Below are 72,089 nucleotides of genomic sequence, written 5' to 3' on the forward strand. Positions count from 1 at the left end.
GTAAAAAGGCAAAGCGTAGATATCGTAACTCAACAAGGAAGCGAGCTTACCGGCTCCTGCGTTGACAAGACGCGGCTGTCTGCTGATTGACAACCGGATGTTACGTCGTTTAAATATGCGCAGCATTGGTCCAATTTATTAACAATTTACAAAATCGCAAAGATGGTTCACAAATAAAATAAGAAATGCACTTAATTAATATTGGCCTTTTACACTCCCACCAATCATTCATACCACTATACTTTGAATGAATGATTCTAAATAACAAAATGAATGATTCTAAATAACAAAATGAATGAGGATCTAATATCAATTTTCAAGAAGCAGCACCAACTTTTGGACTGGCCTTTCCACCGTTAAGGGACGGCTATTAACAATAGCCATGGCCTCATAAAAGAGAGTTCTTAAGGAAGTGTCGTCAAGCCGGCCTCCACCTTGAACCAACGTGGCGTTTAGGACATTTTGGATGGTACGTATTTGTCGCTCCCAAATTCCTCCGGCGTGACTTGCTGCTGGGGCATTAAAGATGAACTCACACTGCTGATCTGCTAAAAATGCTTGCAACACTTGAGAATCACACCTTTTAAGTGACTCCTTTAACTCGTTTCTTGCTCCAATGAAATTACGACCCTGGTCACAGTGGAGTTGACGCACCGCCCCTCTTATGCTGATGAAACACCGTAGGGAGTTGATAAAACTATCAGTCGATAGATCTTCTAACATTTCAAGATGGACAGCTCTTGAGTAGAGGCAGGTGAATAACAGTCCGTATCTTTTGTGCTCTTTTCGATTTTTCTGAACAAGAAACGGTCCAAAACAATCCATTCCACAATTTGTAAAGGGGGCGGATGCTTCGACACGCTCTTTAGGAAGTTCCGCCATCTGCTGCTCTTCAACTGGACGTCTCAATTTCCTGCATCGCACACATTTGTGAATTAATTTGGCGACCAGCTTGCTGCAGCCAATAATCCAAAAGCCTCTTGACCTGATCTCCATCTGGGTTTGGTTTCTACCTTGGTGGCAAATCTGCTGATGACAGTACGTTATAATGAGCTGAATAATATGACCATCTTTCGGCAAAATGAACGGATGCTTGAATTCTGCACTTAGAGAAGAATGCTTAAGTCTCCCACCAACACGTAACATGCCCTCTTGGATGAATGGATTTAACTTGAATAGTGAACTAGAAGATGGAAGACATTTCCCCTTTTCCAACAGGGTAATTTCTTTACTAAATGCCTGCCGTTGTACAAGTTTCACCACTATTCGAGTTGCCTCTTCCCGCTCTGTGACGGTCACCACACTGGCATGACATTTTTGCCTTGCGAAAAGTCTCATTATTCTTGCTACCACCTTGAGGAGCGTCGACCAAGATGAAAACCTTGACAAACGGTGAAGAAACTCTGTGTCATAAACTGTTGTTACAAAGGCTTTGATGATTTTGACCTCCGGGTCACCCACCATCAAGTCAGTCGATGGTCTAGGTCCTTCATAAATATTCTCCATCCATAAGAATCTAGGACCCGACAGCCAATTTGTCGAAAAAATGTCTGAGGCTTTAAGTCCCCTTGACACGTGGTCGGCTGGATTCTCAGTAGTCTCAATGTAATGCCATTGCTCCGGACTGCTGTATCCCTTTATTAACTGGATACGATTTGCCACGAACACATGAAATCTCCGTGCGTCATTGTTTATGTAAGCCAGAGTAACTTGAGAATCTGTCCAGAAGTACTCTTCATCAATATCCATATTGAGCTCTGATTTCAACAGGTTGCTTAATCTAGCAGCAGTCACAGCAGCAGAAAGTTCTAAACGAGGAATGCTTGTGATTTTTGTTGGCGCGACTCTAGTCTTTGCCATAACAAGGCTGCAGTGAATCTTGTTCTCATTGTTGGTATATTTCAAGTAGGAGCACGCACCATACCCCACACTACTGGCATCCGAGAAATGGTGTAATTCCATTTTCACCACCTTGCCGAAATCTGGAGGATGGTAACATCGGGGAATGAAAAAACCTCCCAAACTCTGCAGCCCAGTTTTCCATTCCTCCCACCGTGGGTATAGATCTTCAGGCAGGAGATCATCCCACCCGATACTTCTGCGACACATCTCTTGTAAAATGCGCTTCCCACTCAGGACAAATGGAGCAACAAATCCTAATGGATCATAAAGGGAAGCTACTACAGACAGAATGCCACGGCGTGTATATGGCCTATCCTTTAGACTTATGCTGAAGCTGAAACTGTCGCTTTCCATCAGCCACCGGACACCTAATGCATGTTCTACTGAAGCTGGATTTAAAGTTAAATCAAAGCAATCTGTCTTTACAGTTCTGTCGGCTGGATGCACACACGAGAGGACCTCTTGATTGTTGGTGTTGAACTTGTGAAGTCGCAGACCTCCTTTTCTGCTCAGACTCAAGGTTTCCATGCTCCCACCACAGGAACCTCAGGTAAGTACGGTGTGCAGGTGTCACAAAGAACTGATGGAACATTCTTTCAATGTCGCAGATGACCGCCACAGTTTCTTTTCTAAAGCGACAAAGAACTCCGACCAAGGAATTAATGAGATCAGGTCCAGTCAGCAAGGTGTCATTCAAGGAAATGCCATGAAACTTAGCAGAACAATCAAAAACGACTCTTAGCTTGCCGGGTTTCCTGGGATGATACACACCATGATGTGGTATGTACCAAACGGTGTCTCCAGGCAGGGATTCGGGTGCTGGCTCCGCATCACCTTTTTTGATTACATCCGCCATAAAAGCCTGGTAATGCTCAAAGTAGGCTGGATTGACCTTGAGTCTTTTCTTTAGATGTTCCGAACGAATGACTGCCAGTCTTTTGTTGTTGGGCAATGAAGGTGGACTAGAGCCTTTGAATGGAAGTGGCATTTCGAGATGATCATCATGCCGCAGATTAATGCCTTTACTGAGAAGCTGAATAAAACGTACATCCTCTTGGGAAACAAATTTATTCTCAGAATTTCTTTCGTTAAAATCTGATTCGAGAATCTTTAAAATATCTGAGGCTGATGGAACTGCCAGCTCTCTCACAGTGACACGATGGACATAACTGTGACTTCCCAGTCTTTCAAGATGAGGGTTTGTAGCTCCTATTATGCTCCAGCCCAGCTCAGTCCTCTGCGCAAATGGCTCATCATCACTGCCTCGGATGGCTTCCAGTGGGGCCAGCGCTAAGGGACAGTCATATCCTATTAATAAACCAACATCACAATCTTGCAGTGTTGGCAATTTACTAGCAAGGTGTTCAAGATGTGGCCATTGCAAAGCAGTGGTTCTTGTTGGAATGCAAGACATATCAACAGGAATAAAGTCTCGAGTGTATGCTTGGCGTAACTGTAAATAATTTTTATGATGGTAACTTCTAACACGCAGACCAGACACACCTTGACTGGATATTAGTGTGTCCAAGGCGGTCATTGTGCTAAGCCTCAGTTGCAATGGTCGAGTCGTAACGTCCAGCTCCTTGACAAGACTTTCCAAAACAAAGGTTGAGTCACTCTGGGTGTCAAGAAGAGCATACGTGAGGATTTCCTTTTGAGGTTCCTTCTCAGATGACAAAAAGACTGGAACAATACTGGAAGTAGCAGAAGCCCTATGAACTAGGGCATGAGACATAGCGGTATGAACTTCCTGATCGGTTCCTCCCTCCACGGAGCCTGGAGTTCTTGTCATCCTTGTCTCCATTCGCCTCTCCTTTGCTTCATGCATGCAGGTAGGATGGCGCTGACCACATTCCCCACAGATGTGTTTTGTTCTGCAGTCCTTTGTCATATGACCTTTGCACAGACAACTAAAACAAAGACGATGTCGATATATAATTGCCCTCTTTTCTTTCATTGACTTGGAGGCAAAGACTGGACATTTGGCTATACCGTGACGATCGTCCTCACAGATAAAACATATGAGCCTTGGCCTCTGGGCAACAGGACCTTCACGTGAATCATCATCAACCAGAGTGTTGATATTAAAGGCCTTGGCCCTTCTGGGGAATTTTTCGTCATATGATCTTGAACCAAGCAGCCAGGGTGATGCAATGGGATTACATGCTATACGTGCTTCCTTTTGCAAGAACTCCACAAAATGTTCAAAGGTGGGATAGTCTTCAGATGTATCAAGTTCTTCCACCACAATTCTGCTCCATTTACGCACTATCCAATCTGGCAACTTTTTGAGGAGCTTATGATTTTCTTCGCTGTCATTTAAAATGGACAAACCTTTGACATGAGGCATGGCTTCTGCACAAGCTTTTAAGAAGTCAGCAAAATCTCGAAGTGCGAAACAGTCACTCGGCCCAATCTTAGGCCACTTCACAAGTTTATCTCTAAATGCTTTCTGAACTACAAATGGATTTCCATATCTGTCTTTTAAAACAGACCACGCTGCGATATAAGCGTCTTCGGAACACCGGTAGAAGAACCCTTCTACGGCTTTGCGGGCTTCTCCTGTTAAGTAGTTTTTCAGATAAAGCATTTTTTCGCAAGAAGAGATTGGTCGTTTGTCAATTAGTGCTGTGAATGCCATCTTAAAATCTAAAAACTTCAACGGGTCACCAGAAAACATAGCTGGCTCTGGAACAGGCAACCGATTTAAAGTAAGAGAACTTGCAATAGCTTCTGCTAGGTTGGCTGCGGAGTTCTGAGAAAGATCTGGCAACTGAGATGGCGAGGCAGCTGTGGAGCTTTGTCCATTTAAAATTATAGCTGGTGATGTTTCGGCAGTACGGACTGGTATGCTACGTACCGCATCCATATCGCCTCCCATTTGGTTGTTGTACACCCGAACACGAGCTGCAGCCGCATTAACATCCATTTGTGCTTGAAGCAGTTTTAACTTTGCCTTTTCCTCCTCCAATGCAATTTCGACATCCGCTTGCCTTTGCTTTATTTGACCCATCATTTGAGACTCATGCAATTTCCAGTCACTTTCAAGTTTGCTGAGTTTAGTTTGTTGGGCCTGTATCTCCTGCATCGACTTTACTTGTTCCAACTTGGCTGCCAAATCTGCTTCAGCATCAGCTCTTTTACTTGAGACTTTAGAGGTGACCGAGACATTTTCAAAGTGCTCTGAGATGACACTTTCTGTGCTTGTACCACCAAACACAGACCCATAGTCATCCCGATTTAAAATCATTCGCACCCTTTCCTTCTCAACTTCTGCTTTAAAAGTCCCTTTTTTTGGCTCCACTTCAAGTCGTTTACTGACAAGATCACTTATTTCTGTTGTGAGTGTAATACAGGCATCCATTTTCTGGACGATGCTTTCCGTATTTAAGAAATTACGTTGAAGAGGCTCATAATTTTGATTTACAAGATCATATCGACTTTGGATTTGTTTACTTATTTCTTCCAAATCCTCCACTCCACAGAATTTCTTCAATCTTGACCGACATTGTCTGGCTACCTCCTTCCATAATTGATAAGCATTGAAAAAAGCCTTTAGGTGTCTTTTAGAAATTTCTTCCCGCATTTGTTTCCCCTTCTCTGTAAGCTGCCGTTCACGTACAGGTCTATTTGGAGCGCCCTCTTGACTATTGCTGGCATTTTCATTCATATTTTCCTCATCCATTTTGTTTTACAGGTAGCAACAGATATATTTGCGTTTTTGTTTGGTTTTTTTTTTTTTTTTTTTTTTTTTTTTTTTTGTGTGTGTGTGTTTTTGTTTGTTTTTAAAAGGTAAGAAAGGCCACAATATACAATAAATATCAGTGTCAATCTACTCCAAAAATAAAATATTTTAACAACGTGAACCTTTAAATTTACTGCGTAAACCACAGCGAGGTGCTCCACAAAGTTTAAAGGTTTCAATCACAACGTTACTTATTAATGTTTTAGTCGTGTTTTTACGGACATTTAAACCAAAATAACTAATTCAAATCCATTTAAACATGACATCCAACAACTTCATATCTCTTGAGACAGTGGGGTGAATGGTTAGTTTCGTTTTGGTGACTCGTGGTTTCTCACTGCACCGATAAGCTCCGCTACGTGATCGCTGTCAATGTCCGATCTTGCCTGAATACTAGTGGATCAGTGACAGGCTGACGAACTCCGATGACAGCGGCATGTGGCGTGTCGGGAGCTCCGGCGTAGCGACGAGTTTCACTGTAGCAGCCCCTCGGAATGACGACGTGAGATCGACTGATGTGCAAGGTTTCTTTATTTTCCAAACGTCCTTACAACACCGTGAAACTAAAAATTCAATACAAAACAATTAACATTTCACAGTGATCAGTTATCAAACAATTACAAAATAAAATACCTCGCTGCGCTCTCCGAGGCGTGCAAATCAACCCGAACACGGAAGTGCCGCTCCAAGACAAATTGAGCTGACATCAGCTGGTTAAATCAAATAACAGTTTGAATTTGTTAGATGGTAAAAAGGCAAAGCGTAGATATCGTAACTCAACAAGGAAGCGAGCTTACCGGCTCCTGCGTTGACAAGACGCGGCTGTCTGCTGATTGACAACCGGATGTTACGTCGTTTAAATATGCGCAGCATTGGTCCAATTTATTAACAATTTACAAAATCGCAAAGATGGTTCACAAATAAAATAAGAAATGCACTTAATTAATATTGGCCTTTTACAGAGACTTTTTGCTGTCATTATGATGCCAATTGTCACTTTCTTTCAAAAGGCATCAATTTTGTTGTATACACTGCCTTGTGGTCTTGTATGAAAAATGCCTTCTTGCGCATATAAAACAGACCTTGTCACACTTCTGAAAACATTGTCTCTTTCATTTAACTCTCCGGGTAATGAAAGAAAGCCTCAATAAAGTGTATCAGAAGATTGGCTGATAGTTTTACGTGTAACTTTATTTAATGAACTAACTGTCAGGGTTCGGAGGCAATGTGAACCCAAATGCAGGAAAAATGAGGCAAGGCAGGGTAGTAGATGCAACTCAACACTCTAATTGCAAAAAATCAGACAACAAAGTACAAATAAAAGGCAAGGGGATCAAGCAAAAGACTAGGTAGCAACGCAAATAAAAATCAGAGCTCGGACAATTGTTCAGAAGCATAGTGACATCGACGTAAAACAAAAATGAGAATTACTCAAGAAAGGACACCATATAGCGAGCTTGAATACACAGACAAGGGGTAACGAGACATTGATGCATAGGTAGATGACACGAGAGGACACCGATTAGTGGATACACATGGCGCAAGCCACAACAGGTGAAAACAATGGGAGACCACAAAGACGAGACACTACGGCAGGAACTAGGAGAAACCAACTCAAACCATGACACTAACTTTCATATTTATAGTTTTTGGAATCTAGATGTAATTTTCACTTAGTAAAAAGAGAACAAGCTGAAACATTGCTGCTCTAATATATATTTAGTTACTCTCAGTTTAAAGCTTCCTGCACTGTAAAGGAGATGATTGAAATTCATATTTTTTGGCAGAAAATTAAAACATTGTTCTTCTTAAGTCTTAACAGATGATCTTTGCAATCTATGTCATTGCTTTGGGTCTGAGGAGTCCGCTGACATAAAATGGGTAAATCTGTCAACATTACAGTCATTTTCTATAATAGCAGGTCGCTGATAACATGGTGAAAATTAAAAAGGTGTAGTAGAAATTAAATATTGAATAACAGTTTGAAATGTTGACTTACAGATTTCAGTAGTTTCTTCCAAATTCAGTGATCTAGGAATGACAAATATACGTGCCTATCGAATGGAAGGGGGACATTTTTACAACATTTGACAATTTGTCACACATTGTACACAGATCGGGAATAAAGTGAGTAAGTGCTAGCAGCAAATAGTGATGTAGTGCTAATATAACAGCGCAACACTGTGCGTATATGACAATTTACAGGACTCTGACATGGAGGCAGATGGTTGAGTGCCACACTGACGCAGCATAGGTCAGCAGGCATAGTTGGCATAATTGACTTTAGGAGAAAAATAACGGACAGTCTTCCATTATTTATTAATGTGGATTGTCTGGAGACTAGGGAGTGCCCAACTTCTGCTTTCTGGGAGTCCACATTGAGGATAACTTGACCTGGAGTGTGAACACCTCTGAGCTGCTTAAGAACGCCCAGCAGAGACTGTATTTTCTGAGGGTACTCATGCAAGAAAACACATCACCCAAAGAGTCCTGGCGTTCTTCTATAGTGGTGCTATAGAGAGTATATCAATTTACTGTATTATGTGTGGTTCACCAGCTGCAGAGTGGCTCAGATGAAAGCATTCCATCGGCTCATAAACACTGCCTAGAATATCATTGGCTGCCCTGTCCTTTCTCTGGTAGAACTGCACCACTTAAGTCCGAGTCCTGGGGTTGTCCAGTGTCCCCCTGAAGTGGAACCGTACTTGGATATCTCCCCGTTTTTTATTATAATTTTTGATTAAAGGAACATAGTCTTGTTGTTCCAAAAAAAAAAAAAAAAAAAAATTTTTAAAAACAATGTTCTATTCTTTTCTAACTTATTCTATTACTTAATTACATTTCTCATGTTGAGTCATGTAACGTGGCAAGAACAAGGGTATTTTATATGTACGTAGTTCGATTGTTTTGCACATTTGGAGGAGGATTCACTCTTGCTGTATGGTCAATTGGGTGCCTGATCAACAAAAAAAGTTGAATTCCCACAGAAATTGACTGCAAGTAAGGAAAGAAATAGCTGCAGCCGATTAGGAAATTAAATGGAAATTAATTGTGAATTTAATCATAGCTCCTAAGGTCTAGTCTTAAGTAAGTAAGTAAGTGCAGTGTCTCTCTGTTTCTAAATAGCTCAGTTTAATTTTTATTTTTACATGGGGCGAAGTGACAACAAATATGAGCAATTCTGAAAGTATTTCAATTTTGAAGTGACCCATCATATTTTCATGAAAGTACTTCGAGTCTTAGAGTAATGTATCTCAGAAGTAGAATGGTCCTTGATATTTTACACTTTTTTTTTTCCTTTTTTTTTTTTTTTTAATTTTTGAAATCAGATGAAATGACAGCAATTATGAGCAAAGTACTTTTATTTTGAAATGCCACATCAGATTTTCACTTTAGTTCGGGTTTTTGAGCTAGTCTAGTTTCAGCCAAAACTGGAATGGTTTTTGGATATTACACAGATTATTATGATTTGAAATGCTTTGTTTAATTAGGCGAAATGAGAGTCAAATTAGCCATTTTAGATGACTTTTATTTTGAAATGCCACACCATTTTCATATTAGAGTATTTAAGTCCGAGTCCTGGGGTTGTCCAGTGTCCCCCTGAAGTGGAACCGTACTTGGATATCTCCCCGTTTATTATAATTTTTTGATTAAAGGAACATTTATTCTATATCCACTACAATGTACTACAGTAATGTACCCAGACAGATAGAAAGATAGATGGATAGATAATATAAATAAATAATAAATAATACATTTTTATTGATAATAATGCATACAATGAAATAAATGAGCTATAGCTTTCTTCGTCTTTCGGAATAGAGACTGGCGTGACTGAAGTGTTCTGCTACTATTGGATCTCAGCGCCGCATTTGACACGGTTGATCACAACATACTACTCAGCAGATTGGAACAGTGGTTAGGGCTTACTGACACTATTCTTCAGTGGTTCACATCCTATTTACATGATAGGGATTTCTTTGTGTCAATCGGAAACTATCAGTCAGAACGAACCAAATTCACGTGTGGAGTCCCTCAAGGGTCAATTCTTGGACCACTCTTATTTAACATCTATATGCTTCCGTTAGCTCAGATAATGGAACAGTATGACATCTCCTATCACGCCTATGCGGATGGCACACAACTGTACATTTCTGTGTCCCCACATGATTATAGTCCCTTAGTCTCCCTGAGTAAATGCATTCATCAAATCAATGAATGGATGTGCCAGAATTTTCTCCAGTTAAATGTGGAGAAGACAGAGGTGATCATTTTTGGGCCAAAAAAGGAAAGGTCAAAGATAAGCAGCCAACTTAGCACAATGTCACTTACAGCTACAAATCAAATCAGAAACCTTGGCGTAATTATTGACTCAGACCTAAAATTTGATAGCCATCTAAAGTCCGTCACTAAATCCGCTTATTACCACCTAAAAAATATAACCAGAATTAAGGGGCTTCTGACTCAACAAGACATGGAAAAACTTATGCATGCATTCATTTTCAGCAGATTGGACTACTGGAACGGTATATTTACAGGTCTTGATAAAAAAATCAGTCAGGAAGCTGCAGCTAGTACAGAATGCTGCAGCCAGAGTCCTCACAAATACAAGGAAGCTGGACCACATTACACCGGTTTTGAAATCGCTACACTGGCTTCCAGTGAGTCAAAGGATAGACTATAAAATACTACTGCTCGTCTACAAAACACTTAATGGCCTTGGACCAAAATACATGCTTGACTTGTTAGATTCCTATGAGACATCTAGACCCCTAAAGTCGTCTGGAACCGGTCTTCTGCATGTTCCAAGAACAAGAACCAAGCAGGGTGAGGCAGCATTTAGTTATTATGCTCCTCACCTCTGGAACAAGTTACCAGAACGTCTGAAGTATGCTCAAACTGTTAGCTCCTTTAAATCAGGGCTAAAAACGCTTTTGTTTAGCACTGCATATCCATAACTGTCTATATATTTCAATCTACCTGCTTTCTTGTGCTTATCTCCATTGCTGATTTCAATGATTATTATTAGTAGTAGTTTTTGTTTTATTTTTATTTTTGATTTATTTTGATTTATTTATTTTTATTCTGTGATTAAATGCGATCTTTTGTCTTGGTTTTTACGTTGTGTTGATTTAAATGTGATTTTTATGGTCTTCATGTGATGTAAAGCACTTTGAATTGCCTTGTGTTGAATTGTGCTATATAAATAAATTTGCCTTGCCTTGAAGTTTATAACTTCAATACAGTATACTTTTTTCTCAATTTTTTTCCAATTTTATTTTTATTAACTACATGAGTTTGTCAAGATTATTACATTGAAAGGTTAATATGAAGCGTGCTTAAACACGCCATACCAGTGGGTGGCAGTAATGCGCATAAATGTTTCTCGCCAAACTCCGTAAACCAATATGGGAACAAGAAGAAGAACGCAGGACCTCCGAGAATGGACGAATCTCACTCGAACGTGAAACAAACATCGGAGAACCCCGACGACCCTCCCAACAGCCGCCTTTTCTTGGTGACCAGTCGCTCCGTCACCGAAGATGAGCTTCGGGACAGGTTCTCACAGTTCGGCGACATCCAGGGCATTTGGGTTGTCAAAGACAAGCAGACGAAGGAATCCAAAGGCATTTGTTACATCAAGTTCGCCAAATCGTCTCAGGCCTGCCTGGCTATGGAGGAAATGCACGGAGAAGTCCTGCTGGACGAAAAAAAGCCAATCAAGGTAAAAAGGAAAACTAGACCAAGTAACCTAAATTACTGCTTGTCTCATATTGTAAACAATAGGCGTATACACAAATCAGGTTGGGCAGCTACGTCCAATAGTAGCGTCCTGTACCTGTCTGTTTCTGGGGCACATGATGAAATATAGAAAAAAAACAATCAAGTTTACAATTAATAATAACATGAATGACAGAAGAAAGAACACTGGTTTCACCACCATATTTACGACCTAACTCATGTCAACACATTCAGAAACTACGGAGAGTTTGTTCACTCCAGTATTTACCCAGGAACAGTGGTCACTACATTGCTTACAATGTGGTAATTTGGTAGAAGAGGGAAAATGATATTGCAAAAAAACACCTATTTATTATCCATGGATCTAATGATCGCTTTTCAACCCTTTCTTGTTGAAATGGTTTGGGCATGTATTTCTGTCAAAAGCAGCCAAAGAGTTCAGTCACAAGAGATTTATGAAACAAACACAAAATTTAACAAAACACCGCGAGCAAATACAGACGGGTCACACTTATTTGAATTTGTCTTTCTACTTCTTTTATTGTATTTTAATTTTTTGAAATTCTTTTTTATTTATTGCTAATTAAAGAATAGATTTTTTTTCCCCACTCAAAATGATCCCTCAGTTCTTTCATCCATTTTATGTTATATTATTTCAGTATTTTATTTATTTATTTATTAAATTGCACATCGCAAAATATGTGTGGGCAACACTAATACTCCAATTGTCATGGGGGGGGGGCTGCAAAATATTGTCCTGTGGGCCACAATTGCCCCCTGGGCCGTACATTTGAGACGCCTGTCCTACATGAATAATACCATTCAAGAAAAAATATAGTTCTGTATGAAAGGGTTAATATGAACTCTTCTTTGAAATCCCAGCCATGCATTGAAACATGTATTAAAACAAACAAAGAGAAGAATCCATAATTTGTTACCAAACCCTCTTTTAAATAAGATGTATCAGGAATACCACTGTCCTTGTAACGATAAACATTTTAATTACCAAATTTACATACTTTTTAACCAAGTTTTTTCATCTTCAGTAAAGCGCTATTCCAAACTTAACATTGAAACTCTATTTTGGAACCACCACGCTAGCTTGAAACTAACATTGTATTAAAATTCATCATCGACAATTAATAACCTGGGTCTTGTTGCAGGTGTTTATCGCACAGTCACGCTCATCTTCCAGCCACAGAGATGTGGAGGACGAGGAGCTGACGAGAATCTTCGTTATGATTCCCAAAACTTTCTCTGAGGAAGATCTGAAGAACACTTTTAAAGTATGTGCACCCACTTTCTGAAATGTTAAATGGAACTATGTAGCAGAACATAGAATAGAAAAAAACTTTATTGTCATTGTTTAGAGTAGAACGAGATTTGAAGCTTCGTCATATAGTGCACCACATAGAACAAAACATACATTATGTCTAATTTAAAAAAAAAAAAAAAAAAATTTATAAATGAACACAAGTTATAGTGTACACTAGTGATGCAACGATACAGTTAAGTCACGGTTCGGTACGATTTTCGATACGAGGGACTCGATTTTCGATTCGATTCAAATTCAATACATTTAATGCTCTCAAACAAAAAATACAAGTGTTATTTATTTTTTAAAAGTTTTTTTATTTTGCTAACAAGCACAAATAACAATGACATCATATAAACATGCATTTTAGTGCATAATATTTATGTGCTTACTTCTTACTGATCTGAAGAAATTTTGTATAAAAGTGCTGAGAACAATCTTTACTGTTTGTAAAGTGAGGCGGAGCACACTGTTGATTGCTATACAGCTCTCTTAGCAGCTGGGTTTAGCACATGAGCAAAATATCCTATTTGTGGTCCAAGTCCATCTGTGTCACGTACTGGATTAACATTATTTGCAGCATTATCTATAGTCACTAGTATGGATTGATTTGGCCTGCTTAACTTCCATTTATTCACGGCAGTTTTTAATTCATCAACGTAGTGTATGGACTACGTGTCCTGACACGACCCAAATTTTAGGCAGGGTCGGGCCTAAAATGTCAATTATTACATTCGGGTCGGGCCAGGCTTCTCTCTCGCTAACTTTTTTGTAATAAATATATATTTATATATGCAACCAAAACGATGTATGGATGTTAAACTAAGGAATACTACTGATTATAAAATAAATAATTTGGATGAAACACTGAAGGCGCTGGATGGGAATTGCGAACAGGAGCCGCGCAGAGCCTCTTCTTGTCAGAGAGACGCATCCATGTGAGCACAATATCCCACACAGAAATATATTTATGTCAGCACAATATCCCACACAGAAATATATTTAACAAACTTTTCCAGTGTTATTTCATTGTGTAAATGCATTTATAATGATTATAAAAATATGTAGACTATTTAAACATAAAAAAAAAAAATTCTGCCAACTCGAGGAAATTAAATGTCTAATGGGCTGCTGCATTTAATTGCCAAAGAAATGAAACATGAACTATCCAGCTCATAGAGCAGACACACAGATATGGCAGAAAACACTCTGGTGACTTGGAAGTTCCGCTCTAAGACCCCCGATTTGGCCAATTTTCAAAATTGTCCTATATGCATGTGTGATACATCATTGGAAAGCTTAAAATAAAAGAAAAATTTTGAACAGGAGGGCATTTAAAAAAAAAAAGAAATTAAACAGCAAAACCCTAACTGGAGGCGAGAGCACGCGAGAGCAGAATTAAAGACGCCCCTATTTTAACAAGATATTATCGCGTACCTACCTGTTTTCGATCCAATAACTCCATGTAACATGTATCACCGAATGTCAAGACACAGCTGTGAATGGCCACATTTTTGGGGAATTTTAAGGGTGAAACATGCTAATATAACAAGGGTCGCGATGCAGAAATCACAGACATCTAGGAGTGGTTGAGATTTTCTTTTTCACATATTTACCCTTTTAAACTTTTTTTTTTCAATTTTTCTTTGTTTGGATTGATTATTTATCATCTAAAATATTGGGGGAAATGTGACAGTAACGAAAAAATACATTTAAGCAATAGTTATGAGGTAGATATCTGACTTTTTTACAGACGCCAATTTTTTCATTGTGACGTAATTTATTTGAAAGTTTAAAATATGCGAGTGAATAATTTTTTAAAGTCGTTTTTTTTTTTAAACGAAATATGAGACATCAATTAATGATTCTAAGCTAAAAATGACAGACATTTCAAATAAAATTCAAATAAATACGATTACTTACCATCTTTTTATGGCTAGGTTGAAACCAAAGCAGTTGCGCGACATCTGTAAACAGGGGTTTTCAGGGTAAAACAGACAAATTAAAAATAGCTTGGGGGCTTATCGCGCCATGAATCTGCTATGCCAGCATATAGACACATTGTTCTATCAAACACAACGGTTTTTTTGGCTTAAAATAACAGCAGTTTATTTTAAAGAGGGGTGCAAGAGCAGAAACTGCTTTTTCAGCCTTGTCTGTGTTTTCCGCCATATAAAAGATATAAATGTTTATTGAATATGCGTACACAGTCTTATTTAATAGGGAGAATTCTTTACAAAAGACTGGCTTTAATTTGTTTTTCCAAGCAGTGCTCTGTCCAGGTCTGACTGACGGATCGCATCCCTGCATTTCCTCCTTCTTCTGAGTCCTCAGAAATAAAACATAAAATTTCTAGGGGCTCTTCGTGGGGGTGGCGTGGCTCAGTGGTAGAGTAGTTGTCCCCCAACCCAGAGGTTGTGGGTTCAATTCTCCGCCCTGATGAACTTCTCTAAGTGTCCTTGAGACAGACGCTGAACCCCACGTTGCTCCTGGTGCTGCGTCACCAGTAGATGGATGGCGAGATAGTGTAAAGCGCTTTGAGCGCCTTGAAAGGTGGAAAAGCGCTATATAAGTATAACACCATTTATATAAGTATAACACCATTCGTGTTCCGGCCTACAAATAAAACAAATTTTTTTGGGTTTTTCGGACTCGGGCCTGCAAATCAAGTTAATTGATCGGGCCGGGTCGGGCTTTAATACCCATAGGCCCGGCTCCGGTCAGGCTGAATTATTTACCCCGATCTTACCTCTAGCGCGCGTGCGTAGATTTGTAGGGGCGGAAGGTTGCATCCGCGAGTTATATTGTGCTTTTCTGTGTGTTGAACTGAATTTAATTGTAGCTAAACTGTACTATAAGTACCATTTGTGCATTTTTCCCTGCTTGCAGGGAGGAGCTCTTTCTTTCTTTTTTTCAAGGCAAGGTGGACATCTTGCCTGCGTGCTGGACAAAAATAAGTTCGGAAAACACATCTTGGAAGCTTTTCATTTGGTTCGAATGTTTTGCATATTGAATCGAAGAGGGCATATCGAACGGTTCAATATAAAACTGAGTATTGTTGCAACCTTAGTTGGGAATAAAGTGAATAAGTGACTAGCAGCAAGTGGTGATGTAGGTAAAATGACAGTACGTATATATACTATATTACTTAGTGAGATGCATGTAACAATGTTGTGGCACTAGTGACAGTGATAGTGACATTTCAGTGCTAAGTTCAGTTGAGTATAATATATAATAGCTCATTGTTTTGGTGCCTGTGCCCCTTCAGGAATATGGTGACATTGAATATTGTGTCATCATCAAGAACAAGACTACCGGTGAGAGTAAAGGTTTAGGCTACGTGAGATACTACAAACCCTCCCAAGCAGCCCTGGCCATTGAGAATTGCAATAAAGGTGCGGCCGCTACTTTAAATTCTTCCTTTGACTAATATTGTAACCCAATTTATTCATTCATTCATGCATTCACCTTCCGGTGCTGCTCATCCTCACGAGTAAATGTACTTTATAGGATGTGCGTATTTACTCGTGTGTTGTTCCTGTCAGCTTACAGGGCCATCCTGGCGGAACCTCGCTCCAAAACTGCGGCCACAGAGGATTATAACAACAGGAGCGACTACTCGGGAGGTGTTGACTCTATGAACATGCAGTCCTTCAACATGGCCGTGCCAGCAGAGTCTGTCAGCTACACAGTGACAGATTACCACAGTGGTGGCAACGGCCCCGACATGACCTGCTGCCTGATGGTGTCCACCCGCGCCGGGCTCACTCAAGAGCAGATATTTGCTCTTTTTGACCTAATTCCTGGGATGGAATACTGCGAACTGCAGCGGGATGCCTACGGGATAAGCAAAGGTGAATATTGGTCTTTGTGGTTCACACGTGGTTTGGTTTGATGTTTAATGTCTGCATATTTTTGTCACTGTGGCTGCAGGTCAAGCAATGATCCGGTACAGTACATTTGAAGCCGCACTTTACGCTAAAGAAAAAATAAATGGATTTGAGTATCCACCAGGAAACAGACTGGTTGTCAATTTTATGGACAATGGAGAAGATCAGAGCAGGTACACACACATGCTTTGGCTGGGCTGGTACGAGGGAACAAAGCATTGACATACAGAGTATGTGTGTGATTTTGTAGTTCAGTAGGTAGGATGGCAATGCAGTTTGTGGCCACACAGATGATGTCATCAGGGTGGAATGGGCCCTCCAACAGCCAAGCCGGCAAGCATCCTTCCGCTTCTCACCTGGTAGCAAACAAGCCTGATTCTCTGTTTGACCGTCATATGTCAAATCTGTGTCAATTGGGATTAATGCCGTTTCTTCTCCCTTGCAGGGATTTAGTGGGCCTCCAGCTCCCCGAATTCAAACAGACGTGAGCCTGCCGCCCCTCAAGAAGTTGGCGCCTCTTGACTGTGTGCCTAAAGAGCGCTTGTTTGTGGTGTTTAGCCCCGCCCCCTTGCCCATTGATGTGCTGGAGAATGTTTTTGGGTAAACGCATCCCACGTACCGCCTCCGGCTTAAACATAACGTTTGCTTTATTGAAAGTCTTAACATTCTTTACCTTACATTTTGACTGCCCTTGACAATGATAAGTGCCCAATCAATTTTGCAAATGGATTGGGAATCAGAGTCCACTGACAGGCCTGTGAGTTTAAATGGATTGGACTAGTTGTTTTTCCGCCCTACTAAATAATATTTCAATATGCATGTGGAAAGATCAGTCATAACTAATAATAACTAATATGTGTAATAACAACTTGTGAATTATTTTTGTACTGTATATTAGGGGTGTGACAAAATATCAAAATGGTGATATATCGTGATACTTTGTATCCCAAAAGGTTATCGATATGCTGCTGCCAAGAATCGAGATATAGTTTTAAAAAGGTGTCAGTGTTTTAAAAATTTAAAAAAAAAAAGGGACCAACAAGTTGCTACCAAAATCTTCCACCATAATACTGTCTCAGGTAACTCTAAGGCTGCCATTGACAGTGCTCGACGCCCAATCCATTTAGACTGGGAACGTCCGTTCATTTGAAATGGGGCTTCAGCTATCGATTATTTTAGTAGCCGATTAATCGATGAACTATTTATTTTGAATAATTGGATAAGGGACATAAAAAATTAAAACTCACATGGTATATATATAAAAAAGAGGATCTATGTACAACAAAAGCACAATTGGCTAACTTACATAGCAAAAGTCCGCTATCTTAAATGCTATAAAATGCATTTTTTTTTTTTTTACAATGCTCTTAACAAATGGCTCAGACACATATTCCCATAAAAAATGGCTAAATATACCTTTAAACTAAATTACGAATGCATTTAAAAAAATCATTAGCTCAAACAAAAACTTATGTTGGTCTTAACAGGGAGCAGATTGATTCAGCCATGTGAAATGAGGTAGACTAGAGGGCGGTGTATCCACCCAAATAAATGAAAAGAAATGCAAACACTTTCAAAACAAACCATTACAACGCCACTTTAATTAAACGAATACTCGAAGCAGCAAAATTTAATTTGAATCTTTTTTTTTCTAATCGAATACTCGAGTTAATCGATTAATCGTTGCAGCACAAATTCGACACCAGAGCATTCGCAGTCATCCCGTCCGATTTTTCAGGGCATTTACAGGTCACTTGCTGTTCATGTACAGGTCATTTCCTGTTGAATTTGACTCACTACCTAATCATTTGGGTGATTCCCAAGTCACTTCCTGTTCTGTAACTCAAAATAAACAGGAAGTGACCCATAAAATACACCCAAATCAACAGGAGGTAACTGAAAATCAACAAGTAAATGACCTTAAATGGCCCAAAATGACCTCATTGGCTGCCAATGACGGCCATAGACGGTCAATCCGTTTGAACTGGGAGGGTGGCAGCGAATGAACATTCGTTCATTCGCTGCCACCCTCCCAGTTCAAATGGATTGGATGTCTACTAGTGATAAACTCATTCCGATTCACAGCAGAAGCTTGTTTTTCTGTTCATTAGTTGTTGAATAGAATATCCTAGAATGATTTCCTGACCAATGTCTCGATAATCGTTGTATCGCCATATCGTCAGATCATCGTTATCGTGAGCTTTGTATCGCAAATCGTATCGTATAGCATCGTGAAATAACAAGAGGTTCCCACTCCTACTCTATATGTATACGTAACCTCTTTTTATTCACCTTTCCTCATCTATACCTTAAATCATTTTGTCACTTTGAAAAATCAAATGTTGCCCATTGGCACTAAAGTTTGCCCACCTGCCATCTATAAGTGAATAGATTTTCAGCTTTATGTATTTATTTTAGACGCTTTGGCTCCTTGATGGAAGTCTACTTGGTGGCAGGCAGGAAAGTTGGTTACGTGAAGTACGCAGACAAGCAGGTGATAATCTCTTCTTATGTTAGTGTGGTTTACCAATAACAATCCCAAACGTTAACATGTGCTTTATTTTTTTTAGTGTGCTGACGATGCCATGGCGGCACTCCACGGTCACACGGTCAACGGCGTGAAGATGAAGGTGATGCTCGCTGATCCTCCCAGAGAAGAATCACACAAAAGACTCCGCACGTACTAGGATGCCAGCACGTGGAAGGTAAGATAGCCAGAATGGCCATTTTCATTACCAGGTTAACATCTTCATTATTCAGGAGGGGACCAAATGGGCAAAGGAGTGAAGCTAAATATGTAGTGAATTAAAATCTAAGGAAAACTACTCACACTTTGAAGACATGTTTATACAAATATTAGCTTGACTAGATTTGACAGGACTGACTTAATTTTTTTTTTCTCAAATATTACATGACAATGCATCTTTAATCCTCCTACGCCAGTAAAAAATGCAATAAATTTGACATTTTATTATGAATTTGAGGATATGTTTGACGTATACATTCAACAAAAGCTTGTTTTGAATGAGTTCACGTCACCATAGCTTGTGTCTTGATATTTGTGTGTAAGTAATATGCAGCTTCTCATTCCCCAGGCGACTGTTTGTCATGACAAAACGACCCCTGACCTGACAGACCCAACGACGACCCACACAGACGGAGACTCCTTGACACGACCTTTGACACCTGTCTGACCTTTTACTCCTGTTTGCTGACCTTGCCCTGACCTTCGATGGGCCAGACCGTGTGTTTAAATGGGTTTGCATTTCAAGCTGCTGTGAGATATGAGGGAATACTTCACAGGAGACACATTTGTTTGTCACGTATTTACATGAAAAAAGTTGACTTTAGCTGATAGCTTTGAGTTTGCTAATTGTAATGTCTACTTCAATTTTTCTATGTTCAAATGTATTCTCGCTGTGACATCCTTCCAAAAGGGAATAAAACCTCAAATCAACACTGTGTCTTTTTGTGTAAATGTTTCAGTGCTATTTGTGATGTGAAGTGAATGGCAGCTATTGCGTTGTTTTGTTAGTATTTACAACACATTACTCAATTGTTATTTCTACAATAAACCCTTTACAGGGCAATTGTGTAATGGGTTGTAAATGCTAACCAAACTTTTTTAGGCCAGACCAGCTTTTATGCCAGTTCTAAATTATAGCACTGGTCAACAAAAAAAAATGTTGCATTAGTGCAAACACCTATTACAGTGATCCCTCGCAACTTTGCGATTCAAACTTGGCGCCCTCAGTTCATTGCGGATTTTTTTTAAATTAAAAAAATACAGTATTTTATTATAGAGCTGTCCCGATCCGATCACGTAGTCTCATTCTCCGTCCTGTTGCTTTTTTTGGTCGGGCAGTGCACTGGAATTGTTTGTTAACGATGATTGATAGGCATTAAGGTTTGATCTTGCCAGAGAAGCTTGGAAGCCGAAACTTCAAGGTGCCACATGTCAATTAATGTTTATCTTGTTAAACTTTGGCTGTGGCAACTCGTGGTAAGTGAGCAGTGTGAGCGGATTTGAATGGACTCACTCAATTAAGCATTTAATAAAGACAAGCATCTTTTTTTTTGTTTGAAAACAAGTCGGTGGGACAGTAACATGTTGAAAACATTCATTTTCCATGCCGCTTTTCCTTACGAGGGTCGTGGAGGTGCTGGAGCCTATAAAGACCATTTATTAATTTATATATTTTTTACTTGGGGGGAAAAAAAGTTTTTTAAAAAATAATAATTTGTATCTCTTGCCGATACTAAATCTGAATAAATGCATTCAACACAATTTTTTTTTTTAATTGGGGGGGCGCCACTTTGCGTTTTTTCACTTATCGCAGCGGGTTCTGGTTAATTGCAAAAAATGAGGGCTCACTGTATCATGTAATTTTGGGGTGTTGGATTGAAATCTTAGTTTTTTTCTTTCTTTTGTAAGCTTTTTTTTTTTTTTTCCAAACGGAAAATTAAGCCATATTTTTGACAAAGTCTATATAGCTGCCACTTAAAAAGACCCAAATTAACAATATGTAGCAAAAAGACCTGTTCTGTCATGTTTTGGACAACAGCAGAATGTGACGTACTGCACTGCACTGCTTCCAGAGTGCTTAGATATGTGAAAATCAGTCAACGATGGCAAATTAATGGTGATTTAGAAAATGTATACAGCTCTACAAAGGACTTCTAAGTTAAACGTGCATTTGGTAAAAATCTATAAGAATATAAAACCCCATAGCATGAAGCATACAGGAAAACTGATGACAGATTTGAAAAGTGACTAAAAATGTTAACTCATGTAAGGGGGAAAAAATGTTGGCCATTTTTAAACTGAAAAACATTCTAATATTAAAAATATTTCATAGTTCGTTTAAACAGAGAAGACTAGCTGCGACTGCTCACATTTCAGTGCCATTGATTGCGAGACGTCCGCTCCATTTTGACTTGGAGGGCTGTCGACAATCATTTGCTTCCAGCCTCTCCCAATCAAAATGGATCGGACGTTTAGTGCTGTCACTGCGGTCAGTGGTGGCCAATGACTTAAATGAGTGCCTCTTAAACTGAAAGGAGACAATTAGGATGCACAGTATATTTATTCCTGCTCAATGACATCAGTGAACATAATTTACAATCACGTTGCTTATTTGTGGTGAGGGGAGACCCCTCTTCCCCCCATCCTCCCTTTAGCGCAACATTCGCTCATTCATTCCTAACCAACGTAATGAAGATGGATCTAAAGGTTAAATACAACGGACAATCTTGTTTTGGTACGAGAACAGACTCAGCTTCTTAGAACAGAATCACCGCTGTTCGTTTCGTCCACGCTTCCTCGTCACGTGGAAAAATGGAGGGGTCGGAGCCAGGAAGTCATGTGACTAGGCTTTTATTACAGCGTCTTTGCGACTTAAAAATCAAACTCAAAGTGTCCATGCATCCATCTGTCGGCCCTTTTCGTCGTATTGTCGTCCAGCTCAGTCGTCCAGTGCCAGCGTGTTGAGCTCCTCGTCAAGCTCCTCTAGATCTTCCCCGGTGAACAAGTTCTCGTCAACTGGGACATCTTCTTCCCCTCCTCCAGCCTCCCCGCCTCCCTCAGCCCCCGACGGCCCGTTGGTCTCGGAACCGCCGCACGCTCCGTTTAGCTGGTCTGCGAACCATGCATAAAAAATGTTAGAACACTCTCGCGCTTTGGCTCGCTGTGCTTTTCTTACCGTTGTCCTGGTCCTTTTTACTCCTGGAGGTGAATCGGTCCACGGCTGCCACAGTGATTCCCGTATTGTCCACTTCTTGAGGAACAAAGCGCGAAAGGTCGATGTCCTGGACCTGCGTAGTGTCGGTCTCCTGATCGCTGTCGTCATTCACGTCCTCGTCGCCTTCCTTGTTGGCGTATCGAGTATCGTCCGCCTCGTCGTCGTCGTCATCCACCAGTTCCGGCCGGAACTCAAATACTTCACGACCGCTGACCATCAGCGACTTCCCGGCCTTGAAGTCGGCTTTTTTCTTCTCCATCTCCTCCTTGGCTTTGGCCACCTGTGACAAATAACAGCTTTTTGAAGTCACAACGTCAACGACTTCACAGTGGGTAAAGGGAAAATCTTCCTACCCTCTCCTGCCTTTTCCTCTTCTTCCACGCTAGGAACGTTTCCAGAGTGATGCGGGTCACGCTGGCACCGAGTGCTGCACGCTGGAAATGAAACGGGAACATGGCGAGAATGGAACCATCAAGCTGGCGGTGATATGGCCTAAAATTCCTATCATTGTGTAAATTTAAAGTAACGATAATGTTGTTGCGTTCCACTGCTACATTGCTCCTCAAAGATGAAGTTGTATTTTAGAGGGAACGTCTCAGAATTTACACCCATATAAACTTAACATATTTTTAACGAAAACTTGTCAGCCAATCACGGAATAGATCACTATTTAAAATTTAAAGCATTTTTCTTTACATTTTGAAAGGTGATTGATATCACACAGAAAAAAAATGACACAAAAAAGTAATACTGCGGAAAATATCCGATGACAAGAACGTTTTTAGTCATTCTCAGCAAATTTTGTCACATTGGTCCTCAAAATGTCCTCCTTAGTGAAGGTGGCGTAACACAACACTACTGAAATAACAGGGTTTCCCCCAGAAGGAATGGCTTATAAAGCACTGGGGGACGTGCTGTATATTCCTTCGACTATGGGTATTGGTATAATCACCATTGTTGCTCCAGCCTTCATCGTGTACAGACGCACTCTCTGAGCTCCTGAAGCACTTTGTAATTGTCAATGATTGTCAATGATACCGATGATGATAATAAAATTTCATTCATAATTGGGGTGCATCACCATATTTTTTTTTAACTCATTGCCTCCCATTGACAGCTCTAGATGTCCAATTCATTTAAATTGGAAGGACTGTCGGTGAATCATCTTTCAGTGCTCCCACACCATCATATTCTGCCAGCTTCTCAGAGTCAAAATGGATAGGACAATTAGCGCTGTCAATTGCAGCCAATAAATTAACCAGTTCTAGGGCTGCAGCTATGGATTATTTTAGTGGTCGATTAATCTATCAACTAGTTAGTTCGAATAATCGAGTAATCAGATTAGGAACATTTAATGCATTGCAGAATAAATTCTATAAATTTCACAAGATTAAATCATTAAATTTAAATACAAAAGGAAATTTGAGTGTTTCTTCGAAATATGCAGAATTGCACTTTCATTGAAAAATAAAATACCTGATCGTAGCTTCAAATGGTATATAAAAAAGAGGATAAATGATGATCTAAGTACAACAAGCTTAATTGCTACAAAATGCTAACTTTTTTTTTTTTTTTTTTTAAACAATGTTCTAAACAAATCGTTCGAACACGTTCCTCAAAAAAACTGCTAAATATGCCAATAAACTAAATCACAAATGCATAAAAAACATGAGCTTACACAAAAATGTACCTTATGTTGGTCTTAACAGGGAGCAGCTGGAATCAGTCATGTTAAATGAGTTACGTCATATTCAATTTTGCCACTAGAGGGCAGTATATTCACCCAAATCAATAAAACTAAATGCAAACACTTTCAAAACAAACCATTCCAAAGCCACTCAAACAATAAATAATTTGATTCAAAGTTTTTCTTCTAATCGAATTACTCGAATTGATTGATTCATCGTTGCAGCACTAAACAGTTCCGAGGTGGTTTCAAAATGGTCCTTGAATATGCTTGAAGCCATTTCCACGCTGAACCAGACACAGCAGCGACATCAACAAGAAGTGTCATCACGATTGGTTAGGAGAGTCCAATTCTTATCCGTGAGCGTGTCAATCGAGTGTTACCAAAAATGGAATTTTACAAAAAGTTTTGAAGATAGTTTTACAGCCTTTTCCACCAAGTGGACCTGGATGGTGCCACAGTGGTTCTTTTACAGCCTTTTCCACCAAGTGGACCTGGATGGTGCCACAGTGGTTCTTACCTCGTTCTCGATCAGCTCCTCCATGGAAATCTCCTGTTCCTTCTCCTCCTTCTTCTTGTCCTTCTTCAACACAAAACCAGGTGGCAAGGCGTGCCGGTACATACAGTCGGCGCCACCTGCCGGGCACACCCAAAACCAGCCGTACTTGTTGTTCTCGATGGCATCCAGGAAGAATTTGCACACCTGTCAAACAGCATGACATCTTCCTCAGCATCCTCCATGAACATTTTTTTGTTGACCCGACAAAAAGATCCGAATCTTACAATTTGAGTTTTGGCTTTCTTTTTCTCGGCCTCGCCGTGTTTCTTGTTGACTACCTCCTCCAGCTTCTTTTCATCCCAGTTGTCCATGGTGTCTACACATCACAGAAGCTCATGTTAGGCTCCATCTTCCACATCATCGGTTGCAGCCACTCACCTTTCTCCAGCTCCTCGTCCCGCTCGTCCACATAGACGCTCCTCTTCTCACACTTCCGCTCCATAGACAAGTCGTGGCTGAACTTGCACTTGTCCCCTTTGGTGCACTGGCCCTGCTTGTAGAAGGCGCAAAGAACAGACTTGGGGTCCACACCTAAATGATAAAGAAGACGAATAGAGTTGAGATCCAAATAATTTGGGGGGTATCATTGGCTTAAACTAACCAACTTCTTACCTTTGCTGACTTTCTGGGCAGCGACAACAGGTTTGAAAAGCTCATTGAGCTCATCCAATTCTTTCTTCTTGTCCGTCTTTTTGTTGGTCTTCTCTGCTTCGGCCTGTGCCACCTGCACACACACGGTTGATGTCAAGTATACGGACACGTTATGTACATACAGAAATTGAGACCTGACCTGTCGAGCGTTTTGTTGTCCATATTTGACTTGCTGTGTGACGTTCTTGATAAACTTTTGTTGCTTGGCACCTTTCTTGTTTTTCAAGCCAAATGTTTTGTCCTGGAACACAAACAGCATCTGTTAGCATAAATAATTTCTTTTAATGCTGAACTGCACTTCCTGTTTGGATATAACAAATGAAGCAATTCATCAACTTGTCATTTGTCCAACACAAATAGATAACTGCTAGCTAATGCGTACGTGGCTGAAGTCAGTTCGACATGACCAATCAAAATGCATATACATTACTGTTAAAAAGCACCAGAGGGAATGAAGACACATGCCAGAAGTTAAATCAGCGTTTAGATGGCGTTAAAGATGCATGTCGAGTACTTTGAACGCAGTAAAACGGCTAATTATGACGTCATGGACACCAGTCTGTGGTCAAGTAGGTAAGCGTCGTTCACCGACGACCTTCAACGAGCTTGACAGCTTGGCTCGTATATAATGGTACAAGCTCAAAAGATTTTTAAATTACGGCACTTCCAAACGATCATTTTGTAAAATGCCCATCACCAGGTCGTGTAATGGTCAGCTCGCGTGCCCGCGCATTAGCGGCGAGGGCTAGCCGCACGCCGACATGCTAACTCGTGATTATCCTTCTTTTTACCTCAATTATCTTTTCCTTCTTCTTTTCTTGCGTTTTCTTGTTACCCGCGGCCGGAGCCGGCTTTTTCGGAGGCATGTTGGCTCAGCTGGAAGTGTGTTGTTGCCGAAGTCAAGCCTAAAAAGACGTAAATATTCAATTTTTCCTCCTGCTAACTCTGTGCTCTACACTAGCCACTTGCTGCTAACGCGGGGCCAGCAGTGCACACGTGATTTCCTGACGTTCCGTGACGTCATCGCGCCCAAGATGGTTGGTATTGTAGTTTTTGAACGTGTACCATAGTCGTTACCGTCGACTGTCGATTGACTTGCACGTAATTTTTACCTATTAGGTGATTTTAAGTATTTAATCAGATATGTAGTCTAGACAGCGTTAACTCACTAAACTGCCATTGACGGTGGTCAAAAACGGTGACAGTGTTCTAAAAATACTGTTTTTACATTGACTGGGCATATAGCCCTATATCACAACAAGGTTTTCTCAGAGGGCTTTGCAGAGTCAATATAATACACAGCCAGAAACAGTAGGTGAATTAGATGAAGTTCATGTCCTGAAGTTCTTGTCCTGGGCATCCCCCATCCTTAGACCCTCCATGACGGCAAGGAAAAACTCTAAAAACCCTTTGGGAAAAATGAGAAACCTTGGGAAGAACCACAGTCAGGAGAGATCCTCTCCACAACGGGGACACCAGATGATGAAGAAACTAGTCAACTAGATATTAGAATTAAAAAAGAGAAATAAAGTAAAGACAAGTGGTCGGTAGACTGAGAAACAGGGGATATGACTCAGTGGCTCTACTTCCCCCAGCATTAAAGCTTCTAGTGCAATTTAGACTGAACTGTGAGTCTAGTCCGATTTTAACTAGCCTGACTATAAGCTTTGTCAAATAGGAACGTTTTTAGTCTAATCTTAAATGTACAGACTGTCGGCTTCTTTAATACTAGCTGGAAGCTGATTCCATAAAACAGGAGCTTGGTAGCTAAAGGCTCTAGCTCCTACTGTACTTTTAGAGACCCTGGGAACTACCAGTAGACCTGCATTCTGAGAACGGAGTGTTCTGTTGGGGTGGTATGGAACCAGAGCATCGGTGAAATAAGATGGCCCCAAACAATTAATGGTCTTAAATGTAAGAAGTAGAATTTTAAATTTAATCTTAAACTCGACTGGAAGCATTATTTTTTTAATGCATTCATAACTCAGTTTATAGGTATATTTAGCCGTTTGTGAGAATATGTGGTTCAACCATTTATTAGGAGCATTGTTTAAAAAAAAAGGTTAGCATTTTACAGCATTTAATCCAGCAGACTTTTGCTATATAAATTACAAGTAAGCCAATTGTTCTTTTATTGTACTTAGATCGTCATTTATTTTTCATACCGTTTGAGACTCAGCTCAGGTATTTAAAATTTTTATGTTCCTTATCCAATTTTTCGAACTAACTTGTTCATCGATTAATCGACTACTAAAATAATCGACAGCTGCAGCCCGAATATCATGATACACTGCTGGCCAAAAGTATTGGCACCGGTGCAATTCTGCCAGATAATGCTCAATTTCTCCCAGAAAATGATTGCAATGACAAATGCTTCGGTAGTAATATCTGCATTTATTTTGCTTGCAATGAAAAAACACAAAAGAGAATGAAAAAAATATATAACGTTATCATTTTACGCAAAACTCAACAAATGGGCTGGACAAAAGTATTGACATCGTCAGCCTAATACTTGGTAGCACAGCCTATAGACGAAATAACTGCGAGCAACCGCTTCCGGTATCCATCAATGAGTTTCTTACAATGCTCTGCTGGAATTTCAGACCATTGTTCTTTGGCCAACTGCTCCAGGTCGCTGAGATTTGAAGGGTGCCTTCTCCAAACTGCCATTTTCAGATGTTTCCACAGGTGTTCTTTGGGATTCAGGTCTGGACGCATTGCTGACCACTTTAGAATTCTCCAGTACTTTCTCTCAAACCATTTTCTAGTGCTTTTTGAAGTGTGTTTTGGGTCATTTTCCTGCTGGAACACCCATGACTTCTGAGGGAGACCCAGCTTTCTCACACTGGGCCCTACATTATGCTGCAAAATTTGTTAGTAGTCTTCAGACTTCATAATGCCATGCACAAGGTCAAGCAGTCCAGTGCCAGAGGGAGCAAAGCAACCCCAAAACATCAGGGAACCTCTGCCATGTTTGACTGTGGGGACCGTGTTCTTTTCTATGAAGGCCTTGGTTTTTTTCCTGTAAACTGCCTTTTCCAAAAAGCTCTACTTTTGTCTCATCTGACCAGAGAACATTCTTCCAAAATGTTTTTGGCTTTCTCGGGTATGTTTTGGCAAACTCCAGCCTTGCTTTTTTATGTCTCTGGGTCACAAGTGGGTCTTCCTGGGTATCCTACCTTAGAGTCCCTTCTTATTCAGACGCCGATGGATAGTACGGGTTGACACTGTTGTACCCTCGGACTGCAGGACTGCTTGAACTTCTTTGAGTGTTAGTCGAGGTTCTTTATCCACCATCTTCACAATCTTTCGTTGAAATGTCTCGTCAATTTTTCTTTTCCTTCCACATCTATCGAGGTTAGCCACAGCGCCGTGGGCTTTACACTTATTGATGACACTGCGCACAGTAGACACAGGAACATTCAGGTCTTTGGATATGGACTTGTAGCCTTGGGATTTCCCATGCTTCCTCACAATTTTGCTTCTCAAGTTCTCAGACAGTTCTTTGGTCTTCTTTCTTTTCTCCATGCTCAATGTGGTGCACACACAAGGACACAGGACAGGGGTTGAGTCAACTTCAATCCATTTTAACTGGCTTCAAGTGTGATTTAGTTATTGCCACCACCTGTTATGTGCCACAGATAAGCAACAAGTGATGTTAATTACACAAATTAGAGAAGCATCACATGATTTTTCAAAGGGTGCCAATACTTTTTTTCCGGCCCATTTTTGGAGTTTTGTGTAAAATGATAATGACTTAATGTTTTTGATTCTCTTTTGTGTTTTTTCATTGGAAGCAAAAAAATGAATATATTACTACCAAAGCATTGGCAATTGCAATCATTGCAATCATCGAATTGCAGGGGTGCCAATGCTTTTGTGCCAGTAGTGTATATATACAATGTGATGGAAAACGTACCTGTAGTTGGTCACTGATTTAGGTAAGGAAGACAATAAGAAAGGAGTAAGGCAGGAAAGATACAGAAGGGCAACAAGCATTAAAATAAGGAAAATGTGAATTAAGAAAGGACAGCAGAGGAAGGAAAAGTGATGGAATCTAGAATAATAGATAAAAGAGAGGTAGGAAGGTGTCTATAAGGAAAGAAGTAAGGTAGGTAGAAAATAGGACTGTTTGAAAGAAAGGAGGAATGAAAGATGAATGCTCGAAAGAATTTAAGAAGGAGCTCATCACCACTTTTCGACTTAACGTACATGCAATTTTGCCAGAATTGGAACTGACAAAAATGACAGGCAAAAAGTCTGAAGTATCCTTTCTAGTTTCAAGCACTAAAGTAAGCGGGTTCCATTTCTTGCACTAGGTGTCAGTGTTGTGTCACGTTACATCTTGGTGATGAGAGGTCCTCAAATACAGTAAGCCAATAAACATTGATTGTATTACACTGAAGGCAATAATAACCATAGTTGTCTTTAAAAACAAATCAAGAGAGTTTAGAGACACTATAAAGTTTATATGAATACAACATGAAATATAAATCAGTCGAAGGCCTCATATTTAAAAATAAACATCAATTTTGGGTTTCTACTCTTTTGTGCTTTATTACTATTTGAGTTTAATGGTCGTTATACAGAGCTGCCATCTGTCCAGTGGACAAAAGTGTTTTATTAGCCCCTCTACCACTTTGATCCAACACTTCATTACGAGGCTGCTGCCAATGCCATGTGCTTTATTGCCTTTTTGGACAAGATTCCAGGCGTGTGCTACAGCTGTAGTATGAACGCTTCCTGAGCCCTGCACAAATCATGCAAATAGGAAGCAGGGTGAAGGAGAAGACCAAATAGATCAGGAGGGAGGTAGATGAATAATTATGGTGCTACTAGTCCATGCGCATACTAGTGTGAGACATCTTCTATTTCATGAAATAGCGTTAGATTGGATATACATTGGGATTTAGACCACTATTGCACTAAACATTTTTTGTAGATAATGTAAAAATAAAAATATATTTTAAAAAAAAAATTGCATATTCGCCTCTTTTGGCGTGACTCTGTGTTTGCAAGTGGTTGCTTGCGGGCCGCACGGGCGATCAGCAGGAGTTTTACCGCTTCAGCTGCTGATTTTACTTGATTTAATTACATTTGCCCTGAACTTGCTAATGTGATTTCATCTGGCGCCTTTGACATTTGTGGCCTGGGTCCACATGCAGCCTCCTGGCTGGCTGGCTGGCCAGTGTGGAACAAAGTGCTCAGGATTTACATGAAAAATAGGGAAAATAGGTCACGGCCGTGGGATCATTTTTCATCCCTTGTGATCCTATCTGCCTATTCAATAAATAAAGTGCTGAAAGGAATGGAAAACAGGCATATCTTTATGATGAATTCTGGTTGTCATCAAGGTTTATTTCATCCAGATTTGACATTAAGGTGGCAGTCCTATATTGTAACACTGGGCCAACTCCCGTTTACAAAATGGCACCGCATTTCAAATCGGACATCCCTCTTCCCACTAAAAACATCCCAGAAGTGAGATTCTTAGTTTTATGGAAGGTTAAGAAAGTACCAAAAAGTAGCACTCTACCTTAGGTGACAGTCCCCTTTATCAACATGTTCGTAAAGGGGATTTTTTTTTTTTTTTTTTTTTTAAATATACAATGCCTTGCGAAAGTATTCGGCCCCCTTGAACTTTTCAAACTTTTGCCACATTTCAGTCTTCAAACATAAAGATATAAAAAAAAAAATTTTTTTTTGTCAAAAATCAACAACAATTAGGGCACAATCGTGAAGTGAAATGAAATATATTGGATATTTTATACTTTTTAAACAAAAAAAAAACAAAAAAACATAAGAAGTGGGGCGTGCAATATTATTCAACCCCCTTGCATTAATACTTTGTAGCACCACCTTTTGTTGCAATTACAGCTGCAAGTCGCTTGGGGTATGTCGCTATCAGTTTTGCACATATACAGACTGAAATCCTTGCCCATTTTTCCTTGCAAAACAGCTCGAGCTCAGTGAGATTGGATGGAGTGCGTTTGTGCACAGCAGTCTTCAGCTCTGCCCACAGATTCTCGGTTGACTTTGCCATTCTAACACCTGGATACGTTTACTTGTGAACCATTCCATTGTAGATTTGGCTTTGTGTTTTGGATCATTGTCCTGTTGGTAGATAAATCTCCATCCCAGTCTCAGGTCTTTTGCTGACTCCAACAGGTTTTCTTCCAGAATGGTCCTGCATTTGGCTCCATTCATCTTCCCATCAATTTTAAACATTTTCCCTGTCCCTCCTGAAGAAAAGCAGACCCAAACCATGAGGCTGCCACCACCATGGTTAACAGTGGGGATGAAGTGTTCAGGGTGATGATCTGTTTTGCTTTTACGCCAAACATATCGTTTTGCATTGTGGCCAGAAAGTTTGATTTTTGTTTCATCTGACCAAAGCACCTTCTTCCACATGTTTGGTGTGTTTCCCAGGTGGCTTGTGGCAAACTTTTCATGGATATTTTTAAGAAATGGCTTTCTTCTTGACAATCTTTCATCAAGGCCCGATTTGTGCAGTGTATGACTGTTTTTTGTCCTATTCACAGACTCTCCCACCTCATCTGTAGATCTCTGCAGTTCATCCAGAGTGATCATAGGCCTCTTGGCTGCATCTTTGATCAGTCTTCTCCTTGTTCGATGTGAAAGTTTTGAGGGACAGCCGGGTCTTTGTAGATTTCCAGTGGTCTGATACACCTTCCATTTCAATATGACTGCTTGCACACTGCCCCTTGAGATGTTTTAAGGTTGGGAAATCTTTTTTTTTTTTAAATCCAAATCCGACTTTAAACTTCTCCACAACAGTATCTCAGACCTGCCTGTTGTGTTCTTTGGTCTTCAGGATGCTCTCTGCACTTTCAACAGAACCCCGAGACTATCAAAGAGCAGGTGCATTTATACGGAGACTTGATTATACACCAGGATGGCTTCTATTTATTTTCATCAGTCATTTAGGACAACATTGTATCGTTCAGAGACCCTCACTGAACTTCTGGAGTGACTTTGCTGCACTGAAAGTAAAGGGGGCGAATAATATTGCACACCCTACTTTTCAGGTTTTTATTTGTTCAAAAAAAGTATAAAACATTCAATGAATTTCATTCCACTTCACGATTGTGTCCCAATTGCTGTTGATTCTTGATTTTTAAAAAAAAATTCATATCATTATATTTGAAGGCTGAAATGTGGCGAAAGGTTGAGAAGTTCAAGGAGGCCGAATACTTTCGCAAAACACTTTATTGATACATTTATATTTCTACCACAATTGCACTAAGTTTATGTTTAGTTTCAGAAAAAACTGAATATTATTCATTATCTTCGATGAAATTTTTACTAGGTACTAGCCCAGTACAGTTTGTACTAGAGATGTTCGATCGGGTCCGATCACGTCATTTTCAAAGTATCGGAATCGGCAAAAAATAATCGGACATGCCTTTTTTTAATATATATATATTTTTAAATTAAATCGTTTTCTAATTGTATTTAACGTTACATACATAATATGTTACATTCATCCAGAGTCTTTAGTTTAGGCTTAATTTAGGGTTATCAAATTTATCCCGTTAACGGCGGTAATTAATTAAAAAAAAAATTTATCACGTTAAAATATTTAATGCAATTAACGCATGCGCTGCACAACCCACTCACGCATTGTCGCGTTCAATCTATAATGGCGCCGTTTTTACCTATATATAGAGCTAAAAGGCAGCGTAAAATGAGTAGATTGAATTTTGGCAGCCTTTGGGGCATTTGTTTAATTGGCTAAAGCCTTACAGTCCCTCCCCCTACGATTAGAAATAACGTGGGAAGCAATGTGGGGAAGGAAGGTAGCAATTGATCTTTTTCTTAACACCCTATATTATTTCCCGACTCAGAGAAGATATATCAATTGGTACCACTACGCACAGTCATGGGTGCACTTCTCATCATGCATTTGGGCAGAAGTTAAATGGCTACAGTATCATTTACTGAAAGCTCAACAAATACACTAGATGGCAATATTTAGTCACAATATACAAAGTCACGTTTATCCTTTAAGAATTACAAGTCTTTCTATCCGTGGATCCCTCTCACAGAAAGAATGTTAATAATTTAAATGCCATCTTAAGGATTTGTCATAATAAACAAATACAGTACGTATGTACTGTATGTTGAATGTATATATTCGTCCGAGTTTTATTCATTTTTTTCTTAATGCATTGCCAAAATGTATATGATCGGGAAAAATTATCGGGAATAATTGGAATTGAATCGGGAGTAAAAAAAAAAAAAGCAATCGGATCGGGAAATATCGGGATCGGCAGATACTCAAACTAAAATGATCGGGATCTGATCGGGAGCAAAAAAACATGATCGGAACAACCCTAGGTTGTACTGTAGTCGACCACTATTCCGCAAAAGTTTGTTACACTCATTTTATCATCTTTTATGAAATACTGCTCAATTGAGCAAATGCTTGAAGTCAAGCCACCTTTTTTTTTTATTTATTTATTTTTTTTTAACTTAATCCACCGATAAATGTTATTTTTCGTCTTTCAAGAACATATAACAGATGTGGGTCTGTTGCACTGGAACTTTTTTTTTCTTATTTAATTAATGCTATTTATTACCTTTAATGAAATATTGATGGATGTTTGGACCAAGACGATATGTGCAGTGAGCTGCTTTAATAAAACTAATTTTATTTATCATCTTTCACTAAATAGTAAATGATAACTGTCAACCCTTCTTGTTCAAATGGATTGAACGCCGTCAGTTGTAGCCAATGACTTAAGGACCGAGTTTTGCTGCAAATAGCAAAAATATGTGTGTAATCCACAATCTTAGTTAGAAAGTTCCTAATCACCTGAAAATACTAAATGAGTGTTAAAGCCACGATGGCGTAAATTTAGGCAGTACCCCATTTTTTTGGCTTGGAAGTCATGGAGTTACGCTGCCGCCGCCACCGGCTGCTCAACATGAATGCAGCTGTATACTGCAAATTGAAATTCCAATAAGAACAAAGAAAGGACTCTCCCAGGTGAAAGAGTTTTGTGTGGCTATTTTGAGCCTTTTTTCCCAAGTGCAGTAGAAATGTGCAGGGGAAACTTGGCGTGGTGAGGCGTCGAGCCCGGGAGCTTCGCATGGTCGGATAACAACGAGCAGCAGGAGAAGGCTGGATGATGAAAGACTGACAGTCAGACAGATATGGCCTGCTTCTTTAATTCGGCTCACTGAGCATGTTCTGTACAATATCAAGAGCCCTGTAATATGTAGTGCATTCATTAAAAAAAAAAAAATAGAGCCAAGTTGCATGTACATTGCTCTGCTCTGCTAGTAACCTGAACTGGTTTTGTATTCTCAAATGCAAAAGTAAAATTTATGACATGAAAATGTGTAACTTCTTGTAAAGTTAACACATTCAAACCTGGAATGTATCATCTCATACAGACGTGCAAAACTCGCCATATTAAAAAGTGAAATCTATCATGTTAAAATGAGAAACTTATAAAAAGCTAAAACTTGGAACTTTTTGTTTATGTTACATTTTTATGCTAAAATTATCATGTTAAAAGGTGAAACTCTTCATGTTAAAGCATGTAATCCTTCTCATTTAAAATGTGAAAATTATCCCTCTTAAAATGTGAAATTCATAACATAATAACATGAATCACATTAAACATGAGAAACTCAGCACCGTAAAACTTCTATCAAGTTAGCACGTAAATGTTAAATGTTATCAAATAGGGCTGCAACTAACGTTTATTTGAAAATACATTAATCTGTCGATTATTTTTTAAGGGTTAAAAAAAAAACATTTATTTTGAGTCCTGTTCTTCAAAAACAGAACATTATTGGAAGTTTCACTACAGAAAATACTCAAACATCAGCAGGGTTTGGTTTGTAAGATGTCAGAAAATGGGCAGACATGTTGATTATTGTTTCCGCAATGTAAAAACTGATGTTTTTGAATGTTTTATTTTGATTGAATTGAAAGACATCACTTTTACCATGTCCATCCCAGTAGAAAGAATCTTGTTAATTAAATAAAAAAAATTAAAAAAAAAAAAAAAAAAAAACAGTTTCACTGCCCTGATGTGAAATATTGAAGAAAAACATAAATAAAAACCAGTATTTCCATGAAATGGCCGCCTGACATGGGGACAGACATTTTCTCAACGCCGGCATTATTTTAACCAATCAAATGTGAGTATCCCAAACTACCCACCCTTACTCATTATGTCGTTTATACCCATTATCACATGCAGCTGTGCTGGAGCCTCGGTTAAAAAAAAAAAAAAAAAAAATCAAAATTTGCATGGTACTTAAATGCTTTGAGCAGCTGTCTTTTATGTAAATGTAATTTATACCCGGTGTAAGGATCATCGATTTGATTTCATTGTCAGAGAAGCTCAAATTTGAACTCCAAGACAAGTGTTACCTCGATAGCTCGATTAGAGAAATGAATACGACCCCAACCATGGATTGCTTTTCTTTGAAGACTTTATGAACAAGAGCTCTCGGGTACAAAATGATGTGACCCAGCCAGGAGCTGTGATCACCCAGAAAGTATGAAGAAGTACAATAGCGGCTGGACATTTATACTGTTGAAAGGGCGGTGCCGAAGCCCACCGTGAAACGAAACTTACTAAGAAACGAAACTCATCATCCCACAAACCTGGGTATTTTTCCATACAAAAACATCTTTGAGCTGAGACCTTGAACACCGGTCCCGGCTTAAACGAACATAAGCTTAGTCTGATAAACCGCAGTCGCTCATTGTATTCATTCAGGGCATATTGGAAAACAGCAACATAACAGACCATATTTGGGCATATTGTGATACAGTCTATGGGAAGGCATACTCAAACAGGTTGATATAACAATGATGCTTTATGCTACAGTGTTCTCATGCAAGCATAACAAAAGCATACAAAATATGATGTATAATGGTTGTGTTTTAAGCATGAATAAAATTGTCTGTAAAAATTTGAGACTAGATCCTGTTGAACCATTTACATTTTAGGAATTTGACAGTTTAGAACGATAAAAGGATTATCAAAATAGTTCCTGATAAAAATTTGACACTCGATTTGTCCTTGATTGATCACTTAATCGTTGCACTGTGGCGTAATACTGAACTTTTTTTCCCCCGAGTGTTGCAACACTGTTCTTCAGTAGCACTGGTACTGCTTTGTGTGAGTTGTTTTTGTGTGTCTTTAGAGCTGGTTGTGAGCTGCACAGTGATGTCGGCTGTGCAGTTTGTAAAGCTTATTACTGTCACTCACAAGCCTGACACTTTTTCTCATTGATGGTGCGGCGTACTCGCTTTATTGCAGCCACCGCTGTCTCCCTGCAGCCTTTAATAGCTCAAGCTGCTCTCTTTAAAAGTCTCGCATGTTGTTTGTGCGTGTGTGCGATTTAACATGCACTCCTACATCCCATTCTTCGCACGCTTTATCCATTTCATCATTTTCTTCGCTTGCCACATTTCTCTCCAGGGACACAGAAGAAGAAGAAGTGAAAGAAGAATAGGTGCATTTAAGTGCTTTGTGATAATTTAGCAGCACTTCAATTGTGACGGCTGATAGGAGTCAAACGTTGTTGGTGCGCTTATGCTGCGTTACACACACTTGGAGATGCAAGGTTCATAAATGGAGCACTGGAGGCTTCACACAATGATGAAGTGTTTAACACAAGCCAACACAAAGCTGTGTTTCGTGTGCAAAGCTCAACTTGTCTTCCATTTGTTTGTTCTTGTTGGTCCAAAGGATGACATTACAAAATGACACATGGGAGCGTTAAATTTTGCTTGTAGGATAGAGGGGAAGAGTGTAGTGACTCGGAAGGGAAAATGCAAAAATAAAAGCTTCAAACATTCATCCATTCATCTTCTGTGCCACTTATACTCACGAGGGTTGCAAGGTGCTGGAGCCTATCCCAGCTAACTATGGGCAATAGGCAGGTTGAACCTTGATTTGGTTCCTTCCAATCACAAGAAAAAGGAGACAAACAACCATTCACACACACACCCACACACACTCCTACCTACGGACAGTTTGGAGTGTTCAATCAGCCTACCGTAACATATTTTTGAGATTTTGGAGGAACCGGACTACACGGGGGAAACCCATGCAGGCACTGGGAGAAAGATGCATCGCATATCGCACCTCTACCAGTCCAAATGGATTGAACATCTAGCGCCATCAATGGACTTTAAACATGAGCATTCAGTCTTCCTGGTTTAATTAAATTAGACGTCTATACTTGTAAATGGCAGACTCTTAGTTAACCAATATTTAAAAAAAAACTTTTGAGCGTTATTAGGATGCATAAACAATGTGTTTGAATTTATTTTAATTTGTTAAAAAAAACAAAAACATTTTATTGATTTACAGTGGTATGAAAAAGTATCGGCCCCTTTTGGAATTTCTCACAGTTCTGCATAAAATCACCATCAAATTATAATCTGATCTTTGTCAAAATCACACAGATGAAAAAACTCTGCTTCAACTAAAACCACCCAAACATTTATAGGTTTTCATATTTTAATGAGGATAGTATGTAAACAATGACTGAAGGGGGAAAAATAAGTAAGTTAAGTAAGTGAACCATCACATTTAATATTTTGTGCACCCCCCCCCCCCCCCCCCCCTTTGGCAGCAATAACTTCAATCAGACGCTTCCTGTAGCTGCAGATCAGTCTGGCAAATCGATCAGGTCTAATCTAGGCTCATTCTTCTCTACAAAACTGCTGTAGTTCAGTCAGATTCCTGGGATGTCTGGCATAAATCGCTGTCTTTCGGTCATGCCACTGCATCTCAATGGGATTCAAGTCTGGAGTTTGACTTGGCCACTCCAGAATGTGTATTTTTTTCTTCCGAAACCATTCTGAAGTTGATTTACTTCTGTGCTTTGGCTCATTGTCTTGTTGCAGCATCCATCCTTTTTTTTAGCTTCAACTGTCTGACGGACGTCCTCAGGTTTTCCTGCAAAACATCCTGATAAACTTCAAAACGTCCAAAAACGTCTTAAACATGACTTATTATTATCACGAGTCACTGTCGACAGACGCAAGTAGGCGACACAACTTAAAATTAGCGCGTACTGGCCTGTAAATTATGGGGTTATATTGCTGACACTATTCTGAGCGAGCAATAATGGAAATTGAGCAAAAATAACCTAGATTTCGAGCACAAAAAAAATATATTGAGCGAGCAGTTAAAGATTTTAAGCGAGCAATCGTTGATTTTGAGCACAGAAAATAATATTGAGCAAAAAAAATCTACTCTGTGCCGCTCAATTCCCCCCTCCTGCTCTCGCTACGTATCTCGACTCCGCTCAATTCCCCCCTCCTGCTCTCGCTCCGTATCTCAACTGCTCTGCTCGTCGGTTTCTTTTCTCTGCGCGCTCGCTGCGCTGAGTTGTAGGGATGGACGGATCGCTACCAAAATATCGATATTTCGATCCAGTGTATTAAATTTTAGGTATCGATCCCTAAGCAAAAGTGTCGATATCTGGAATTAATATATTATATTTTCTTTGTCAATTTTTGGGTGTATTTTTGTGCACACTTTTTGTACTACTTTTCCCTTTCGCATTCTACACGCACGTAATCAGTGCACACACATAAGCAGTGAACCGGCGTGTGCTCCCGCCCCCATTCACGTCCCTATCCTGTGTCCAACAGCATGCTTTTCCTCCGCCCCTCTCACGCCTAATTTCTTACTTAACCTTTTTATTATTTCTTATTCATTTATTATTATTTCTTGTGAATTTATGTTTCATAATTTTATTTTTTCATGAAATGTTTTTCCATATCTTTTTATGTTACAATTAAATGCTTGATTTCTTATGTTTTGTTGCTACTTATTTTTATTCGGTTAAAGGTCTGTTTCGATTATTTCAAGATCTGTATTTTTTAAATTTATTTATTTTTATTATATATATATTTTTTCAAAATCTATTTGATTGTGTTAGTAAAATAAAAATTCAAAAACGGAAAGTGACTATTGATTATTGGATTTGTTTTTAGTGATCTACCATTTGAGGGCGGTAACATGCTACTATTAATTTGTTCTTTAATTAGACCAAAAATATTTATTTAGGTAGATTAAAATTTGATCAAATACAACGTGTAGCAGGGAAATGTTCTGTGCATATGAATTTAAGGGTCATGGTTAAAGAGTGAGACTGACTAATCAGAGTTTGTTGTTGATGGATTGGTTTGTGAGTTTGAGGGAAACTGCTTTGCTCGTTATTAAAAGCTGCAGTTTTCCATTGCAAAGCATATTTGACACAAAGAGACTAACTAGTTTTTGAGTGCTTGATGTAGTTGTACATTAGATATCATCAGAATGGCTGAGAACACTGCAGGGTTGTCTATATATATATATATATATATTTTATATATATTATGAACTTCCGGTTTCAATATCGGATTGGGATCGCAATATTTAGCCTTGGTATTACTTGGTATCGGATCGAAACCAAAATCACTGGTATCGCCCATCTCTAATCTCGACTCCTCTGCTCGTCCTTTCTTTTCTCTGTGCGCTGAGTTGAGCACATGCGTCACCAACATGTCACGAAGCCAACCAATCAGAGAGCTGGCGGAAATACCGCCAGCTCTCTGATTGGTTGGCGGAAATACCGCCAGCTCTCTGATTATCGTTGGCGTTGAGATACGTAGCGAGAGCAGGAGGGGGGAATTGAGCGGAGTCGAGATACGTAGCGAGAGCAGGAGGGGGGAATTGAGCGGCACAGAGTAGTTTTTTTTTGCTCAATATTATTTTCTGTGCTCAAAATCTACGATTGCTCGCTTAAAATCTTTAACTGCTCGCTCAATATATTTTTTTGTGCTCGAAATCTAGGTTATTTTTGCTCAATTTCCATTATTGCTCGCTCAATTTCCATTATTGCTCGCTCAGAATAGTGTCAGCAATATAACCCCATAGTAAATCTGCCCATACAAAGTCGCAGCTGATCGCTGGATAAACAATCCAAAGGAATTGCCTGCAGTGGAGTTCAGAAACATCTACAACTACCTCATAAAGTCACCCAGTAAGTTGACCTTTATCAATTGCATGGAATATGTACGCTGTGGATCTAAGAAAACTGGTGGTATATACGGAGTGATTTTTTTGTGCCGTAACCGGTAATTCGCCTCCAAGTGTTATTTAGCCATGAACACGTCACGGCAAAATAACCATTTCCCACTTGGCCAATAATATACCGATTGACCGATCAGAGCAGTTCACGGCAAAAAAAAATAACGCTTTGCGAGTTGTCGGTTCCGGTAATAATAACCACTACCTAGACTATTGAATCCTAGCAGTTTATTGGGGGAAAAAAAAAATCGATTAAAGTTTACTCATCAGTAATAAAAGGTCGGCTGCAAACGTAAATGTGCCTGGTCCACGGAACTGTCTTCTTTTTTACTGTTCCTCGATTTATTGTTTCAGCCAATTGCTTGTCATTTTCTTCTCACGAGGAAGAATGAAGAACTTCAAATGCGGCTCCGAACTCTTCCTTGTGTTACAACGCGGCAACTTTTAGTCATTCCGACGGAAAAAAAAGACCGCAAATAAGACAAAAATTCAATGCGTTTGTACTACAATGCACGACAGAGCAACTGCTTGTGACTCGTGTTTTGCCCCCATTTCAATATGGCAACGCTTTGTTGTGGCTGGTGACGCCATTAATGCCCGGATGTCCGACTGCGAGAATTGCTATTACGCAAGAACCCACTTTACACATACACCCACATGAGCACAATGACATTTGTGGAAAGTCATCCCCTGTTTAAAAAACATGAAAACGACATGTTAGGCTGAAATGCTTCTTCATGCAAGTGCTGCGTCATATGTGCTGGATCATACATGCTGGCATCAATGCCCAACATTTTGCCAGATGAAGCAGTGAAAGTCATTAAACAAGTGATTTGAGATCAGCGAGCGTGTCAAGTGTGCGCGTGAGCGTTTGTGCCCGTCAGCCACAAGTCCAGACGAAGAAGACGTCGGTTGACGGATAACTAAACGTCTGGTCATTAAAAATGTAGAGCACGGCGGCTCTGCATTCATTATTGATGACGCACACACAAACGGCAGGTCTCAAATCTTCTCTTGTCCCATATCGCACACTCACACGCACATTCGATACAGGCGGTTTCATCTGTGCAAGAGAGTCATCACTTTTAGGAGATCAGTTAGCAGTTTGCCTTCTGCTCATGTTCTAAACATAAAAGCTTTTGAAATTTCCCAGTTTTCATTTTTTATTTTTATATGAGACTTTCAAAGGGAAGCGAAAATGAGAGTTTACATTACATCAGCCTTTACCGACTGGACATTTTATTAGGGGACGCTTTCTCATTTTGTTGCCTTGGTTACTTTTATTTTTATTTTCGAGATACGAGCTGTCGTTTGGCTGATTTTTTTTTTTTTTTTTGCCTTGTCTTGCAGAGAAAAAACTTAAGGTTGGAGCACTATTGGGTCAGTGCACTGAAATCAACTCCAAAACAAATGGCAACAGGTTAACTGCGCCTTCTGCCATCTTCTGCTGGTCACTATTTGTTTCTGGTTTAGATACAGTAAACTTGTCTCCTTCCTGATAGTTTAATATTCCCATGGTGTTTAATCTTGCATATAATGAGCTTTTTGTACAAAAACTGCCAAATGCTGCTGTCTTTTGAGGTATGGCATTAATCCTAAGGTCGTGTTTATAGGAAATGCCCAAGTTAACTATCAAAGGCGCATATTATTTTTGTAAAACCTTTATTAGTGCCTCTGCGCATCCCTCCTGGGACCTGGACCACTTTGGTGTTGGTGTTATACTTGTTTTATTTGATATCAGGGTGGCTGTACGAAGGGTGGAATGACCATTCATTCATTGATCTTCTGAGCCGCTTATCCTCACAAGGGTTGGAGGGGTGCTGGAGCCTATTCCAGCTAACAGGTGTACGCAATTACAGTGATCCTTTGCTACTTCGCGCCTCAAACTTAGCGCCCTCAGTCCATCGCGGATTTTTTTTCAATTAAAAAAAAAAATACAGATGAACTGTCCCAATCCGATTGCGTAGTCTCACTCTCTCTCCGTCTCCCTGCTCTTTGTTGCTCAGGCAGTGCACTGGAGTTGCTTATTAAAGTTAACGATGATTGACAGATGTTTAATGTTTGATCGTGCCACAGATGCCTGGAACCCGAAGTGTCAAAGCGCCGCATGCGTCAATATTTAACTTGTTGAACAATTGCTGTGGCAACTCATTGTGTGTACGTGAGGAGCTTGAGTGGATTTGAGTGGACTCACTTAATGAAGTATTTAATAAAGACAAGCATTTTTACACTTTATTCTTGTTTAGAAATAATTCGGTGGGACAGTAACATGTTTAAAACTTATAATTATTACATTTGAAGGGCTTAAAAACCATTAAGTAAAAAAAAAATACTGTATATATCTATATCTATACATATATATATTAGGGCTGTCAAACGATTAAAATTTTTAATCGAGTTAATTACAGCTTAAAAATTAATCGTAATTAATTCAAACCATCTATAAAATATGCCATATTTTTCTGTAAATTATATATATATTCTGTAAAATAAATTGTTGGAATGGAAAGATAAGACACAAGATGGATATATACAGTGGGGAGAACAAGTATTTGATACACTGCCAATGGGTTTCAAATACTTGTTCTCCCCACTGTACATTCAACATACGGTACATAAGGACTGTAGTGGGCATTTCACTCTACTGTCATTTAAATCTGTCTATGCTGTCCTCACTCCGAAGCCTCTACTTTTTCCAAAGCTAGACAGCTAGTGAACGACGCCTTAATAATCAGACTTCTTCCTTTTTCATCTGATTTATTAATAAAATAGCCTCAAACCATTGTCCTCTTTAGACTGTCGTAAAACTACAAAAAAAGCAACAACGTTAGCTTAGCACGCTATACAGGTTCACTAAACATAAACAAAAAGCGTCTCATACAAAAAATAGAGCATTTCGCTTACTAACATAATATGTACATTCTTTACAACAACCATACTTACGGACAAATCTTGTCCAAGGATCATATAAGCACAACATTACAACGTAGGCGTCAGCCCGAGACGTCGTGCAGCCATATTGAACTGGCAAGAAAAAAATAAACCATGTCGCAAAGCGACCACAAGAGTTCGCTGTTAGACAGCACAAAAAGCCTTGCTGTAAAACTTACCAAAAGGCAGAATACTGTCTGAGCGGGACATGTGCGTTAATTGCGTCAAATATTTTAACGTGATTAATTAAAAAAATTAATTACCGCGCGTTAACGTGATAATTTTGACAGCCCTAATGTATATATATGTTAGGGCTGTCAAACAATAAAAATTTTTAATCGAGTTAATCACAGCTTAAAAATTAATTAATTTTAATTAATCGCAATTCAAACCATCTATAAAATATGCCACAATAATTTCTGTAAATTATTGTTGGAATGGAAAGATAAGACAAGACGGATATATACATTCAACATACTGTACATACAGTAAGTACTGTATTTGTTTATTATATCAATAAATCCACAAGATGGCATTAACATTAACATTCTGTTAAAGCGATCCATGGATAGAAAGACTTGTTGTTCTTAAAAGATAAATGTTAGTACAAGTTATAGAAATCTTATATTAAAAACCCTCTTAATGTTTTCGTTTTAATAAAATTTGTAATATTTTCAATCAAAAAATAAACTCGTAGCTCGCCATGGTTGATGTCAATAATTACACAATTCTCATGGTGCTGAAGCCCAGGAAATCAGTCGCACCCAAGCGCCAGCAGAGGGCGACAAAATTCCAAAAAACACAAGTAACAAGTGCACATGACACTGTAATGTCATTTTAATCTGTTTGAGCAGGACATATGCGTTAATTGCGTCAAATATTTTAATGTGATTAATGAAAAAAAAAAAAAATTACCGGCTGTTAACGCGATAATTTTGACAGCCCTAATATATACACACACACACACACACACACACACACACACACACACACACACACACACACATATATATATATATATATATACATACATATATATATATATATACACACACATAAAAGTTTTTTTTTTTTTTCATTTTTCTTTTGGGAAAAAAGGGAAAAAACGTCATAAGTATCTCCAATGCTAATTCTTAATAAATGCATTGAACACACTAACACACACGAAAAAACTTGGGTTGGGGGGGGCGCTACTTCGCAGTTTTTCACTTATCGCGGCGGGTTCTGGTCCCCATTAACCGTGAAAAACGAGGGATCACTGTACCATCAGCCACCTTTAAAAGCCAGTAGAACCCCCACCTTGTCGCCTAATAAACTCGTCTGTTTTCGCCGACCTGTCTTTGCACGCCCCATGTCAGACCTTCAAGCCTTTACCGAGCCACACATTCAGATACCCTAAAGTGCCCGTGAAGCTTCACCCCCATCCTTCACCTGCCGCAGCACTTATCAATTCGCAGCACTAATAAACATTTTACGTATCACCAGTTACGTCTGTCTGCTCTGGGATCCCTCCTCTCACCCAAACCTAACAAACTTGTCTGCTTCACAGAGCGCTTGGATATTAAAGTATCCTCTTTTTCTTTTGACTTTTCCCACTTTTAGTGCAGCCTATTCTTCCGAACTTTGTTCTTGTGCTCAATACAGGATGTCCATATAGTCATAAACAATTCTGCTTAGTGATAGAACATGCATGTTCCATTGTATTTTGACAAAGAACATTTCCATTTATTTAAGTTCAACATAAGTACAATTGTTTAGAATATGTACAGGGTGTTCCAAAATGGTTGACCCCATTCTAAATGCCTATATCTCAGAAACTATTGATGGATCTTAATGAAACTAAATACACTTCATGTTGAAAGTCATAAGTTTTATTGGTTAAATTTACAAAGAAAAGTACAAATATTTGTTGGTATTATGAAAGATTTTCATAAATGTTTAATATGAGCGCCGCCTGTGACTCTGGACACGTCGAGTCGGTATTCGAGCTTGTGCCAAACTCGCTGAAATTTCTTGAAATTTTTGGTGCCAAGTCCTAATTTGTTTTGTAGTTGGTGCCGTCTTTGAAAAATTTGTGAACAAAGCACGCTGCACTGTCTTTGGTGACTGAGTCCGAGCATACTCTAACACGCAAAATGCCTTTTCTTTTGAAGTAAATGGCATTTCTTAACCTGAAAAGACAGAAACACACACAAAAACTTGAAAACGTTTCTACACAAGCTGTGAAAATTTGAGGTCATTCCAAAGAAAATTGTCAAAATTATTGGCCTACGAAATGGGGTCAAACATTTTGGAACACCCTGTATATAGTATTTGAAATGTGTTTGACATTCGTGTCTGACAGATATGGGAAGTAAACAGGCTATCTGCGTCGAGTCCATAAAGGAGCATGAAATCAGTGTAAATTAAATGCAGGGTGTTTTCACATTATTGTACAGTAGTTTCTTCCTCATTCTATTATTTATTGAAGTCATTTCAGAATCGGATGTTTTCAACCGATACAGAGAATGTTTGCAGTCCAAATAGAATGTTCATTTTCAGTTCTGTTCTTCAACGAGTGTATATCAACTTTTAATTTTATGTAATTATGCACTGCGGGCTTTACAAAGGCATCTTGTTTCACAGAGTCTATATGGTCAAGCACTGTTTAGTTCAACACTGCTGGGAAATCCGTGGATGCTTAAAATTATGTTGAAATTGGATGACGATGTGCAGACTGGAGCACATCAATTGTCATTACTTAGTGGTTTGTTTGTTTTTTTTGCTTTTGGAACAAAACAATTTGTTTTTAAGCCTTTGCAGAGCACTCATTTAACTCATTAGCTGCTATTGACAAGGATAGACGCCCAATTCAGACCGGGAGAGATTGGCAGTAAATGATCACGATCACCTCTCCCAGTCAAAATGGATTGGACGTCTAAAGCCGTCAGGAGCACTGAAACGCGAGCATTCGATTTGAGGACCATAACCAGATTGTTTTTCTGTTTTTATAATTTCAATGTTATTATTTTCTTTGGTTTACTTTATATTTGTATATATTCATTAAACATTACTTTGGGAAAAAAAATTACAATAATGATTAACAATACAAAACTTTGTAATTATAATTAAGACCTAGTGTCCGCATACAGTATATATTTTGGATCATGTAGGTCGTACTTGTAGACCAAAATGTTAAGATTCATTCGTCATTTGTGAACCGATTATCTTGAAACATGTAGTGTGGGCCAGTATATTTCGATCTTCGGTGCCCAATTTATCAGTTTTTTTTTTTATTTCAGGGCTGAAATTAATTATTAAAACTAATTAATTGCCGGATTATAGGAAGGAGTTAGCCAGTAGATGGCAGCCTTCAGCCTATGACGGGGTCCCCAAACTTTTTCCTGCGAGGGCCACATCACTTTTCCCTTCTCTGATGAGGGGCCAGGGTCAAGTTGTAACAGAAAAAGTATGACGATTGCAGGAGTGCCTAAATGTAAAAAATATTGTTTTTTAAAAAGCCACAATCAAATAACCATTTCTGGATTCTTCACGGAACAAAAGTAAATTAAATAAAAAGTAATAATATAATATAATATAATATAATAATAATAACACTGTTAATTAAATAGATAATAACCAAATAACCCTCTCTGAGTTCTCACTGAAAAAGGCCAGGAAAGAAATCACACTATTGAGGGGAAAAAAAAATAATTCAAAATGCTCTCTGGTATTGTTCAGGGGACCGGACCAAATGTGGAGACGGGCCGGGGCCGTAGTTTGGGGACCCCTGGCCTATGATATCACAGACCTGCTTGTTTTCCTTCCACCAATGGCGATGCCCATACAGTGGTACCTCTACATACGAATTTAATTTGTTCCAGGACCTGGTGTTTAAGTTGAAATGGTCGCATGTCGAGGTTTTTCCCATAAGAATACATTAAAATTCAATTAATTCGTCCCACAGCCCAAATACGTACGCTAAATCCTGAATAAATACTGCTGGTACAATAACAAATAGCAACTAGGCCTGCAAGCAGGACTGAACGGGCCCTCGCAATCTAGCGCAACTCGGACGTCACGCAAGTCGGACTGTGTGCAGGTCAGGGTGGTGGCAGATCCTCCTCTCTAATCATCTCATTAGAACCTAACATGCTCGAAAGTCGCCTAATTACATTCCCACACCCAAGAGATAAAAACCCCTATTGGAGAGAGTACTACAAAAAAGGAGCCACTACTGAGCTGTGCAGCCAAGCCCTTATTCAAAACCAAAATTAATCTTCTAACTTGGCCAATTCGACCAAGTGTGCCAAATATTGTGGCTCTATAAGCTGCCTGAGTCTCTGAAAAAAAATATTTCCTTTAAATGGCGAACAAAGGGTCGTCACGGCAACAGACAGAGACACGTGGACATGGGCCGTAAAAAAGTATTTTAATAGGTCTTGAAACTACAATGACCAACATGAAAAGAACTGGACATGTTTTGGAAAAACGAGTGACTTCCTATCGCCACTAGTTGGCGCTGTAGGGTTGATGCAAATGACCCCTACAAGTTCCTTCAGGGTATGACTCTCAACAAGCACGGGAAGTTTGGCGCAGATATGTTCTATATCTGCCGAGTTATGATTGTTCAAAGTTTTTGGAGAGAAAAATTGTTGACAGTCATTTTCACTTTCCTGTTTGGACCCCTCCGCTTCAACGAAACTTCAATATTTTTCATCAGGCACCTGAAGACAGGTCTTAAGGCTTCCCTTATGCAGGTTTGAGGTAGATTGGTTTTTTCCCTTTAGAGGAGGAGTGTGTCCCGTAAAAAAGGGCATTTCCTGTTTCCACTAGGAGGCGCCAGGCACAAATGGTAAATTTTCAATCCAGTCCTGCTCAGGCTGGTATACCTCACACACATGCCAGATTTAAAATAGATTTAACATTGTATGAGGGTGTTATCAGTCATTTTCCGAATTTGGTGTTTTGGCGAAAAAATGGAAGAATTTGGCGCCCCGCCCAGGTCAGGCCCGTGAATGAAAACACACCATTTTTATAACTTAAGATTTCATATGCCTCATGAACAGTCTCGCCAATTTTGAGAATGATCAAACTAATTCCCTAGGTGCCAAGGTGTAAAATGTGCACACTGTAAATCGATAAAAAGTTCACATTCAATCCAAAATACCCGATTTCCTGTAGGATTTGGAATGTGTGTGCAAGAGACTTTTTGGAGCAGTTTTGCACAAAGTTTTGACTCTCCAAATTTCATCACTCTATGTTAGAAAAACCTAAATGGAGAGGCCTTTTTGAAAATTTCAAGGGGGCGCCACTGAGCCATTTTCTTAAATTGTTTCGTAACGTTGCAAGATTATCGAACGTTATCCAAAGCCGCATGTATGTGCAAATTTTGGTGAGTTTTTATGCATATTCAAGCCTCCAAATGTAAACTCTTACTGTGAACCCATGAAAATTTCACATTCGATCCAAAATACCCGATTTCCTGTCTGATCTGGAATATGGGTGCAAGAGACTTTTTGGAGCAGTTTTGCATAAGGTATCTACTCCCCAAATTTCCTTGCTCTATGTTGAAAAAACCCAATAGGAAAGGCCTTTTTTAAAACTTCTTTCTGTCGCCACTAGTTGGCACTGTAGAGTTGATGCAAATGACCCCTACAAGAACCTTCAGGGTATGACTCTCAACAAACACGGAAAGTTTGGCGCAGATATGTTGCATATCTGCCGAGTTATGACTGTTCAAAATTTTTGGCGAGACAAATTGTTGACGGTCATTTTCACTTCCAGTTTGGACCTCTCCGCTTCAACGAAACCTCAATATTTTTCATCAGGGACCTGAACACATGTCTTGAGGCTCCCCTGAAACAGGTTTGAGGTCAATAGATTTTTTTCCCTTGGAGGAGGAGCCTGTCTCGTAAAGAAGGCCATTTCCTGTTCCCACTAGGGGGCGCCAGGCCTAATGGGTAATATTTCAATGCAGTCGTGTTCAGGCTGGGATATCTCATATACATGCTAGAAATGAAAAAGATTGAACGTTGTATCACGGAGTTTTTAATCATTTTCTGAATTTGGTATTTTGCCCAAAAATGGCCGACTTTGGGACCACGCCCAGGTCAGACCCTTGAGTGAAAACTCACCATTTTGAAAACTTAAGATCTCATATGTCTCCTGAATAGTCTGACCAATTTTGAAGACTATCCAACTATTTTCTTCAGCGACAAGGTCTCAAATGTAAATCGATAAAATTTCACATTTGATCCAAAATTTCCGGCTTCCTGTTGGGTTTGGAATATGGGTGCAAGAGACTTTTTGGAGCAGTTTTGCACAATGTATCGACTTGCCAAATTTCATCGTTCTACGTTGAAAAAACCTAATAGGAAAGGCCTTTTTGAAAATTTCAAGGGGGCGCCACTGAGCCATTTTGTTAAATTTTTTTGTAGATTATCAAAATTTACGCAAATTTGCATGTATGTGCAAATTTTGGTGAGTTTTCGTGCATGTTCAGGCCTCCAAATGTAAACTCAAACTGTGAACCGATAAAAATTTCACATTTGATCCAAAATATCCGATTTCCTGTTGGATTTGGAATATGGGTGCAAGAGGCTTTTTTGAACAGTTAGGCATAAGGTATCTACTCCCCAAATTTCATTGCTCTACGTTGAAAACCTGAGAGGAGAGGCCTTTTTGAAAATTTTAAGGGTCAAGGGGGCGCCACTGAGCCATTTTTTGACATTTTTTCAAAACGACACAAGATTATCGAAATTTACGCAAAGCCGCACGTTTGTGCAAATTTTGGTGACTTTTCGTGCATGTTCAGGCCTCCAAATTGGCCATTTTCATTTGCCCTGAAAAAAGAAGAATAATAATAATAATAATAATAATAATAATAATAATAATAATAATAATAATAATCCTTTGCAAAACAATAGGGCCTTCGCACGCTTAGTGCTCGGGCCCTAATTACAATACACATAACAAAACAAATCATGAATACAAATTGGAATAATGATTTAATAACTTGGGGTGGGAATCTTGGGGCACCTAACGATTCGATTATGATTCAGAGGCTACGATACGATTATAAATAGTTAAATTTGTTAAAATTGCTCCCGTTAGTGCAAAGTTTTAAAACAGTTTCATCATTTAAAGATTGATTCAATTCAAGATTTTGCCGATTTAGGAGTATTTTAGATAAAAAGTTAATTAGGTTCGCTCGGAAGGTTCGCTACAACAGCCTTCGAGAGAAGTCTACTGCTTTAAGATGGCGGCTGTTTACTAACGCCGGTGAGTCTGTTTTTCGCATCTAGTTTTCTATATACACATGATATCTACAGTAGCATTATGTGAGCTTAGTTTGTAGAGGCTGTCGGCCGCTGTCTGGTATTATTGTTTTTTTTTTATCTAGCGGCATGAGGTGAGCATGATGTTCACTCTCAGTCCGTTCCTCATTGCCTCCCGAAGACCGCGCTGACTGTGTCTTAGTTTCACTTTACTTGGCATATTTCAATAATCAGAATCTAGATGTTTGTGAATCGTTCTCGAATCTTCCACGGCCAAATCGCAAATAATCTAAGAATCGGAAATTTCGCACACCTCTAATAATAACTATCGTAATTTTGGGACTATAAACCGCTACTTTTTTCCTTCATTTTGAATCCTGCGGCTTATAGTCAAGTGCATTGGCATCATAAGAATGACATGACACTATCATAGGAATACTGACTGTTTATGCCAGATGTCATTAAGTGTAATCCAGCAAATTATGTCACTGCAAATGGGAGTCAAGGAAACACAAAGTGTATATTTGATTTTATGTGGCATGACCTCTGATTTGCAGTCAATCATTGGGAGCTTGCTTGCTGCAATAATGGACAAAGTATCTGTGTTAGTTAATTACTTGGAGAAGCTGGGGATTGAACCCAGGACCTTGTACATGCAAAGCACACGCTCTACCACTGAGCTACTTCCCCACAGTGCATTTCCCACAGTGCGTGTCCAAATGTCCTCTAACGACTATCTTTCCAACTCCATTTATGTGCAGCCTGGATCTTTTACATCCATTCATATATATATATATATATATATATATATATATATATATATATATATATATATATATATATATATATATATATATATATATATATATAATTATAAGCATTCATTAATGGTCATGACAGTGTCATGTCATCATTATGATTGTCTAATTACAGTCTTATAGCGCCAATGTCAAATAAAGTATTACCAAATACCATAACTTGCAATTAATGAAACAATTGGAACAGTAACTGAAGAAATAATTAGGGCAGAACATGAATTTTGAATTTTTATTTATGTAGCGCTGCAATGCATGCTAAGAGGCATGTTGGACAACAACAGTGTTTACAGCAAGTGGCAGCAGAGGTTAACTGTCTCTCCCAAGGGAGCAGTGATGGCCAAATTCTTCAAGCAATGAAGCTTTGCAGGCAATTGGTTCAAAGCTTCATGGTGGTTCATTTGGTCTTATGACAGTCGTATGATGCTGCTGTCAAATAAAGCGTTACCGGTTAATATTTTTTGGTTTAAATACCCCACAATACAGTGAGGGCAGCTGCGGCTTATTGTCCAGTGCGGTTTATCTATGAACAAATGTCGTTTTCGTGCTTAATTCAGTAGGTGGCGGCTTATAGCCAGGTGTGTCTTATAGTGCGAAAACGGTAGAAACTGCAATATCTGGAGAAATTATGATTGGGTTTTGCTGTGGTAGATACAGATCGAAGACCCGCCCAGTTTGATTTGGGGACATTTCGTGGATACTTCCTGTTGATATCAGGTCACTTTCTGTTAAATTTTGGGACATTTCCTGTTAATATCAGACCCGCCCAGTTTGATTTGGGGAACATTTCAGGGACACTTTCTGTTGATATCTGGTCACTTCCTGTTGATTTGGGGACATTTCGTGGACACTTCCTGATGACATCAGGTGACTTCCTGTTAAAACCCTAAACCCTAAACCCTTGGGGACATTTCAGGGACACATTTTGTTAATTATATTTAATGGTTGTGGGAAATTAAAAAAAAAAAAAAAAACACAATCTCTGGTACTGGATGGTTTTAAAACAATTCTGGTGATTGTTTTTCCTAGCCGGGAGGTTGCCCCTCGGCCATACTTGATATCTTGGCTGATTTTGTTTGACTTTCCCATAGTGTTACACAAAAAGCAGTGTGTCTGTAATATCCTCAAATGTTCTCAATAAACAAATCAGAGGAATCATCATTTGAGTCTTCCCACGTTATTCAGAGGCATAGTTATCCTACACTTTGCAAATTCTTCAAATAGGACACGACTATCACAAGTGCATTTATTTTTATTTAATGTAGAGAAAGTAAGCTAATTGTTGTGCTCACCCTCACTGCGGGTTGTTTTTATGAGTGAGCATCTTGAACGCGATCCCCCGTCAGTCTCGTCACGCCGGCTGGACAAACGCTGAGGATTTAAGGACTTAATAAAGTCTGTTTGTGAGGCGTTAGCGCGTGAATTGGAGACGCTGCCGAGAAATTTATTGTGCTGTGAAATGAAACCTGTAAATCAGCTGCTCCCTCTGTTACAGACTGACTGACTGAGTAAATGACTGAAAACTAAGTGATTGACTGACTGATTTAGTGACATGCTGAGTTAATAACCCTGCTGGCTCTCAGGCTGGTAGACCTACGATGGAACCTAGTGACTGACTGACTGACTGACTGCAGGCATGAAAAGCTCTCACCTTTTGGCGAGATTCGCCATTTTGAAGTCAAAAAGGGTGACCTATGTGAATCGTGCAGATCAGAGGAGAAACATTTTAGGAGGGGGGTGGTCGGGAGATTTTTTTAATGTGGGATGCTTGATATGCAAGCCGGTAAAGCGGCACGACGTCCAAAAAGCGCACCAGAGTGGCCAGAACGTGGAATTATTTCAACGAAACAGAGGAGGGTACACTGTTGTGTCCTGTCTCTTCAATGCCAAGCTTGGCTGTATGTCGGCCGTGAATGAACACCTAAAGCGCCGTCACCCAGTTGGAATTTTAGAAGACGACAGGAGACAGATCGTAAGTCCATTTGCCTAACTAAATGTTTTATTGAAGTTGCTAAGCCTGTCGAAATATGCAATGAGTCCATTTATCGCACGGTAAATAAAAATGAGGGCGGTTATTTTCACGACTGTATTTTATTGCCACGCGCGCCCACAGTAAATAAAAATGAGGGCGGTAATTTTTTACGACTGTATTTTATTGCCAAGCGCGCGTTCATACATTTGTGCGTACATGCTGATGGCATATGAGACAACAGTTCCTTTCACAGATGTTTATTGGTCATCAGCACGCCATAGGATTAAAGTTCAGACATACAAAATAAGGAAACACATCTATATTAAACACTGTAAACGTTAGCATTGCTACATTGAGGCTAATGGGGAAAAAAAGACAACCTACTTTAGCCTGCAATAAAACATTGGCGGTCTTCTCCAAAACGCAAAGTTACGGTTAAAAGGTGGCACTTCAAAAATGAAAAACCGCCGGTTAACAGCATTTGCAAACGAAAAAAAAAAGAAATGATTACCGTATTTTTTGGACTATAAGTCACACCTGAGTATAAGTCACACCAGCCAAAAAATGCGCAATGAAAAGGAAAAAAACATACAGTGGGGAGAACAAGTATTTGATACACTGCCAATGGGAAAACCCATTGGCAGTGTATCAAATATTTGTTCTCCCCACTGTATATAAGTCGCAACGGAGTATAAGTCGCATTTTTGGGGGGAAATTTATTTGATAGAATCCAGCACCAAGAACAGACATGTCATCTTGGAAGGCAATTTAAAATACAATAGAAAACAACAGGCTGAATATGTGTACGGTATGCTAACGTTACATGACGCGAGAAGTTAGATCGGGCCTAAAAAAATCCAGCCTGACCTGACCGGCCCGCGGGTATTAAAGCCCGACGTTGCCCAAGCCCGATCAATTAACTTGGTTTGCTTGCCTGAGCCCGAAAAAACCCGAAATGTTATATTTTATTTTTAGGCACGATCCCGAAAAAAAAAAAAGCGAAATTTTATGTTTTATTTGTGAGGACTCAGGAGAAGGAGGAAAAGCGGGGATGCGATGCGTGGTTGCATTTTGTGTGATCACGTTTATGACGATGCCGGTGCATATATGCATAATGATAACAAATTAAAGCCTGTCTTTTGTAACGAATTCTCCCAGTTAAACAGCACTGTAAGATGGATATTCAATAAACATTTATATCTTTTATATTTGTGTGTCTGTTCTAACAGGCGGATAGTGGATTTGACATTTATTTTAATCTACTCCATTTGGCAGAAAAAAACGCTTTTTCTCAATGTTTAAATAGACTACATATTTTTATGATCATTATAAATGCATTTACACAACGAAATAATGCTAGAAAAGTTTGTTAAATATATTTCTGGTATGAGACCAAAGCGCCACATTCGTTTACATTCAGCGAAGCTGACACAGGTTTTTGTATAGCATCTTCAACAATCAGTTTGAAGCCTTTCCATAGAGTTGTGGTCAAAAGTTTACATACACTTGTGAAGAACATAATGTCATGGCTCTCTTGAGTTTCCAGTTATTTCTACAACTCTGATTTTTCTCTGATAGAATGATTGGAACAGATACTTCTTTGTCATAAAAAACATTCATGAAGTTTGGTTCTTTTATGACTTTATTATGGGTGAACAGAAAAAAGTGATCAAATCTGCTGGGTCAAAAATATACATACAGCAGCGTTAATATTTGGTAACATGTCCCTTGGCCATTTTCACTTCAATTAGGCGCTTTTGGTAGCCCTCCACAAGCTTCTGGCAAGCTTCTGGTTGAATCTTTGACCACTCCTCTTGACAGAATTGGTGCAGTTCAGTTAAATTTGATGGCTTTCTGACATGGACTTGTTTCTTCAGCATTGTCCACAAGTTCTCAATGGGGTTTAAGTCAGGACTTTGGGAAGGCCATTCGAAAACCTTAATTCTAGCCTGATTTAGCCATTCCATTACCACTTTTGATGTGTGTTTGGGGTCATTGTCCTGTTGGAACACCCAACTGCGCCCAAGACCCAATCTTCGGGCTGATGACGTTAGGTTATCTTGAAGAATTTGAAGGTAATCCACCTTCTTCATTATCCCATTTACTCTCTGTAAAGAACCAGTTCCATTGGTAGCAAAACAGCCCCACAGCATAATACTACTACCACCGTGCTTGACGGTAGGGAAGGTGTACTTGGGGTTAAAGGCCTCACCTTTTCTCCTCCAAACATATTGCTGGGCATTGTGGCCAAACAGCTCGATTTTTGTTTCGTCTGACCACAGAAAGTTTCCTCCAGAAGGTCTTATCTTTGTCCATGTGATCAGCAGCAAACTTCAGTCGAGCCTTAAGGTGCCGCTTTTGGAGCAAGGGCTTCCTTCTTGCACGGCAGCCTCTCAGTCCATGGAGATGCAAAACACGCTTGACTGTGGACACTGACACCTGTGTTCCAGCAGCTTCTAATTCTTGGCAGATCTGCTTTTTGGTGATTCTCGGTTGAATCTTCACCCTCCTGACCAATTTTCTCTCAGCAGCAGGTGATAGCTTGCGTTTTCTTCCCGATCGTGGCAGTAAAAAAAAACAGTGCCATGCACTTTATACTTACAAACAATTGTTTGCACTGCTGCTCTTGGGACCTGCAGCTGCTTTGAAATGGCTCCAAGTGACTTTCCTGACTTGTTCAAGTCAATGATTGTTCAAGTTGTCACGTCATGGAGTTGTGTCACGTCATTTCCTGTTTTATTTTGAAGGCTTCACCCTCCTTGTGTCTGTACACTTGCCCTTCCTCTTGTCACCTAATCACCTATTGTTTCCACCTGTTGCCCATTACCTCTTGTGTATAAATAGTCTGCATCTCCCCTGTCTGGTGCCAAATTGTCTTACTACCCATGTTAGTCACGTCGGTCTGGTTTCACAGCAATCATAGTTGTCTAGATTTTACTTTTGATCATAGTTATCTTGGCTTTTTCCTCCAGTTGGAGCGTTTTATGTTTGTAGTTTTCCTCCTTTTGGAGTGCCTTTTGTTTGAGTTTTTGATCGAGATTGTCCTGACTCATTCCTCCGTTAGGAGCGCTTTTTGTTGGTATTTTTCCTCATCCCCACATGCTAGCGGAAGAACCTCTGTTTTCTCAATAAATGTTTTTGCCTGAAACTCCGCAGTTGAGCCCGTCTCGTCATCTCGGCCTGACACAAGTCAATAATCACTCACAAGAAATTGCTAATTCGTGTTGCTGTATGTATATTTTTGACCCAGCAGATTTGATCACTTTTTCTGTTAACCCATAATAAAGTCATAAAAGAACCAAACTTCATGAATGTTTTTTGTGACAAAGAAGTATCTGTTCCAATCACTCTATCGGAGAAAAATCAGAGTTGTAGAAATAACTGGAAACTCAAGAGAGCCATGATGTTCTTCACAAGTGTATGTAAACTTTTGACCACAACTGTACCCCACTCCTACCGGTGCCTTTTAATTCCTTCGTCTTTAGTTTGATTTTCACTTCTTGCTGCTCCATATTGAAAAGGAAATATCAGGATGCGGACTCGCAGAGGGCTCCAGGGCGGCAGGGGAAGGTTAAAAAGAGAGCTGGGCCACTGCGTTCACGTGCGCAGGCATGCACAGCGCCTTCTCTGTTTTATCCAAATTATTTATTTTATTTAACATCCATACATCCTTTTAGTATAAATATATGAATATATATTTATTTAACAAAAAGTTAGCGAGAGAAGTCGACCCGACCCGACCGTAAATATTCATACATAAGTCGCTCCAGAGTATAAGACACACCCTCTGCCAAACTATGAAAAAAACTGCGACTTATAGTCCGAAAAATACGGTACTGACACCACATGCAATGACAAAAAGAGCTTTTTTAGCGGTTTAGCGAACGTACTTCCAGTGAACATTTAAAAATAAAAGCACATCATGTTTGTCATATTAAATAATGATTTCTGGAGTTAATCCCACATATTTCAGATTCCACACTAAGAATAGCTTTAAAATGACACCCTTTATGAAAAATCTGATTGGCAATGAATAATTAATGTACGACTATTATATATGCCGTAGTTGTGTCCTATAATAAATAATGCTAGATATTTTTTTTAAGAATTGTTTTGAATCATGTTGGAAAGGCGAAGTCAGTGTTGTGAATCTGTTTACATTCCATTCTTTTACACTAGTTAATGCTATCAGCATTTGACCTCATCGTTTATTTGTGATTTATTGTTGTTATTTATGTGTTTATTTGTTTTTTAATAAAGAATTTAAGCGTTCCAAAATGTTTTTGTGAATTAGTAAGCATCATCAAAAATGTAATTGCTAAATTAGTAAAAGAAAGGGGGGGGGGGTCATTAGATTAGTCGACTAAACGTAAAAATAGTCGGCTGACTAATCGGGAGAAAATTAGTTGTTTGGGACAGCCCTAGTTGTACAGTGTACCGGAACATATTTCCTCCACACCCTTCTCACCTTTCTAACCCCTGACCCATTTTCATGCCTGCTGACTGACTTTACTACTGTAACGTACTGACTGAATAACTTAAAGAACTTACTGACTGTTTTGAAATGTTGACTGTTTTATTGACTGTCTGAGTTACACACTGATTGACTGTGTAATAAACTGAATGACTGATGGGCTGGCTGGCTCCAGTTATTGCCAATTAAACTAAACACATCTAAAAACAAACAAACAAACAAAAAAAAAAAGAAAACAGCGATGGCTCGTTCATGCAGACAAAGTTTAAACGCGAGAAGGGAATTACGGCGACTGCTCAAGTCGGATCACGTCGAACACTGCCGCCTCAGCTTGTTTTGATTGGACGTGAAATGAGCTCACTGCTTAATGATGCTGCGGTCGGCTAAATGGAGCAATTTACAAGATAAAGAAAAGCATTGATTTGAAACGAGTGAAACATTCCTCCTCCCGGAATGAAGGATGCTGGGGTGGGGACTTCATCGTGGACGCACACATGTTCGCACACACTGTAAATGAGTGGTTACAGGTTTTGTTTTAATCAAAAACTTTTTTTGTCCTGAAGTTAGTGACACTTCTTTTCACACATAACACACACACATAAAAATGTCACTATTGTTTTGGTGTTTTTTTTTGCTGACACAAACTCAAAAGCACCCACATACACACACTTGCAGGAGCTTTAAAACACTACTAAAACACCTCACCCACTCACCTTCAAAAACTTTTGTCACTACTTCTTTTTTGGGTTGGTTTACTTGCTGACACACACACAACTCGATGACACCACGTTACACACAAACCCACATACACGCACGCACACTACGCGCTCACACACTGGCAGCGAGAAGCTGCATGGCTGGCACTGAGGCTCATGAATTAAAGAGCAGCACTGGTCCAGGGGGAAGAAATTATTCAGCCAGATCTGCTCTCTGACAGAGGAGGCTGGGAGGGGTGAGGGTCGGGTAGTGGTGGGGAAGGCGATTGGTTTTGGGAAGCGGGGCACAGGAGGGAGTGGGAGGAAGAGGAAACCAGGAAATGAACAAAAAATGAGGGGAAAAGTGTGTTTGTCCCAACTAATAATTCCAATATGACAACTGTCAACAATCCTAAAAATAAAAACCGTTGTTAATGTCACCCATTATGTTAACCAGCCTCTATTTGCTCCCCACTTCTCTCTGTTGAAGGCGACACCATGACAGTGTTTCATGTTTTCTGTTCACAATCATAAAGTCCATACATAGGCAACTTCAGAACTGCACGTAACATCCGATCGATGGCCCTTAAAGTACCGTATTGGCCCGAATATAAGACAGTGTTTTTTGCTTTGAAATAACACTAAAAAAGAGGGGGTCGTCTTATATATGCGGTCTGGACATTATACCAATTCACGACGCTAGATGATGCCAGATATCATTGAAGCGATGTTCTGTCATGACAGATCTCAGCTACTCTCCCCATTCACGACGCTAGATGGCGTCAGATATCATTGAAGTGATATTCTGTCATGACAGATCTCAGCTACTCGTTTTAGTTAAACCAGTTTGCATTATTTTATTGCAAGTTTTTCCTTATTCAGATTGTTTCAAGACTACAGTTACAGTTAAATTTCACTTTGATGGTAAATGCAGTTATTCCCATTTTGTTGTTTTATCACAATAGATTGGTTTATTTACATTTCAAAAACCAGAAGCCATTCATTTACGAATGTGATTGCACTTTAGTTTACATATTTAAATGTTCAGATATTAAGATTTGAATGAGGCTAAATAACATGCTTTTTCTATCAAATGTATTGTTATAATCATTTGTTTCCGATGTTCTGTAATTATTTTCTGTATAAAAATTAATTCGGTGTTCAAAAAGTCTTTTTTCAAACTTGAGTCTTGAAAAAGAGGGGCTCGTCTTATAACCAGGGCCGTCTTATATTCGGGCCAATACGGTAAGTAAACAAATCCCGACTGGATACATTTTGGGGCAATCGTATGTTTATCTGATGACCATAACAATATTCACCACCTACAGTACGTTTAAAATGTTGAACTCTTTTGTTTCCAAAGGTACACATGTAAGTTACGTGCTAAAATCTGCGATTTGTACACACAGATAGCATTTTGCTATCGAAAATATCACCACTATGAACCCAACTAAACTCACTTACCAGAGTAAAGAAATCCAAGAACCCTTTGACAATCTACAAGTCTAGGGTATAGGTTTGGCCTCAAGATTGGTAGGGACGATATTACTGTAATGCACATGCTTCAAACAATGATCCAAATTAAGAAAGTCTAGCTTGACTTTGTTGTTCCATGTGGAGTCTGGCCTGACCGCAGTAGTTTTGCAGGTTAGCAAGTTTAATGTTATACTCTGATGCAGGTCGGACTTTCAGTAGCAAAATTAGTGGTGTTTCCCCGACTTCCACAACATTAACGTCTTTTTACATGAGTTACAGTGGCTGTTGTTGGCTGAAAAAAAACTTCTAATATCCCTTCCTCTCAGAAGGGGGTGAAGGAGGCGGCATGTAGTCAGCATGAATCCATTGGGGCTGTGTGAGTATGTGTGTGTGTCGTTGTGGCGGGACGGGGGGCACCAAGTCATCGGCCAACCAAACGTTCGTTTGAGGGGGGTGAAATCGCATACAGCATGTAAAAAGGGATAAATGTAAGTCTGAACATAATTAAAATAATTCACTTAACAATGGTAGGGTTTATTCTATCATTACAACTAATGGGAAGATCATCTAAATTGCCTATATAACAACTCTTTATATAATGCAAATAAGGTTGCTTAAAAGTTGGTGGGGACAATTTGTGCATCCTGAAAAGTTGGTAGTGTTATGTCCCTACCGTCCCTTTGCAAACCTAAGCCCTTGCTACAAGTACAGTCAACTGAACAGTAATCCATATTTGCATTGGCTAATATCTACAGGACACAAATTTTAAAAATTTAAATGAGCTTCGAAGACTGTTGATGTGCTGACCGACAAGGTCACGAGTAGGCATGTGGCGGTATGAGATTCTGACAGTATGATAAACTTAAGCCAAAATATCATGGTATTGCAATTACAGCTCTAAAATGTGTTACTTTGAGATATCTGGGTTTAAAAAAAAAACAAAAAAAACAACTTTTTTCCATTTAGCAGGATTTTTATTTTCAAAACATATTGGCAAATTGGTACCCAAGTATAATGTTGAGTTTAAAAATAAATAAATAAATAAATAAATAAATAAAAAATATATATATTAGGGTTGTCAAAATTATCGCGTTAACGCGCGGTAATTAATTTTTTAAATTAATTACGTTAAAATATTTGACGCAATTAACGCACATGTCCCGCTCAGACAGTATTCTGCCTTTTGGTAAGTTTTACAGCAAGGCTTTTTGTGCTGTCCAACAGCGAACTCATGTGGTCGCTTTGCAACATGGTTTATTGTTTTCTTGCCAGTTCAATATGGCTGCACGGCGTCTCGGGCTGACGCCTACATTGTAATGTTGTGCTTAAATGATCCTTGGACAAGATTTGTCCGTAAGTATGGTTGTTGTAAAGAATGTACATATTATGTCAGTAAGCGAAATGTTAAATTTTTGTATGAGATGCTTTTTGTTTATGTTCAGTGAAACTGTATAGCGTGCTAAGCCATATTGACATGATGGCATCACACAGTTGGTGCAGATTTGTCGGCTGCACATCCATGATGCGAATCTCCCGCTCCACCACATCCCAAAGATGCTCTATTGGATTGAGATCTGGTGACTGTGGAGGCCATTTGAGTACAGTGAACTCATTGTGCTGCTCAGTTGGTACCAAGGGGCCCAAAGAGTGCCAAGAAAATATTCCCCACACCATTACACCACCACCACCAGCCTGAACCGTTGATACAAGGCAGGATGGATCCATGCTTTCATGTTGTTGACGCCAAATTCTGACCCTACCATCCGAATGTCGCAGCAGAAATCGAGACTCATCAGACCAGGCAACGTTTTTCCAATCTTCTATTGTCCAATTTCGATGAGCTTGTGCAAATTGTAGCCTCAGTTTCCTGTTCTTAGCTGAAAGGAGTGGCACCCGGCAGTGGTGGAAAAGGGGAAAATGAGGGGAAAAGTCTTTGTTTGCTTAAATGCTTAAGTTATTAGGTGCAATTTAATTTATTTTCTTGAAAAAGACATTTTATTTATTCTGTGTTTCTGTGCGGTATTAATATTGTTGTCTTTTACTTAAGAGGCATGGTCTATTGTTTTTAGTTGTGATTTCTTTAAAAATTGAATTTAAGAGTAAACATTTATCGCGTTTAAATGGGTGTACTTGATCTATTAATATATACTGTATTCTCACTGTGTTTTAGTAAATTGTTTAAAAAAAAAAATTTGAAAATTGGAGTGGGGGTGCAATAATATCGCATATCGCAATCATTTATGAGATAAATTATCGCACACTGAAATTTGTTATCGCCACAGGCCTAACCACGGTATAGCTTGAAACCGGCAATCAGCATATGTCTCGTCATGAGCAATTCTGAATTGTCATGAAGCAATAATGTCCCTACACAGTTTGCACCAGGCTTTAAATAGGTTTATGTTGATGGTTAAAACCAATGTGCGTCCTTTAGCTTGAATGTGCACTATTTTGAAGCCTGCGGGCTTTTAAAACACGAGTGCATGTGTGTGTGTGTGTGTGTGTGTATCTCCTTGCTAATAATGCTAACATGGCAGAGTTGTCAACAATGCAAAATCTGAAGCAGTTTCACTCTCTTCCAACCAGACCTGAAAATGTTTATTTAGGCCACTAGATTAGGCACACTTGCTCCTTTTAGTTGAAGTGCTGATCCAGGCTTCCTGCTTTTTCCATCTTCGACTATTCAAAGATGAAAATGTGCTCAGAGTATCCAATCCATTTTGTTGTTTACGAGTTGTCCATGAAAGCAAAATGTTTCGGATCTCGGGGCCGTGCATTGACGTGGTCTAAATCAATATCTGCATTTCTGTGAAATGATGCCTATTGGCAAAGTATACGCTGCCAAACGCTTCTCCCCGCTGCTGCTTTATGGGACATCTCTTCGAAACGCTGGAGGTGTACCAGCTGTCGACGCCCGGCGGAAACGCTGCTACTAACAAAAATCTCGACAATGCACATATTTGCACACGCAAGCTGCTTTGCTCTTCATTCAACTGTTGACTTTTGCTTACTTCACGTCCCCGATCTCATTCATCATGCACACTTTTTCAATTTTCTTTTTCCTGCAGTACCCATTCTCATCTTTGTGGACTAAATCACTTATTTATCGGTCGTTGTAGTTGTGCTGGTTGACTGCTCGTACAATTAACTCATTGAGTGCCATTTTAATTGGGGATATAGAAAGTGAATGATCATGTTCCCGTACGATTGACGTTGATAGACGTGTAATCCATTTGACTGGGAGTGATGGCAAAAATCATTCGCAGTCAATAAGTGAAATCTTTAAAGGGAACCTTGGAATTAAAGACTTGTAGGCTCTAATAAGCCGCAATTGTTCTCTTTTACTAAAATATGCTATTAGCAACACATAAAATACTGCCTTTGATTTACAAATCTATAATATTTAGTACGTTTTGACCTACGGCGGGCGCCATGTTTTATGGACGCTCGGTGTGATAACGTAGATTGTCACTGTCGCTCGACGAATACTACCAGGTTACTGCAATTACTTCTACGCTGCGAGAAGTCCAACACATGCGCTCGTCGGTTAAAAGCGTTTCATTACCTCAAAATGCGTTTTGCATGTGTTTCCCTTTCTTAATTTTAAGCATAGTGTTTTGTTGTGGTAACTTTAAAGCAGATTGTTAATCTTTTGACCGCATTAGTCACGTAGCATATTTAAACTATCTTTATTTGTTATTAGTACGTTTAAGTATTTTCTTAAGGCATCTTTAGTATGTTCTGTATGCATCTAAACAAAACAAGCTGAAAGCGTACGGTAGTATTGTGGTTGTCAAATTCACCTCTTGTAGGACGTTTCACCAGTGTAGCACATTTTGGCAGAACACTGTTTTTTTTCCTACTCTCGTCTCATCCCGTCTTTCCTGTTCATTTTGCTTCTGCTGCTCGTTTTGTGAAATATCAACAGTGTTGTCATGCTCATTGATGTTCCTTTCGGGTTCAAATTGAAAGGGGTGAACAGATGACATGTTTATGTCACTAGAGTCATCCTCTGGAAGCCCAGCGGTGTAACCATGTGATGTCACCTCCCTGTGACGTCAACAACAATGGCGTCCTAGTAGTTAAACTAATTTTACAAATTGTATAAAAACTTAAACATCAAGAGGGTTTCAAAATCAAATTATTTTAACTCATAATAACATTTATCTTTTAAGAACTACAAGTCTTCCTATCCGTGGATCCCTTTAAACTCATTGTAGTAAAAGGGCAGCTGTGCCGATGAGCCATCAAAACCATCACTGAGGCTGCGGGAAAAGGCTCAAGATGCCTATGGATCCGGAGGGGATATCCTTGGAGTAGTGGGCCACTTGGACACAAGTCAGTGGCTAATCACCCTCAGCTGGGTCGCCGGAGCAGAGTGTTTGATAATCAAAGACCCGTAACACTCTATGATCTCAGGTTCATCACTGATGATGTGTCCAAGTAACACCTGGAAGTGTCCTTAAGAACTACCGTTACAACTACCGTAGTCAAATGAGTAATATTGCTGTTTATGGACAGTGGCGCCTCCAGAAATTTTTCATAGGGGTGGCCAGATTGGGCCACTTAAAATCTTGGGGTGGCCAAAACTAAAAGCCATAATTTCATGTTTTCATTATATTATTGCACTAAAAAGGTCAGGGGGAAACTATCAGAAAGACTTAAGGACACGGCTACTGATATACTTTGGTGTATTGTGTAATATTTGATGTTACTAATGATTTAATGTGCATAGTCCATAACTGTCCAGTCAACATTTTGAGTTCCACAACAATTCTGTTTTATTGTGTTATGAATATATTAGGCATAAGGTGTACATTTAACTAGGGCTGTCAAATGATTAACATTTTTAATCGAGTTAATCACAGCTTAAAAATTAATCGTAATTAATTGCAATTCAAAACATCTCTAAAATATGCCATATTTTTCTGTAAATTATTGTTGGAATGGAAAGATAAGGCACAAGATATATACATTCAACATACTGTACAAAGGTACTGTATTTGTTTATTATAACAATAAAACCACAAGATGGCATTAACTTTATTAACATTCTTTCAGTGAAAAGGGATCCACGGATAGAAAGACTTGTAATTCTCAGTAAATGATACTGTAGCGACTTAACTGTTCTGCCCAAATATATTGTAGTAATATAACTAGTAGTAGTAGTAGTAGTAGTAGTAATATACTATACTATTGAGTAGAGTAGTATTGAATATAATAGAATAGTTGCTGTGGGAGAGATGACAAAGCTTTTGCCAATTAAAAGCACGGCCCCAATGAATGCTTGCATCTACTCCCCTCTGCCTCTTATCTCTGTATATAAGTAAAACAGCGCCATTGTAGGCTGTTTGCGGCAATGCGTGAATGAGTCGTACCCCGAATGTGTTAATTGCGATATTTTCACGTAATTAAAAGAAATTAATTACCGCCCGTTAATGTGATAAATTTGACAGCCCTACATTTAACAAAACAAAATAAATGCATTCATGTGGGATTAAATGCATAATCCGTTATGCAACAATCTAACGGTATACTGGCAAACGGGGTGGCCAGTGGGGTGGCCAACCAATTTATAGGGGTGGCCGTGGCCACCCCTGGCCACCCCCTGGTGGCGCCACTGTTTATGGAGTTACTTACAAAAACAGAACATTTATTTATCAGTAAAGCAATTTACACTTAAGGGATCCTCTATTTTTAAGACAAATAATTCTTAAAAGGTAAATGTTAGTATGAGTTATAATAATTTGATATTAAAACCCCTCTTAATGTTTTTGTTTTAATAAAGTTTGTAAAATTATTTTAATTGATAGGTCGCCATTCTTGTTACGTCGCAGTGCGTGACGTCACTGGCCCCGAATGCCGAAATTCCAGCTTGTCACTCATTAGCTTTCCCAACATGTTGTCAGTTCTACCCTCCCTATTTGAACCAGATCTGAAAAGTGGAGAGCAGCACAGCACTGTCGGTCGTTCACAAGACGAGTTTCAGGGAAAAATGCGTGCAGCAAATACCTGATAAGACAAAAGTTAGGCAAAACTGGTGATGCACTCGCTGCGAGTGAGTCTCAATGGCAACAGAGCGAGAGAGTGCTGCTGGGAACTCCGGTTGGGAGCGAGAGTGTATGCTGTTGGGAACTCCAGTTTTATTAGCAGATATTCAAGGTAAGCATATTGCGTTTTCAAACTTATCCCAATATAAATATGTAGATTGTTAGCATCCAGAGCTGTCGTGTGCTTTACATACAGTACAGGCCAAAGAGCACACCTTGTGTAATCCATGTCTTGTACATTGTAACGTGTGGTAGCTAGGGTACGTGTATAAAAGTACCAAAAAGGGGAGAAGCTTCCACTTCTGCACATTTATTCACAAAAAAATAATATTTCCACCTTGACCACTCTTCACTCGGGAGCTCAGCAGTACGCAAACACGAGTTCCCTGACGAACTCCAACATTGTTGTAAGGTCCACGTCAGAGTCAGGTCATTCATTGTCAGACAGAAGCAGTACGGCACAAAGTTACGCTAAAAAATAAGTTAAAAATATAAAAACTTACCCCTTTGTCCTCTGAAAGACCATGCCAACCCAACATAATATTTACTGCATATGAAACGTGAATGGATTCGCCGAGCTGGTGTTAAAGTCCGCGCAACTTATTTCGGTCTTCACATTTTTTCCTCCCGAGTTTTTGGTTTCCGGAAACATATGAAGAAAACATCCTCATGTGTCGTAATGTCTAGAGTCGTTTCTACAAGTTCCAAAAAAGCAATGTGTGATCGGCATGTTCGTTTTTGAAAGATTACCGGAGAAAAGTAGCACCATTTATGTTGGGTCTATGCGAGGGCGGGTCTATAATGTCCCACTTCGGCTTTACTTCCGCTTTACGATGTGACGTCACGGTCTAAAAATAGCCTACGTGCGGTACGCCATTGTTGAACACGCTACACATTTGGAAAGATCCCAATGACGTCATCACTGCAAGCCCGCAAACCATAGCGCCAACTAACGGTCAAAGTATGTACTAAATATTATAAAATATTGCCAATGATTTAACATTTTATGTGTTTCTAACAACCTATTTTAGTACAAGAGAACAATTGTGGTTTATTAGAGCCTACATGTATTTAAGTTAGAAGATCACTTTAAAGTAGTTTTGTTTATACTTATTCACTTAAGTAAAACACAAAAAACACCAAACTAAAACAAATAATTATAACTCAATAATGACACTGGTAATGGATAAAGAACAAATGGAAAATACAGTGCATTGATGCTCTAATGCACCTTATAATCCAGAGCATCTTAAGTATGAAAATAAACTTGTTCAATGATGGGACACTTTATAATCCGGTGTGCCCCATGGTCTATATTGAACTCGCAAAAAAAAAAAAAAAAAAAAACTAAGTGATGCCTCATTTTCTTTGTTACTTTTTTCATAAAAGTAAACAACTTCCTTACTTCTTTAGCTTCTGTCGCCGTCAGTGAATGTCTCATTAGCCTCAGCATTATTCATCAATAACCCCCCCTTTGACCCACTCAGCGATACATGTATACCCCCATTGGGATGAATGTGTATAAGTGTGTGTGTATGTGGGAGACAAGTGCTGACAGTCCAGGCCTGGTACAAGGTCAGCATCTGTGTATGGGTGGGGGTGTGCTTGTGTGTGTATGTGCGTTTGAGAGGGAGGGTTAGACAATATACCACCTGTGCCCCTCCTGCCATGCCCGCACCCACCCAGCAGATGCTCTGAAAGTCAACCACACACGCAGACACACACTCACAGAGCTTGTCATGAGCGTCGTGCAGAGTTATCAAAGTCAGCGAGGTTAGTGGTGGTGTGATAAATATGAAATATGGATATGATATGAGCTCCTACTTAGGTAGGAGGGGAGCAGCTAAATGCCTAAATGGGCAACAGTCTTTTTCTTTGAACATTTTCGGGAGAGTTAGTTGCAGATTTCGATGAAGGTCAGGACAGCGTAACACATGCACTTCTTATATAGGTAGTCCCTGAGTCACGAACGAGTTCCATTCCTAGGCTGGCAAAGTAACCCGAATCTCCACGTGAGTTAGAATTACCGTAATTTCCCGAATATAAGGCGCACCCGTGTACAGTGCCCTCCATAATTATTGGCACCCCTGGTTAAGATGTGTTTTTTAGCTTCTAATATTTTTTTTATTCAAATAATATGGGACCTTAATGGAAAAAAAGAGAAAACTCCAACCTTCAATACAAGTGCATTTTTTCAGTGGGGAAAAAATCCCACATAAAGAAATAATTATTAGACATCAAATAATGTGTGTCACAATTATTAGCACCCCTGGTGTTAATACTTTGTACAACCCCCTGTTGTTTATTTTTATTTATTTATTTTTATTCTATTTGTGATTAAATGCGATCTTTTGTCTTGGTTTTTACGTTGTATTGATTTAAATGTGATTTTTATGATCTTCATGTGATGTACAGCACTTTGAATTGCCTTGTGTTGAATTGTGCTATATAAATAAATTTGCCTTGCCTTGCCTTATGTGGGATTTTTTTCCTCACTGAAGAAATGCACTTGTATTGAAGATTGGCTTTTTCTCTTTTTTTTTCCATTAAGGTCCCATATTATTTGAATTAAAAAATATATACATATATTAGAAGCTAAAAAAACACATCTTAACCAGGGGTGCCAATAATTATGGATGGCACTGTATAACGCGAACCCCAAATTTACTTGTAAAATCTAGGGAAAATTATTGGACCCGTGTTTAACACGCGCCCTAATTTTAGCACCAATAAATAGAAGAATACAAGAAAACAGAGCTCGTGTACAGATACAGAAATGTAATTTTACTGACTGGTGAAACACAGCACAAGCACAGCACATTGGTAGTTCAAAACATTACCGTAAACTGACAATATGTACGGTAATAATATGAACTGATAACTTCTTGAACTTACCAGAATCCTGGAGAAAACAAAACAGATGTGACTTTTCTTTTAAAGGCTGCTGTATAACTTGCTCGTTTCATCATGATGAATAAATGTTTCTTCCATGGATTGATACGGTAAAATAAAAGTGAGGATTTACGTCGGAAATCGGAGAGAGCTCATCGCTGTAGACACGACAGTAATAATAGGAACTATTGTTATTTGGGTTTGACTTTCCCGAGGGACAGATATAGTTGACGGACACAGGAAGTCTGTGTTGTGTTACGTTTGTTATGGTCCGAGTTGCTGCAATAAACGTTGACTCAAATGAGTTCAAGAAACTAAATTCCGTGCTTTATGAAGAGTGAAAAAAGCAGAATTTAACACAGATGAAATCATTCGACCGATCAGAGTGAAGTATTACCGAAACAAAATGGTGACGTCACGTACCGTAATGGTACCGTAACGTTTCTTCAACACAACATGGCCGTGTCAATGATATTTAAAAAAAAAAAAAAAAAAAAAAACGTTTTGTGTATATATATATATATATATATATATATATATATATATATATATATATATATATATATATATATATATATATATATATATATTTCTGTTTCCATCCCTGTACCCGTGTATAATGCGCACCATGGTTTTATAAGTTGATTTTGGGGAAAAAAAGTGCACGTTATATTCGGGAAATTACGGTAACCATTTAAGTACCTCTAAATACAAAATAACTGGCCAAAAACATGCATTATACGCCATATTAATAAGATCCTGTGAGGTACGTTGTGTTAAATGCAGTTATATTGAATGAGTATTCGGGATTTTAAAAAAAAAAAAGGTAGGCAAGAGAGGGGGGATATCATGGCCACTCAGGTTGCCTCTCTAAATGTGAGCCCGCCATCCAAACTAAAAAAATAATGGATCGGGACCCGCAAGAGGAGTTGGCGCCGGGGGAGAAGCAGCAGCAGCATGAGAACAAGGAAGTGGGAAGTCCGAAAAAGGCGAATTGTCGGCGGCCAGGAAAGAACCGGAAGTTGGGGCGAGCGTCATCACTCTCCGAAGCCGAAAAGGGTGCTTCGCAGGCGGACACATAAGAACCGGAGATGACAGCCGGTGGCTGCTTGAGCCCAGGCTGAAAAATGCGCTTTGTTGGCGGTCAGAGGAGAACCAGAGGTTTGGGTGGGCGTCATGACGCTCCCTAGCTGAAAAGGGCGTTTCTTGGGTGGACACATGAGAACCGGAGATTACAGCGGGTGGGACTTGATGCCATGAGGAACTGCAGGACCGCGGCGGCGCTGCTGGGGGGAGCAGAATGGCTGATGAGACTTCGGCGTGGTAAAGTCGAAATCGGGTACATCGTACTCCAGTACCAGTATTTCATTAGAAAATATTGCCTTAAAAGATAATTTTTTAATTTGATACTCGATCTATTGGTATCAATACAAGAATTGCACAATAGACAAAAAGAAGGAATAAATGAATAACAAAGTCAAATATGAGCAAAGTTGAATGGCGCTTGTTCTTTTGGTGTTCCTTTTTTCCTCATGGTTTTCTTTTGTCTTTCTCTTTGCTAAAAATGAAGCCACACCCTGCTGAGCATAGACCAACCACCTCCTGCCAGGCTGCAAAGTTTACTACCTGATTTAAATTCAACCTTTATTCAAAAACAATGCTGATCAATAATCTGTCTGGTGGTTGGTGGGTCAGTTCTGTGGTTGTTCCTTCCATTTGTCGGGCTGTCTCCTTTTAACGGTCAGTCTGTCCACACATCTGCCTGTCGCTCAGTCAAAAGGTATGTTGGTCACTCGATGAGTTGATAAGTCTTTTTGACCGTGCATTGGTTCAGTTCATCTGGCCCATTGGTCATTCCGTCAGTGTGTTGGTCTGGCTATTTCTCAATCAGTGGGTTGATGGGTGGGTGGGTGACCGTTCCATTGGTCAGTCTGTCGGTAGGTTTGTCATCCAATCTATCGGTCAGTTTGATCATCTGTTGGTCGTGAAGGAATCTGACCTTTCAGCTAGATTGCCGAAATCACGCCAGCCGAACCGCCGGAACCTGGGCCGGCGGAACTCCGAGAACCCGGCCAAAAGGCCAAACTCCGCGCGTTCACCTTAGTCTTAACCCCTTGTACTGACTCCATTTTAAAAGCTGGAAAAAGGCTTCGAAACACAACTTGACAATTTATATTCCAAATTGGCAGCAAACATACAGCTCAGAAAGACTCAGGCGAGGAGGCAAACTGCATCCAGAGTCACCATATCACATGTCATCAAAACATTCCCGAGAAAAAATGACAACGATTAGTTAAACATTCAGTCTTTTAAAGGTTCTGGTGAGGCGGGCTGTGGTCCGGAAGAAGGGTGTCTTTGGGCGTTGTTTAGGAATATTGTCTGTTGTCGATTGGACCGGAGGATTCGGCCGTTACTCTTGTCAGAGCAATGAGAGTTATAAGGATTTTGCCATCCTCAGCGCCACGTGAGTTCTAAGTGTTCACTTCTTGGTCGCGGGTTCCTCCATATCAGATGTTCCTTGTGGCAAGACAAGATGTCCCGTCATTTGTTCTGGACTGTTCAGAAGAGTTGATTGCGGGATTTGGTGGCTGCCACAACACGATCCCCAATTCCTAAAGCGCGATCGCAAATTGGCAAAAGCACGAACCCCAATTGCCACAACACGGCAGTAAATGGCTCGCTGCACGAATGCAAATTGCCACAACACAATCCCCAATTCCTAAAGCGCAATTGCAAATTGGCAAAAGCACGAACGCCAATTGCCACAACACGACAGCAAATGGCTCGCAGCACAACCGCAAAAGGCTCACATGACAATTGCAAAGACGATGACCCAGAAGTAAAAAAAATAAATAAATAAAAATAAATAAATAAAAATAAAGACGTCACTTTGTACGTATATTGCTATTTGTGCTTTGTGACCATCTCTACGGGCCTCCGTAAAGTTGCCCGCCTCCCCATCAGACGCAAATTTATATAAAAATGATGTTAATCGTTTGTGCTGCAACGGTTTTGTTGATACAGTATTATGCTTTTATTGAGATATTAATTTCGAGTGGGGACGTCACTCTTAGCTTTTTCTTAGCTTCGGTCCCGCAGCTAATAGAGCGCACCAACTCTCTCAATAAGAGAGGGGTGTCCTAACAACTAGCACAAACAGAGCACAAAAAATTCGGGTCCATTTTGCCGTAAATTGGGGGGCTTGGGATA

General features: G+C 39.4%; 2 protein-coding genes and 1 non-coding gene across 3 annotated transcripts; 1 reads left to right on the forward strand and 2 right to left on the reverse strand.

Annotated features, from left to right (window-relative positions):
- The first annotated feature begins 11,038 nt into the window (after positions 1–11,038).
- Positions 11,039–22,614, forward strand: LOC130922980 (RNA-binding protein 45-like). Its single transcript, XM_057848313.1, has 10 exons — positions 11,039–11,372; positions 12,553–12,675; positions 15,973–16,099; positions 16,250–16,558; positions 16,638–16,767; positions 16,845–16,953; positions 17,040–17,194; positions 19,013–19,088; positions 19,165–19,299; positions 19,690–22,614. The coding sequence occupies exons 1-9, from the start codon at positions 11,091–11,093 to the stop codon at positions 19,279–19,281; spliced, it is 1,428 nt and encodes a 475-aa protein (XP_057704296.1). The 5' UTR covers positions 11,039–11,090; the 3' UTR covers positions 19,282–19,299; positions 19,690–22,614.
- zc3h15 (zinc finger CCCH-type containing 15) lies at positions 21,956–26,246 on the reverse strand. Its single transcript, XM_057848314.1, has 9 exons — positions 26,024–26,246; positions 25,372–25,473; positions 25,194–25,305; positions 24,960–25,112; positions 24,806–24,897; positions 24,543–24,725; positions 22,689–22,769; positions 22,297–22,615; positions 21,956–22,232 (listed from the first exon to the last, which is right to left on the reverse strand). Exons 1-9 carry the CDS (start codon positions 26,096–26,098, stop codon positions 22,060–22,062), a joined length of 1,290 nt encoding a protein of 429 aa, XP_057704297.1. The 5' UTR covers positions 26,099–26,246; the 3' UTR covers positions 21,956–22,059.
- Positions 26,247–51,123: 24,877 nt separating this feature from the next.
- On the reverse strand, positions 51,124–51,195 carry trnaa-ugc (transfer RNA alanine (anticodon UGC)). The gene has a single exon. It is a non-coding gene; the product is annotated as a tRNA-Ala (tRNA).
- Positions 51,196–72,089: the final 20,894 nt, after the last annotated feature.

This window comes from Corythoichthys intestinalis, chromosome 10 (assembly GCF_030265065.1).
Source record: "Corythoichthys intestinalis isolate RoL2023-P3 chromosome 10, ASM3026506v1, whole genome shotgun sequence".
In the NCBI taxonomy this organism is placed as follows: Eukaryota; Metazoa; Chordata; class Actinopteri; order Syngnathiformes; family Syngnathidae; genus Corythoichthys; species Corythoichthys intestinalis.

Excerpts from the sequence above, each read along its gene's own strand:
- LOC130922980 (XM_057848313.1), top strand. The coding sequence starts at position 11,091 with ATGGACGAATCTCACTCGAACGTGAAACAAACATCGGAGAACCCCGAC. Across the intron at positions 16,768-16,844 it reads AATGGAGAAGATCAGAGCAG|TTCAGTAGGTAGGATGGCAA; the intron begins GTACACACACAT and ends GTGATTTTGTAG. Across the intron at positions 19,089-19,164 it reads TGAAGTACGCAGACAAGCAG|TGTGCTGACGATGCCATGGC; the intron begins GTGATAATCTCT and ends TATTTTTTTTAG.
- zc3h15 (XM_057848314.1), bottom strand. The coding sequence starts at position 26,098 with ATGCCTCCGAAAAAGCCGGCTCCGGCCGCGGGTAACAAGAAAACGCAA. Across the intron at positions 25,474-26,023 it reads AGAAGGAAAAGATAATTGAG|GACAAAACATTTGGCTTGAA; the intron begins GTAAAAAGAAGG and ends TTTGTGTTCCAG. Across the intron at positions 25,113-25,193 it reads TGCCCAGAAAGTCAGCAAAG|GTGTGGACCCCAAGTCTGTT; the intron begins GTAAGAAGTTGG and ends TTTATCATTTAG.